Below are 70,979 nucleotides of genomic sequence, written 5' to 3' on the forward strand. Positions count from 1 at the left end.
AATTTTTCTTATATAAAATTCGGTCACTTGGTATTTCCGTAGTCATCGAAAGGCTTTCCAATACAACTGGCAGTGAAACAGAGTAATAAACGCTGGTCGACTATGGACATCATTACGCAAGTCATTTTTTCTTGAATTTCTTTCCGGACGAATTAACAATTTCAAAAGTGTGCAGCATTATTTATAATTCATTAATAGGGTTTCTGTGTAAAACTAAATTGTAATATCGAAGCAGGCCCCGATTTCTAATTTCAATCTCCCCGCGCAGACAAACAATAACCTAGCCAAACATCCTGACACCTTACTGGAAGTACCGTAATATTCGTCTACGACAAACTCTTCTCCTTCTCGCTAACTCCCCCTTAGAGATTGCCATCACCTCAATCGAAACCACCGTTAACTTCGTATACGTTACTTCCCTCTGTTGGCCTAGCCAACTCGTTCATTCGAGCTGCCTCTTCATGATCAGATCCTTCTACGCGGACCCATTTCGCCCAACTGGCCAATGATGGTCCCAGATCAGAAGTGAATTATGTAAATCAAAAGCAACAGTCACCAACTTTCTCACTGACTGACAACCCACTGAACGGAACACATCTCAGGGACAGCCCTTCATACCTGCATCGTAGCTACCATGTCAAGTGTACACTTCGATGTTTCGTAGCCCTTCTATCATAGTTGGGTTCAACTCATTACGAAAATCTTAGTAAGAGAAAAAAACGACGGTTTCCTCCAGGTCAGAGTCAATTCATCAGCCGCTGGCTCACCTTGCCCTGGGGGTAACGTGACCCAAGGTGTCAACAGGTGGTAATCGCTCCTTTTTATATAATCACAAACGAGGTGGGTTAGAATTACATCTAATATGAAAACCGTTATAATTTAAACGTTAGGTGGACAAGAGCCGAACTTTTGATTTAGGAGGAGGAGCTACCAAAGCCAGCTCAACGAAGCACTAAGGTCTTACTTGTGGTTTCACTGTACCAGAAGTGGGAAAATTTGTACCATCAACTTGCGTATTGATGGTTCACCTTGCGTCGAACCCCTCTTGAATTGGAATGCTTGCCGCTCCCATCGATGCCATGCAGATACCCTACACACCTATAAAGAGTTGCAGATCTGTTCGCAATTGGAGCCAAGAGGAAAGTTTTGATGGCTAACCAGTGGGCACATGTTATTCTAATTTGTTTTGACCGTCACATGTTTTTTGTATCGACGTCAAAATGGAGTTTATGTCGTAAAGTGGTTGGTAACCGCTATGATTTTAAAGTGGTTTTTAGCCATCTTAATATTACGCTCCATTTACCCGTTCCTGCTAGTATGATAAAGTGCAGAAGTTTGTAATATTTTACTTTGTAATGAGGTAATAGAATGGCGCTAATCAAAAGGCCACACACGGGGGGCGGAGCCAACCTAGAGTAGCTATCCTAAAAACCCAAAAGTTAACGAGAATAGGAGTGAAAGTCCCCCAGCAAATACTGAGGCTCCACTGAAGTGTCCCGTTGACACGCTCTTGCACGCCTCAGTACTAGCTAAGCCCGGGAACGTGGACGTTTATTTCGAATAAAAAACTTCACTTGTCTTTTCACCGATGCATTCATCCATCCCCAACGGGACCTGAAAAATCATAACAAATATGGGAGTACCGCACGAACCTAGCGGATGAAACCACGCAAGCTAAAAGTGAAAAAAAAATTATTAGAGCTTGACCGCTCTCGTGGAGCCGCAAAACTCGGGACCTGAGTACCGCGCTCGAGAGGAAAGATCATCAATTGACGCTTCACCTGCCCCAGATGTTCAAGAGGCGCTCCTTCTTGCATTCTCAGGCCAGATGCATCTCATCGCAGAGTATGAGTTAACAAAGGCAAACAAAAGGAATCGCGAGAATTCAGTTGAGTGAGGGCGGGATACACATCTGTTCTATCAAAGTTTCATCTCACATGTCACTTTCTGCCAGCAGAGAAGAAACAATATCAAATTTTTCAAATAATTGAACGAAGAGGTTGCCTTGTCGCACAAAGGTAGTGAAGGACACACCTCAGCAGTTTGGACGGCAATACTTTTCAGTATGAGCCATAAAGACCCGTAGGTTGAGAGACTTTTGAAAGGCCATCACCTATGAAACCTTAAGTCCCAACACAAATTCTTAAGCTATGCTAAGAAAAGATTAGGAAACTCTATAAGGTGGGAGCCTAGCTAAAAATAAATTTGAGAAACTATTGTTTATTTATCCGACATACCAAAAAGAAGTTGTGAACCGAAAAAGGCTATCTTGCACTGGCTTATCGTAATAAACCCAAATTCATGTAGGGCTCTGAACCTACCGAATTATGGGTCCTAGTTTAGACGCCATTTATAATGACTGAGTGGCCAAAGTCGACCTAGACGGGAGAGCTACCTCAAAAACCTAAAAAGTTTTCGAAATTGATCGAAAAGGACCATCCCGTCGACTCACACTCGCAATCCTCTTTGCTAGCCAAGGCTCGGGAATGTGGGGAAGGGCCCCTTTGGCATTTCACGTCATTATCAAAGCTTTCAGTTCGATTTTATACAACGTACACAGTGTACTCATACATTAGTAGAAGAAACATCGAAGAAATCACTCATCGTCGTAGACAAAGAGAATAAAATAAACAACAAGTCAGAAGGGAAAAACGCGAGAATCTGCTCCTCTCTGTCTGAAATCTGACAAAGAGATGAGAATACCTTTGGGGATGGGCGGAACCAACACCTAACCAAGACCCCTCTTATCGTTCCGCATCCTTATTCCTTCTTTTCTACAAAGAAAATAAGTTGGAAACCGGAAGCTGAACCCTTCAGATATGAAGAGTTTTGTGTATTATTTAAATAAGCATTTTTGCATGGTCACTGCCCTATTTATACTTAGCTCATAATGTTTATGCATTTAGTTTATCAAACCATTCACTTTAGTATGATACTGACATTCAAATTCTTAAAATGCAAGAAATTTGTACAAAAGTGATAAATTTGACATATTACTTCTTTGTTAGTAACAGCGCGATTTCCACCGAACTTGGCAATATCATGCTCTAGGCTATACTACTATAATACTGCAGAAGTTGGTGATAAGGAGGATTCCTAAGCAATCTCTAAGATATATACTTTTAATATATATAGTCATATACTAAGTACTAATCGAGATACTTAATTTGATACCCCACATGACTATATTCTCTTCCGGGTTCGATTATTATGTAGATGATAAGTTTCCACCGCAATAACGCGAGGTAATTCAGTATGAAATGGGAGACTCTTCATTGCCAGGTCTGCATATTATTTTTTCAATACAGATCATCATCGTGTGCAACTATTTCTGTAAAGGACAGTGACCGGTTATTAGATTTGTCAGTGCCCTCATTCTAAATTGAGTTAATTTCAGAGCTTCTTCTCTTTCAGTCCACCATCCGCTCCTTTAGTTTCAATTTGCTCTGCCTGTAACCAGTCTTCTTCCGTCTGATGCAATTTGGTCTTGCAGAAGATGTCGCTGGTTGGCCGACATCAACCCACAATTTTTTTGGTTCAGGATTCTCAAAATGTGCCCGGATAGCCGCGCGCACAAGGCTGTCGTACGGAAGGTCGTGGTTCGAATCTCACTGGTTGCCTTAAGATTTGTATCGTGATTTGACGTCGGATACCAGTCGACTCAGCTGTAAATGAGTACCTGAGTCAAATCAGGGTGATAATTTTGGGCGAGCGCAATGCTGACCACATTGCTTCCTACAAGGCCTTGATCCAATATGGATTGTTGCGCCAACGATTCAGTTGAAATCTGCTCGAAGTATTCTCGCCATCTATCCGTTGCGGTTCGACGGTTGGTAAGCAAAGTACCGCTCTTATCATTAACGCAACAGAAGTGTTCGATACGGCTTTAACAAGTCGATACAGATCTCTCTCGCCATCCCGAGTGTTCAGTTCATCGTAAAGATTTTTGTAATGGTTCGCTCGGGTGACAACGATCGCTTTCTTCACTACCCGGTTGGTATTATTATAAATTTGCCAATTGGTCAGCGTTTTATCATTGAGAAACTTGTGGTAGAGGCTTTTCTTTTCACGGACCTTCATTTCAACATTAACATTCTGAAGCCAAGTATCTCGGTTGATGTACCGCTTACCCGGCTTGGTGACCCCGAGGGTTACAGAAGTTGCTTTGTGGATCGTGTCTTTCATTTGGTTCCACAATTCTTCCACATTCGTAATGGTCGCCTTCCACCGGACAGAGAACGAATTCCAGTCTGAAGTCGCTGAATGTACAAGTAAATAGCTTGGTCACCTCTTAATATGCCAAGGAAATAAATCTTCTTCAAAAATTTCTGAATAGTGAATCCATTCTTTCCCTTTCTTCTTAGAAATTTAGGGTTCTTTTTTAAATTTTCTCAAACTAAAAAGAAAGATCATAAGATTGGCGTGTTGTTCGTAAATCGAATTTGTGTTTCAAATAAACATAAAATCACAAAATTTCGCCTGGCACTCTTTTTATTTTTCTTTTTTTTTATAAATACAAAATGTTTGTTTTTTTCGTAACTTTAAAAAATATAATATGAAATAATACAAATTGAATCACTGTTACGCGCCATTAACAGACGCCAAGTATTGTTTGTATTTCACTTCCTGTGCCTGCTGCAACTTCTGCAATTTCTTCAATTGACCTTTACTAATTTCTTTGCCCTCGACATCGTGAGTAGGAAGCCCCTAAAAAAACAACAAAAGGTATAATAATTGATTTTCTACAACCAACAAATGCACAACTCACATTTTCATCAAATTTCGAATACTTATCGGTCTCACTCAAGAACATCACTTTCGGATCGATTCGCTTCTGTGCCTCTTTCGCTGCTTGCGCGGCAGCAGCTTCAGCTTTCTTCCGTTCCTTCTCCGCGGCTTTTTCTGCTTGTAGTGCCTTAGCCGCTTCTCTTTCCTTAAGCAATGTTTCACGATCAACTAACTTCACAGCTGAAGCACCACCTTCCTTATCCTCCAACCGAACGCCCAGATTTGGAAGAATATCATCTCGTAATTCATCGCATAATTTGAGAATATCAAATGCTTTCAAGACCTTCGCCTGCTCCCGGACTTGATTGCGGAACTCAGCTAAGGCAGTTACGTAAGGCAAAACCGTTTCTTCTAGATTAGCACCACCTGATGCTGATCCACCAACTGGGAAACCAATTCCACCTCGAGGACCGCTAATTGCGCCGAAAATATGGAGCATGTCAGTTATGTATGTAGCGACTTTACGTAGAAGTAGACTATTATATGAAGATCTATTGTCGCGGATGTAGATGTTACTGGCTGACACCAGGTCGCGTAGGGAGTCCAAGGCGGATCGAGTATCAATATTATCTGGTAAAAAAATTATTAAATTTTTCGTATTATTTACTGATTTAAAATTGACACTATTGCAACGGTCATGCATTTCTGGGAGAAAGATTATCTCCTTGAGACCTAAATAACGGCTAACCCTAGAAAAAACACTATCCTCACCACAGAGAGCTGTATGCACATCATCCTTTGTAGTATTAAACTTAATCTGCAGCTCATGTTCAGCCTTATTCCATGCATCGAATTGCTTACTCGGTTTCTCACTCGTTACTTGTCTAGTTAAGTCTTTAACGTTTAAGAAAAATTCCTGCAAATACAGCCTCATTAATATCTCGACCAAAACCCAGACTCCAATCAAATTACATTCAAAAACTTTTCATACTGCACAGCCATTTCCATCGTGTTGTCCGAATAATCCAACGTATCCTTCCACGAATGCAGCAAGAACGCCAGCCTTAACTGTGTCGCCGTATGCTTCTTCAGAGCTTGTTGTATCGTTATGAAATTCTTCAACGACTTCGACATCTTACATCCGGCGATTGTTAAGTGCCCCGTATGAAGGAAGTATTTCACCCAATCTGCACTATTAAAGTACGCCTCGGACTGAGCCAACTCGTTGTCGTGATGCGGAAACTTTAAATCGACACCACCCGTGTGAATATCCAAGTTTGTGCCGCATATATCTGAAGCCATGGCGGAACATTCGATATGCCATCCTGGACGACCACGTCCCCAAGGACTATCCCACCAAGGTTCACCCGCTTTACTTGCTTTCCAAAGGGCAAAGTCGTTGGCTGATTTTTTCTCTGAGAGGCGATCTTCAGCAACGGACAGGTCACCTTCGCCTTCGTGCAGGGATTTCATGTCACCATATGCTTCCGGAACCAACTTGGCGTATTGATGCATTTCACGATTATCGAAACCATTTACGTCGAAATATACTGACCCGTTCGCTTCGTAGGCTAAACCATTTGATATGATTTTTTCGATAAATTTAACGATTTGAGGGACGTATTCGCTTACTCGTGTTAGAACGTCTGGAGGTAGAATCTGAAATGGCGATTAATATATTAATGAAAACCTTCCAATTTCTCGATTTAAAAGCAATTTTAAAAGGCCAAACACAGGCGGTTATATTAGAAATGCATATTTTTATTCTTTCGATGATTTGCTGGGTGATAGGGGCTCAAATTTAGGAGACTAAGTGGTTAGAGTGCTAGGCTGTCGCAATGGAATACTGCGGTTCAAGATTCACTAGTACGAAAGGGATTTGTATCGTGAGCTGAATGCCGGATATCAGTGGATAAGACTTCTTCTCCTTTAACCTTTATCTCAACTAAGTGGATTCGCCTAGACCAAATTCGTCACGTTTCTCGTTCATAGGCTTCGTATATGTGGCCAATCGTGTTTCCGTTGTCCTTATGGTCATTTCCTATTGACTCCGATGTTCAGGCTAATTTTGGCTAATACGTGCCCACCAGCACGAATGATATGACCATACCATCGAATTTTGCCACACTTGTGCGCCTCTTCATCCAAATTGCAGTTTACCATTGGCATGCAGCATTGATCTTAGGTCTTAAATGTTTCAGTTCTCGCCAGGTCGCCGTTACTGTCAGTGATAATGTCGGCTGCATTGAGAGCGATCTCTGTCTTATCCAGATTCAATCAAAGATCGTGCTGCATGAAACGATCTTTCCAGTTTTGGACATGTTACTTTAAATCAGCATTGTTGTGAGAGCTAGAAAAGCATTATCTGCATAGAAAAGTGTATAGAGCACTGGAATGAACAAAAAGGAATGTCGAGCTTTCTTGATGAAGACCTCTGGAGGGACAGAACGATTTTGATATACGAACTTTATTCTTCGGGTCGCAGCAAGGCAATTTATTCCGCCTCACGAATTCCTTAAGGTGTTATCGCAATACATGCCATATGAGTGTGTGTAGTGCACGATCAAACACTTTGATCGCGCCAAGATTACAATGTAGAGAAACCAAAGCTTCTCACGGTGTCTCCCCTTGAATAACTGCATAGCAGGTATTGCGTCAGCAATCTCTCAGACGAACCCGGCTGGACTCACGGCAATTTAAACAGTGTCGCGAATGCTGCCGTCAAAAATGTTCATGGCATGAGATAAAAACCGCGTTGAAAGATAATTTGGACATTCCGCCAGAATGCTGTTGTTTTTTCATATTAGAACGGTTTGCTTTCCGATGGTGTGCATTGCTCATTGAGCCAAAGTATTGGGTCTCAGCTCTTCGCTTTCCAGAGCTCAACTGCGATATCATCAGTTACTGATTGCTTCCCCGATTTCAATCGTTTAGTTGCCTCTTCAACTTCTGCCGAATTATTAGTACATCAATCATCCAAAGCTAAATACTTGGTTTGATGAATCGCTTACCACGCTTATTGATTTCGAGGGTTGCATAGATCACTTTGTGAATTGTATTTTAAACTTCATCCCATATTTCCGTGAGGTCCATAATGGTTGAGGTTTAGAGATTAGAGGGTTTATGCAGTGGCAATAAATCTCACTGGTGGCAAAGTGATTCGTACTCTGACTGGAAATCGAATACCAGTCAAATCAAAATAATCCAGCGCGAGCACAATGTTGAACACATTGGCTCCTAGTGTACTTTAAGTTTTAAAATGAAATGATCTAACACGCTTCAAAGTCTAGATCCGCGGCCGACCAGTGCAATCCTCACGTTGTCTGAACGCTGGCTTGATTCACAGTACCACAATCAACGGTCGATTTTGATGTGTGATGGTCTCATAAGGAGCAGCTTCGCTGACAATGATGGGAAAATGTAACCTCTTATGAGAGTGTAGTCGATTTGCAATTCTGGAAGCTGGGGGTTAAGAATACATTCAAAGTCGTCCCTGTTTGTCGTAAGAGGTGACTAATGAGATAGAAATTTGGAAGCTACCACCATGCATTTTGAAAATTTACTGCTTCCGAAACAGCAGCAACAATTCGGATAGGGACTTACCTCGCGGTTATCACCTTTGCCTATCGAAAACGAAATATGACGGACTCCCCAGAATGCTCGCTTTCTCCAACTCAAGCGGAAATTCTAACAATAAAAGCTCTCTCCCTCTACCCAAAATTTTGACAATGTGTTTTTATACTCTGGAAAGTCGAATGGTAGGAGAGGCGAATTCGTTGTCGGATTATTTATGACGGCTACCGCATAGCGCGCTCTGTTGACCTGGGAGCCGGTTTCTGACAGACTTCTGACTGCAAGATTCCGGTCCAGGTTAAGGAGAATTACAATTGTACAGTGTTATGTAATAACCGTATCGCATCCGGTGATGTTCCTCCACTTGTAGATGAAATGGCTAATCATCGTAACATACGGATACGAACTGCTTCTCCAAAGAGAAGGGAAATCATTTCGGCCATCAATGTACTTAAGCGGAGTAAAGTCGCTAGGATTGACGGTCTCTCTGCAGAGTTGTTTATCGCTACACCTGCAATTACTTCAGATCTGCTGCTTCCAATCGTATGGAAATCTTGGGAATCCGAGACCTTTCGCACAGAGTCGAAGAAGCGGATAATCGCGGCAAGGAGCAGGGAAGAAAACAGAATCCAAAGCACGCTCATATCCTTAACGGAGTTTCGTGAAAGGATTAAAGCGATTGAATTGTCCGCAGAAGAGCACAGCGCACTGTGAGTCTACCTCTTGTGGCAGTCCCGATATTCAACAGCAACTACGCGTAGTGACAATCATTTCGTGACTTGTTTCGTCAGATGATTCACAATCAGCATGCTAGGGAAGGACCGAAAAATGTGGTACTCGAAAGCGGATGTGAACGACGAAGCAGAGCGACTATTCGTCATTTGCCCATCACCCATCGAACTCTTAACATTCCTTGGTCGGTGGTTCAAAGGATTAAAGATCGTTCAGACGAACAATCAAAGAGCACTTCTGAATAAATCGGCATCCTGCTCGTCTGCAACAAACTCCAGGTGCCCGCATAACCAAGACTACGCCACACGTCCTTACATTTGAACTTCGTAAAACAAAGCACCATTAACGAGGATGTAGTACCAAAATTATCTGAAAGTCAAGGTAAGGAGAAGCATAGACTAGCGTCGGCATCAGATACAACGAAAACATCTTTAGTGGCCCACGATTCTATACTGACAACCATGGACACACTTCCGATAGCTGGTTCGCTAGTCCTTCTAGGAACTGCTTTCATCTCACAAATAATATTATCGAACCCAACGCAAAAACTGAAAATTCACACTATGAGTATACCAAACGATATTCAGCTAGCCTATCCCCGATTACAGCTCCCCAGCCATATTGGCATTCACTTTGGGACCGATACAGTGCGTTCATAAATGATAGAAACACTGTATTTTTTTCGAACACTTCTTATAACTAGTGTAAGAAACTTTCAATTACCTTAAAATTTTTTGTGGAAATACCCGAGACAATTTGAAAACCTAAAAAGTCACCTAACACAGTTAACATGATAAGTGTGTTAGAGCACTTCATTCGAGACTGTAACAGTACACTACAGGTATATAGTACCCTGTAGAAGACAAAGTGGTCAGCATTGCGCTCGCCCGAGATTATTACCCTGATTTGATTCAGGTACTCATTCACAACTGGGTCCGCTGGTACGTGAGATTTGAACCGGGACCTTTCGTACCACAGCCTTATGCTCTAACCACTCAGCTATTCGGACAAACAATAACATGCGAGGGCTTTAAGAACCGATGTTAAAGTCGAAATATTACGAAATTAGGGAAAAAATCTCGCAGATTATCATCAGACGTCGACGCATGAATGAGATAAGGTAAAACAAGTTCCAATGTGTAACCTTTATACTTTCACTTCTTTATGTTTAGATTTACTGGTCCGGTGAAAAAAAGGTTTGCCTTCACGGTCCAGATGTATCTACCAGTTATTGGCATGATTTAAGGCAAAAACCACGTTATTTTGCGATGTATAATTTCGGTAACGAGTCCGTTATGGTTTGGGCAGTGTTTTCGGCACTCGGCAAGTCAATAGCGACGGCGTTCATGGCGTTCACCAGGACCCGAATCAGTTCCGAAGGCTACCAAGAAATTCTGCAGCACAACTTGTTGCCGTATTTACGGCGGTTTCGATCGGCTAAGCTAATTTTTATTCATGACAACGCGGAAGTTCATATGTCACGGTCTACAAAAAATTAACTTGCCGCTAATAAAGTACCTACCCTAGATTGACCTTCACATTTTCCTGCCTTAAACCTAATGAAAATCTATTAGTCATCATAATTTAGCACATTTACGACGATTGCCGCATTTTAACAACATTGAAAGGTTGAAAAGGGCAATCAAAGATGCCTGGGTCAAACAATAAAGAATTTTGTTTCTGTTTTGTTATTTCATCAAGAGCGGTGGGAAGCCAATTCAATATTAAAATGTTTTTTGCATTATTGCTTTCTTCATTTTAAATTCAATAAAAGTTAAAAAAAAACAAGTCGGGAAACCAGAAGCTGGGCGCTTCTGGTATGAAAGGTTTTGTGTATTTCTTCTATAAAGGCATTTGAGTGTGCATTTGTCCCATTAGTACCTAGCACGTAATATATGCATATATTATGTGAGAATATCCACATTCAGGTGATGTTGATATTCAAAGTCTTGAATTTGCAAAGAAGCGACAACTTTGACCTATTATATAACTTTGTTAGTAATAGTGCAATTTCCCCAAAATTGGTGAGATGATGCCCTATGTTGTACCCTACAGCAATGTCCATACAAATCAACCTAAACCACTGAGAGGCAGCGCAAGACATTCTCCCGCAGACCATATATGAGAAGGGAATCGAAGCTGCCACAATCAGCGAGCCTTATCGCAATAAGAGCGGTGCCTCGACTGCAGATGTAACTGGCAAGGCGGCAATATGGGCGGGTAGAAATCAAGCCATTCAAGAAGTGGAGTTTCCATTCGTCAAGGCAAAATAGCTAGGATCTACATATATATTTGCTTTGCTCCACGAAGCGCGACGCGCAGATTTCAAGGAAGTGCTAGGTATGCTAGTCTCGGATGAAAGTCCTAGGAGTTTGACGTGAGTACCTGGCGTGTAGGCATGATTCCACGGTCCTCTTCGGACCCTGATTGATTTTGGGGCCACAATCAGAGCCCCGCCATGACTGGCACAGCGGTACTGGTTTATACTGAGTGCCGGCTCAGCATTCATACCAGTGGATGCGAGGCCTATCTAAGACCTCTGCCGCAACTAAGGGGTACGGCACCCGAGTTGTACAGCGCAACTCCACGCTTGAGCCCCGAGGAGCTCTCCCCGCGATGTAGGCATAACCACAACCACCATGAACTCCCACAAGGGGGCCAACCGCAAATAACCGGGCCGAGAACACATCCTATAGGAGTTCTCCCGGAGCATATGCTCTCAGAGGGTCGTCCCGGTTCCTATGGTACCAGATAACTTCCGGTGAGGCTTCGTAACAGAGCCACTTCAGATGAGTTCCTTGCAGACTCGGGTCTGATCACCCTCCTCGAGTACGTGGGGACGGCACTCCCCAACAAGTTAACTGGAATCAGCCCGAAGCGGAGAACCGCAACGGAATCTTTCACCAGATAACTGCCGCTCTGCGTACTGCTAGTCTCGGATGCAAGAAGTCGAAACCCCAAGATCATAGCGAGTGATTTCAACGCGTGGGCCGTGGATTGAGGCTCAAGCCTTTCGCGATGCTAGACTTGGTGCTTGCAAATACGGGAAATATTTCGACTTTTCGTGGGACAGGGTCGCGCTCAATAGTCGATCTGACATATGTAAGTCCAACATTGGCGAGGAGAATGGCATGGTTTGTCAGTGAACATTATACTCATATGGACCATGCGGCGATGTGCGTTCCTGCGGAGCTGGAAACCAGGGCTGGTCCGTGAAATAGTTTGAACAGGATGCATTCATAGAGATCCTATTGCTAATTGAATAATCCGCAGTCCGTTATCCTTTTTTTTGTTTTTTTTTGTTTTTTATTTTTGTTTTTTTTTATGTAAGCTATGGGAGCCGACCTATCGCCTGTACATGGGCTCCGTCCCTACTTAACTGTTGAAATCTCCAAGTATGATTTTGATATCATACTTGGGATAGGCTTCGAGGGTCCGCTCAACTGCCTCGTAGAAGGTATCCTTCTTCGACTCTGCATCTCCTCTGTATCCTCCTCTCATCGTACGAATTTGATCGTATTCGTATTTACGAATACACATATGCCCAACACTGGTTCCAACAATGCAATCAGCGGAGCATGAAACGATTATCCAGTAAACTAATCGCTAGGGCAACGACCCGATAATATCGCGGTTATCGCAATTCCCATCATCTCAGTATGCACGATTTATATAGCAAGAACTGTAACACATTATAATAAAATGCCGAAGCAGAAATGATGTTCCTTATTTGAATTTGCCCAGTTGTACGGAGTCTCAAGCACTTTTGAAATCTATTTCAAGAAAAAGCCTAGATAAGATTATCGACGTAAACAGAGACAAAGCGCAGGTGATGCAATCGATTTGTTGCTCTACGACAGCAATTATGTGGCGGAAAGCCCATTAGTTTCCATAAGATTAATGTGCTCGAAGGCGGGAATGTAAGTAGAACCCAATGGGGCGACTGGGTCTTGACCATTTGATGAAGGATTCGAAAGACGATAAATGTTTGCACTTTACTTACGTTCAGCGCGCTCATATCCTTGTGGAACTCATCCTCCCAATATCGTGGCAGTGACTCGAATATCGAATTCTCATTCACGGTCGCTCCTCGCTTTCTGTCCAGCCAGTCCGAAATTGCATCTTTCGCTTCACTCAAATAGTTGTTCTGAGCTTTCTCGATCTCCGCTGGCTGCTTCGACTCCACAGCTTTCGTAAGGCCATCGACCGCTTTCGTCATCCTCTCCAGCATTCGATCCAGCATCACCTTCTTATCCGGGTCCGTGTTTTTCGTAATAGTTGCATTGAAAGCACCGAACACTTCCTTTTGATCAGACAAAAGTTGCTCCAGCGACTTCACACTTTTCACGTATTCGTCGTAAAGATAATTCTGTCGGGCCCGTTTGATGATCTTATCGTCGATGTCGGTGATGTTCATTACATACTGAACGTTGTAACCGAAATAATCACTTAGAACACGTCGCAGGATGTCGAAGGAAATGTAGGATCTTTTGAAGAGGAAATAATGAGTAAGTGCAAGGAAGCGATGAAATCCAATTCATGCAATTACCTGGCGTGCCCCATGTGGGAGGCATCGTACACAGTTGGCCCGCAACTATACCACCGGACATTGTTGCTGTCGATGGGCACGAATTCCTCTTTTTGTCGCGTTAAACTATTGTAAAGCTTCAATGTTGGGCGCTCCACCTTCTCAGGTTTGTGCCACGTGGGTTGTGTACGTTTCGACATCTCTTCGCGAACGCAAAAGAACTGATAAGCCGTCAATCGTTTACAAATTTCCCAGACAACTGTCTAATTATCTTATGATTCACCTTCTTTATAGCTCTTCTGCTGCTTATCGCCGCTTTGGGTTCTTCGTCCCACGATAGACCGCAGTCCGGTATATGACGATGATATTGACGTTGACGTTTAAGATGAATAACATCCAATTGGAATGTTGAAAAGTCTAGAAGGGAGTTGAACAGATGATTATGAGCACGTTGGTTGCATAGAATTTGCAATTCATTTCAAAATCAGTGGCACACGATTTCATTTATCTTCTTGGAATATTTTCTACATCAAATTCAACAAATTTCATTGATGATTTCAGTCTAGTAAACAAATTTTGACAACCTAAACTTCCAATCAACAATTTCCATTTTCTCTTCCAATGTCACCGGCATTGTAGCCCGATCCCGACAACGGCCACCTTTCACTTGTCGCCAGCCTTTCAAGTTGTCATCACGGCGACGTGTGTTTGTCAATTCTCCAAGTCGTCGTGTATTTTTGACGAATAAAACATGCAAGGGCCCGCGGTTTTTATTGATTTAACGCTTGAAGATCAGGTAAATTACGCTTTCACCCTTGCTTTATTTTCTTGTACCGCGAAATAAAGAATTTCGCCTTGAAAATAGCAATAAATACGTTGTTTTGAGGTTATGCAAAATTGCCGACTTGGAATGCATTCTAATGTCCGTCCCCCTTTTTGGTCGTTTCAGGCGCAAGAGCTGAGAAAGTACTTCAAAAGTTTGGGTGCTGAAATCTCGCAAGAGAAATCGACGAAAGGAATTGAAGATGATCTTCACAAAATTATTGGTGTCTGCGATGTTTGCTTCAAGGATGGCGATCCAAATGAGATCGACGCTATTTTGAACAGTATTGTGTCGATTATGGTTTCGGTGAGTACAGATTGATCTTAAATTTCGTGTAAGAAGATAAAGCGCAAGACCATGCTTGAATTCCATACCAAATCAGTAAACAATTGTCCAGCACTTACCAGCAGCCGATGCCTAACAACACATCCATGTAGTCGTCCTTCCATAAGCACAATAGATTTTACGTTTGGACAAGACCTCCCGTCGTCCACAATGTTTGAATAAAACTTTGATTCAAAAAAATTCAATCGCGGGGTAGAAAATTAAAGGAACAATTTTGGAGCTCGTTTCGTACTGTGGGTATTGTATTTGTTTGTTTGAGTTTGGGGCCGCTCGCACCGTCTAGATGATTTTCCTGGTCACGTAGAACAGTCCCGCGTGACCGGTTGGCAGGCTGAGCCCATAACGTCAGCGATGACAATAATTTTGATTCTTGAGGGGCTCTGGGTTACACCAGCACAACTAAGTCACGCATCCGTGCAGCGTTTATCACACCCCAGTCTGCTATGGATGGATTTCACCAGCACTGCGATGAGCAACCGGCGACTAGATTTTGGCCCTCCTATATTTGGCATCATCCTTGCAATGATGAGCTAGCCTTTGCTCTTTTTTCGCGCGCATAGTCCAGGTGCCCTTTGAATCTCAACTTGGGATCAACCATTACCCCCAGGTATCTAATGATTGACTTTGAAGCGACCTCGTGATTACCAACCCGGAGTTTGACAGTGTTGTTTTTCCTGCAATTAGTAATAAGGATCGCCTCGGTCTTATCTTCCGCCAGGTCACCATTCACCATTTGGAGCCATGCTTTGATAGCATGAATGGTTTCTCTTGCATACAGTTCCACGTCCTGGTAGTGTTTCGCAGCTACTACCGCCAGCTCGTCTGCAAAACCAATCAATGTTGCCTCCTTTAGCACGCGAAGGCCGAGCACTCCGTCATACATTATACTCCACAGCAGAGCCCCCAGTACGGAGCTTTCTAGAGCACTTGCTGTCGGAACACATTCCTTCCGCCCATGTCCACCGAGAGGTAACTCTCGATTATCCGATTTAAGTAACCAGGGACACTCAGTTTCCTCAAGGTGCCCTTCATCCAAACCCAGTTGGCCGAGTTAAAGGTATTCCTGACATGCAGCGTCACCACTACGCAGCACTTACCTGCAGCCGATGCCTCCCGGGCCAGGTCTACGACCGTTGCAATGGCATCGATCGTGGACCGCGCTCTGCGAAACCTATACTGCCGCTCCGATAGACCACAAGCTAGCCTGTTATATACCACCATCTCCAACATCTTCCCCATAGTGTCTAAAAGACAGGTAGGGCGGTATGAAGAGGATACGTCAGAGGGTTTTTGGGGCTCCGATAGCAGAACCACTGTGCGGAAAACACTCCTTCAATCATGCACGACTCAAATGTACTTATGAATCATGCGGGCCCGATTGTAGCAGCTAACTCTTTGTTTGGAATCCCATCCAATCCCAGAGCCTTATTGTTCTCACTTCGTCCACAGATCTCCCGTAGTTCCTGCTCGGTCACCCCGAGAAGACGTCCTGTTGATCCTTTGGCAAAGCCTCCTCGCTCGCAGACAGGATGCTCTCAACAGTGAGATTTCTTAGTTCCGCCAATAGTTTCGTTTCCTATTGTGATGGAACTTGCGTCGCGACATTGTAGAGTCGTATCTCTCAGTTATCCGTTGACATACCTGGCTCACTTTTTCCAGCGCCATTCCCTTCGGGTCGTAACTTTCTTCTAAAGTCGCCAGAAATGTCCCTTCCTCGAAAGCCCCAATGGACCATCTGACTATCCTGGTTTTTCCGCTTTTATTGCTCACTCGACTGTCGCCCCCCATGTTCCTGATGTCGAGAAATATGGTCTGATGCTCACTGTGGGTGTACCATCCCTCTCGCCAACGAGGTACTAAGGCAAGTCAGATCGACGATTGAGCCTAACTCAAGCTGCCTCGGAATGTCCAACTTATGTTGTTGGAAATTTTGCTAGAGTTGGAAAAAGCGAGAATTCTGGGGATCTTCGATACCATTGCCGAGGAGTGTGCGCACATTCCAGAAACCAACCATATTCCAAAAAGAAAAAAACGAAAAAGTTGACTGACGGTTTCGTCCAGGACAGAGGCAACTCACCAGACGCTACCTCACCTCCCGCGATCGAAAGTAACGACATATGGTAGTGGCTCCATTTAAATATAATATACAAGTCGGGAAACCGGAAGCTGGACGCTTCAGGTAAGAAAGGTTTTGTGTATTTCTTAGTACGTAGCACGTAATATATCCATATATTATGTGAGAGTATCCACTTTCGGGTGATATTGACATAGTCTTCAATTTTCAAAGAAGCAACAAATTTGAGGTATTATAACTTTGTTAGTAATAGTGCAATTTCCACCAAACTTGGTAAGATCATGCTCCATATTATAGCCTATATCATTGCAAAATTTAATGGTACTAGGATGAACTTAAGAGGGGTTTCTAACCAATTACAAAAAATTGTAGTAATATAATATTATTAACTTTATTTAAACAGATATGGGCATGGAAGGTATTTCGGAGCCCAGGCACCATATAGTGGCAGCTTCCTGATTTTTTTCAGATTTTTCGGTTAGGTAGTTTCTGAGAATGCCCCCCTTAAAGAAGTGATCAATTTCAACCCCCCACGCTCCGCACCCTTCCAACGAATGTCAAAACTAAGACCGGCTTTGAAAAGTACTAATCGAGACCTTTAATTTGATACCCCACATGACTATATTTGATGAAAAAAAATGTTGCACCCCCCTTTTGCATGTATGGGGACCCCCCCTTAAATTCGACGTAAAAGGATGTAATTCACTGTATGCGTGAGCGTTCGCAGTTCCCACCTTTCTACCAAATTTGGTGTCAATCGCTATAACCGTTTCCGAGAAAAATGCGTGTGACGGACAGACAGACAGTAAACCGATTTTAATAAGGTTTTGTGTTTACAAAAAACCTTAAAAAGAGTCCGTGGACTTCAAAAGAGGAAGTAAGTTGCTTCCCAAGTGGTCTGGTCCGTCACCAAGTGGGTGCGGACTCAGGACTCCCAGCATTCTCAACAAAAAAAAAAACAAAACAATCATACTCCGTTTTCAATAGCCAAAGGTCTCCGTCATTAAGTCAGCCCCTATTCGATGGGCTGACGGCGTTTCGGTAGCAGTAAAGTTTCGAAATTTGCAGATTACTAGCCCCCAAACTACTAACCCTTTCAGTCACCTTTCACGACACTTAGGGAAGGTTTCATTTTGTATTTTTAATCCTCGTCGTTATTTATTAGTGACTCTCACTGTGCCCCAACTTCTTTACTAAAAATGTTCCAAAAAAAGCAGTTCACACAGACTTTGGGCTCGTCGTCCTTCAATTTCTACATCCCGTTTTGGGTCCTGGCCTTAGAATACGCTGCCACCAAAATTCTCGATCCTTCAATTGTGTCCTCCTCTTTCGTTATCTTTGTTTATTGAATCTGCTCAGTTTTTCCTTGGATTATGATGCGTTGGACGTGGCCAACTGACTGTCACTTTCACGTGGAAGCTTCTGACTCATCAAATAGCTCAGCATTGTACCTGATTTGAAAACGTCTAATTCTTCTCAGAACTCTCACATGCCTTCTACATTTTCTCATATACTTGCATGAGGTTCCATGCTTCATATCCAAGGCATATCACAGTCTGCTTATATGAGTTAGACCATGGTCAAGTGATCATTCTGATTGGCCCGAGTCAATCAAGAGAGGAGAACTATTCCAAAACCTAAAACGGTGGCGAAATTGATCGTCAAGGTCCTCCCGAAAAACTGAAGCTCCACTACCCGTCTTTTTGATAGATGGGTTCGCAAATGTATCCCCCGCTTGCCATTATATAAAATTTTATGTGTCCTTTCACCAATGCGTGGAATCGCACCGGAATCTGAAAATCAAAATAAACGTAGGAATATCGCGGGAGTCCAGCGGAAAAAAACATCAAATCCAGGACTCGAATCCAGCGATCTAGGGAAGGTCCACAACGAATGACATTCTCAATCGCTACTTCTTCTGCCTCAGATATTTAGAGGCGCGGTTTTTGGGGCCCTGACTTAGCCTTGATTTCCTTAGGCCATCAAAATGAAATATGCGCTTTTGTTAGTTTCGCGGTATGGGAGGATTCCAATTCGAAACTCGCAATTAAGAAAACCCAAAAGTCAACGCCTAACCGTGAGTCATTTACCTTTCTCGCCTCCAAAAACTGCACTCCCTTAACCTTCCAATAAAGCACAGTCTGAGCCGTCCTTCATCGAACTTTAAATGCAAGACGAATAAAGAAAAACAAAAATAAAACGACAGGCCTCCCCGGATTAGTGCTGGGAAGATGCCATCTACTTCGTGTGATTTCAGTGGTTTAAAAGGTCACACTGCCCACTTTACCGAACATACCTTTTTTTTTGCTAGTTTCCAGTTCTCCTTTCTTCCCTTTTTATTTGCTGTTGGAGTGCCAGGCAGAATGTTGTCGTCATCCGTGGGGAAGGAACCCAGGAAATGAGTTCTAAGAAGCAAATATATTCTATCCCCCTCATTCTCGGTAAATGCTGAAATTCTCCTTTAGAGAGACAGAAGATATTGCCCCCTCTTTGGCTATAGCTTTTTTCATATTTCATCGATCCCTGCAATTCCCTGAAGCTGTTTCATTGTGCTTCACTGATCGCATTGCTATACGCAGTCAATGCTTTTTTGTACCTCGGCCAATCTCCGGTTTATTTTGCCCGATTGAAGAATTTCGGTACTTCTGTTCTAATTCTGGCTGGATTCTTATTCCACCAGGATGCATCCCTTGATGACTTAACTGTGTTAGTCAAACAGCTGGCTTCGTATACGTCAATGATGACTTTGTTGAGATTGAGGTACTCACCTCTTCGATTGGAGTCGCTGCTTCCCCAGATTTCATCATGGGGGTTGGCATCGAAGTTGACGATAAATGGTAACGCTCTCTTCTCACAATAGTTTACCAGTCTAAAGACTAGTTCCGGTGGGATCCTCGGCTTCCAATAAGACTTGGATAGCCACAAGGTCCCCGGTCAGGAACTCTAGAAGACATATATAATTTAAATTAGCACTTGGTTTTTCGAAAGAGAAGTCCCAAATTACCTCCTTGCAGACCGCGAATCTCCCAGGCTTCCTGAGTCAGCACTATTCCAATTTTCTCCTTAAAACTTGCCCTTGCAATTATCGCAGATGCAGCTTTCGCATGGTGGAGGATTATCTGGTCTATCTTCGTGCTAGCCATTGACTCTGTTATTGTTTGGAGCTCTTCTCCACTATCGGAGTATTACCCTCCTCCTCCGACATGACGCTTTCCTGCACGTCGCTGTCCACTCTAAGCCCTAGAAGATCTAGGTCTAGGTCATCCAGCTTCTGCTCTTCATCCTCTACGGTCTCCGAGATTCCTTTGGGGACCTCAGGAAGTTTTCCACCCGATCTCTTCAGGTTGGAGGTATTAGGTTGTTGCAAATGAAATGTCGGATATTTGAGTAAAATTTCAAAAAACTATAACTTTTATGAAAATTAATTTTATTAGTCAAAATAAGAACCAGCAGCTTCAATGCACTTCTCCCAACGAGATACAAGGGCATTTATTCCAGTTTCGTAAAAGTCTGGGTTTCTAGAGCTAAGAAATTCTTCAAAGGCACTTTTGACAGCTACTTCATTGCTGAGTTGTTTCCCCGCCAAAAAGTGATCCAAATGCTTAAAAAAGTGGTAGTCGGTTGGCGAGAGGTCGGGTGAATATGGTGGATAAGGAAGAGTCTCATATCGTAATTCATTTAATTTTTGGACCGTCATTCTGGAAACATGAGGTCGGGCGTTATCATGGAGCAGTATCACTCCATCTCTGTTGACCAATCTAGGCCGCTGAACACGTAATTTCTCGTGCATTTCATCAAGTTGGGCACAATATTTCTTTGCATTAATTGTTTCACCACGCTCCAAAAACGAATAATGAATAATTCCAGATGCAGACCACCAAACAGTTACCATTACCTTCTTCGGGTGAAGGCTCGGTTTTGGCATGTGTTGTGGAGGCTGATCGGCATCTAGCCATTGCGCTGATCTGCGACGGTTGTCGTACAATATCCACTTTTCATCGCATGTCACTATTCTGCGCAAAAAGGGATTGCTCCTGTTGCGGTTGAGTAGAGAACTGGATATTTCCATTCGCAGCGCCATGTTTTGCTCGTTGAGTTCATGCGGAACCCACTTATCAAGCTTCTTCACCTTTCCAAGCTGTTGTAAGTGCCGAGATACTGTCGAATAGTGTACGCCTATTTTCTCTGCAATGTCACGAATCGATGATCGGGGATCAGATTCCACTATCAAACGCAACTCGTCGTTGTCGATCGATGGTCCTGGGTGTCCACGAGGTTCACTTTGGAGGGTCATGTCGCCTGATCGGAATTTTTCGAACCACCGCTGTGTCGTTCGTTCGTTTGCTGCGTCAGCTCCAAATGCTCTGCAAATGTTTCTGGTTGCCTCCGCTGCGTTGTGACCAAGTTTAAATTCATATAGAAAAAGTAGACGTTTTTGACTCCCTTCCATGCTTTTTTCTTTGAGTTTTACTTGGAACTTCAATGACGATTGAAACTGAAATGACTCCTTGATCGAACGAACGACTATTTATACTCAATTATCCCATACCACCAGAGTCACCTTGCGGCAGTTTTAAACATTAAAATCATAACTAACTTCACTTCATTGAAAAATCCGACATTTCATTTGCAACAACCTAATATATTACCAAATCTATGGTTGATATGGCAACTTCGACGTTTGATTGCCTCCAGAGATCGGTTTTCCATCCCGATCGTGAGGAGTGTACTCTTGTCCTCCACCTTGCTTCTGAAGACTCTCCATAATCATTCTGAGCGATTAGGAAGCCCAATCTCTATTGTTACGGTTTTCGAAAGAAACACTATCACCGTGTGTGCTCCTGGTATATCATCCCCTGCACATGTCGACAGTTCTGCTCCTTCTCAGCCTGGCAATTTAAGAACTATAGTTCTAAGCCACTCTGCAGTGACCTCCGTCGCGCAGCCAACTAGTATTTGACCTGGTAAAAAACATGCACATCTGCCTGACGATTAGGTGTTCGATAGTTTTCTGCTCCTCACGAGTGAGTATTTCCTCGGAAAACGTTTCATTTTCGATCCACCCACACAATAAAAATACCCAAACATTTCACCTTCACCAGAAACAAGCGTTAACAATGGATGGATGGATGACCAAGCCAACAAAAAAGCATAATGGATAATTTTTTTAAATATTTGAAAATATTTTTATTATTTTTGAGAGATTTAAAAGGTGATAGGCTTTTGTGAATAAACCTTTGAAAAGGACAAAGCGAATGAGATGATGCCTATTCTGCGAAGCGTCGAAACTACAACAGGTTTTTCAATTGATTTGCAGCCGCTACAATTTGAGCGCCATTATTCTTGTTTTGCTGCCTTGTCAAGGCTAACTTTGTTTAAGTACATATTTGCTCCTTCAAGCAATACATAAAATGTCAAAAGCCCATACCAAGCTAATCGTCATCACCCGAAACAAACCTGCAATTGATAAACAAGGGGTAGCTTCCTCCAAACTACAATTTTTAGTTATAAATGTAAATATATGTATATTTTGGGGACGACTTACCCCCTTTACCAGTACAAAGCTACTAAAACAATTGCGATTATAAGGTTCTTTTATATTTATTCATTAATTACTTAAATTACTTTTAAAAATTGTTTAAAATATCAACCTAATTACCTGCTAATTACCTCAGTGAGTCTTATTAATTTCGAGCGGCAGTTACCTGAATCTGTGTTTAATAACCGCGTTGCGTGTTCTCTCGAAATTTGTAAACTTTCCCAAGGGTCGACGGTTGTCGTTCGGTTTGTATGACCAAGAATTCAAGATTTTCGCGTTGAATGGTATGGGCTTCCTCAACTATGTGCGCTGCCACTGATGATCTTATGCACGACTTTTGTTTCCGAACACTGCTTACCGCTTCCTTGATGTGTTCATTAAATCTAGTCGTTATCAGTCCTTTAGTCTGTCCTATGTATATCTTATTACAATCGCTGCACGTTATTCGATAGATCCCGCTTTTTCCCTCCGCTACCAAAAATTCCTTGACGCTTCCCAGCAAATTCCACAAGTAGGACAATCAACTTGAACCTACGACTTCCAGCTGAAATTTTTTTATCCAATTCCTGATGGATAAAAACCTACAGCCCGTAATCACGAGCCTGTCCTTGTATTCGGCCCCTGTCGGTGCTGACATATTTTACAATGAATTTGGCAAACTCCTACTATTCTTAGCGGCCAGAGGAGACATTATTTCAATATGCACTGGCAAATGTAGGATAGCACTGTTCAACGCCGTGCGCAACGAACTATCAAGTCTTTAACAATGGGAAACTCATCCACCATTTGCAAAAAAAGACAGGCATCTGGGAATGGAAAATCCGCCAGGCCTAACGAGTTGATCGAACTATCAATCATGATAGAAAGGGATCCATTATCAATCTCATCGATGTCTGAACTTTTGTCAAAAGGACTCACAATTTTCTGGAGGAATTCCAAAGAAAATTCTACTGAAATGAATATGAAAGTAACGCCAAGTTCGTCGAATTGACGAAGGCTCGATACCACCTACACTCATTCACTCCCATTATAACGACGGACACGATGTTTACCATTATATTTACTTTCGCTAGCAGTATCGAAAATACACATATGTGATCCAAAAAATTGATGATCAACGTCTAGGAACAAGAAAAGATATATGTCTCCTGTTCGCCCCCTTTATGAGGAATATTATTAGAAAGGAGGAAGAAGAGAAAATAGAATAGGAGAGAAAAGCGAAGTATAAAAATTACGTCTCTTAATCCATTGTTTGTGAAAATGCCAACAAGATAAGGCCTAAATTGTAAAATGGCCCGAACAGGATTGTACCTACGATAGAGCTGACAAAATAACGGCTCCATCGCACGCACAGAGCTGAATTATTCCATTGGATTGACGCTACCGATGAAATGGGCTACGGTCAAGAAAATATACCAATCACAATAATTTTCAAACCGATGTTAGGGTTGATTTTTGATTGATGACTTTTTCAAATGTTCAGTTCTTCACAATGATTCCCCCATTAATGTTTCATTTCTGCAACCAAACTAAACCTCACTTGGCAACCAAATCATGATTAATTTCTCTAATTTCGCCAAAACAACGAAACTTTTCGAACGAATTTTCAACCTAAGCGGTTGGCACCTGTTTATGGATGTACACGCCCAAAAATTTACACTCGTAAACTTTCAGTATGACGAGACTACACTCAAAAATGAAGAATGCATCGCGTCGTAATTACTTTTATCTCATAAGAACGTTACAACCTTTATCCCATTGCCCAGTTGCTGGAACTAGCTTCATATATTTCCATAAAACAATGTCCGTGAAAATCTCCTATTAAAAAGAATGTATTCACACTGTATATACGGGACCAATTGAAAGTTATTGAGGAAACCTCCACTGGTACGGCGAAGTGGGAACTAGTCACTCTAGCCTCCCTGATTGGAGTTTGCTAGCCATCTTGTCGGCTAACATCCTGCCCAAGTTAAGAAGGCACACACCCAAAGAAACTTCGTCTACGAGCGGAATCGAACCCACGGCTTGGTGTGAGGTGGGCAGAACGAGACGTGCAACTCAACGACCACGGCCAAGACAGATGTCAGCACTTTGGTGCAAATGTACGGTTATACGCGTTCATGATTAGTCAGATATTACTGTTGTAAATTGAAAAAAAATGCCCATTAAGAATATAATCATCTTTTAAATGAAAATTCGTTCGTTGCACATGGGAAATATACATTTGTCTGGCTGATGTCTGATGCCGACTCAGACAATTGTCTGACTGATGTGTGAGACAAACACAGCCATTTGTCTGACGCAGAAAAACGTTTTATCTGAAAATGAAATGATCAAATTATTGCATGTTTGAAAAGTTCTTTTTGTGGGGAAATGTACAGAAGTTACCGCTTAACATAAATATGCGTGCGTGTCTTCAAAATAATCCATCATCTCGTGAATTTTCAAATGCAACTACTCGAGATTAGCGATGGCAAAATTGCAATGGCTTTATCACGTTACCAAATGATTTTTGCGCAATTTTACTATCAAAAGAATTAGTTAATTGATCGCGTTTTTCCAAACATTGTTCAGAACTGCCAAAATCATAATTGGTTAACAGAACGCGCAAAAAAATAAATTTTCTAATCCAACAAAAATTGCCAGACGATTTCATGTCAGATAAATCTATTGTTTGAGACTGCTAAGAATGAAGAAGATACAGTCAATTATCCGGTTGAATTCTTTGGAACCATCCGGTATGCCATCGCATCGCTCGAATTTGAAAGCTAACTCGTCGGTCATACTTCTTCGAAATTTTAAATTACCAAAAATTTGCAATGGAACAAGACTTTCGGCCTTGATCGAAGCAACAATTCTCATCGGCAAAGTAAAAGGAGAAGTTGTACTGATACCAACAAAGATGCCATTTCAATTCAAACGTCTTCAATTTCACGTGCGTTTACCCTTCTCTATGACCATTAATAAAGATTAAGAAAAGAAGTATTTATTGTTCCTTATACTGTAAATATTTTTATTTTCCTTCCGCATACAATTGTTTCGGAGACCACGTGCCGTAATACTAGATTAGGTACTAGCACTGAGGAAGGAGGCACGTAGTCTCCGAAACAACAACAGCCAGCGTAAGTTATAGAGACAATGCAGCTGGGGGGAGTGCAGTTAATGTGCAAGGACACTATTTACACCGCTTTGGCAGAAATAATGCCCTAACACAGGTGCACAAGGAATTTCACTCGCATCTTTACCTGAGCGGCGATAAAAGTCACGTTCCCGGAAGATTCACAGGCAGCAAAAAAATGGATTTGCACTGTGCGAGGTTCGAACCTTAGGCCGGTTGAATATTTTGCGGGATTTCTTTTCTTGTGACTTAATTTAAATTAGGCTCATTTATCTTCTGCTTCTCTTGCAATTTACTGAGACGAGCAGTTCACAGGTTTTGGAAGTAAGATCTAATGAGAACTGGATCTTTTTTCAATTAAATCATGAAAAATTAATTATACCAACATAAAATTCTAATCCCAAAATCCAGTCATATATTATTGATTAAGATTGTTTAAGATCTTCACAACAATATAAACCTGACCACAAAGAAACCGGATTTCATCGGGCGACCGCGATCCACTTCTTCCGAATATCTCCTTTCAGAACAGCTAAAAAACTTTCAGGGAGTTTTTTGTGGAGTTTTTCGTGCAGCAAGACAAGATAAAATATTTCATCATCCTCCTTGACATTTCACATACGAAATTAATTTTGACATTTTTAAGGTTTTGTGTGTCCCCATACATGTGAATGGAGGGCGCAAAATTTTTTTTCACAGAATGTGGCCATGTGGGCTATCAAACGAAAGGCCTCAATTAATACTTTCCGAAACTGGTTCCATATTTGATATCAGGTGAAACATATGGGAGCGAGGGCTCAAAATATGACCATTAAAAAGAGTAACAGGTCTCGTTCTCAGAACCTATCTAACCGAAAAATCACATTAGTGCATTTCTACGAAATCTAGGCCTCAAAGTACATCCGGTTCCGATATCTACACAAATAAAGTTAATAATAGTATATTTTCACATTTTAGAATTTTGCCCGGCAACCCCCCTTATGTCGATCCTAGAAATACATGGCATGGAATGGGTATAAGGGATAATATAATACACAATTTGGTCACGTTTGAAGAAAATCCAACTATTATTAACAAAGTTATAGGGGGTGAAATTTTGCCATTTTTTGTGAAGTTCGTGCACTCCACAACCTGCATGACGTCATCATCGCATATCAATTCGCCAATACCACAACGAAATGAGTTCTTATGAATGGGGTCGCAAAGAATTATTTTATTTTAGTTTTTTAGTCATTTGTATATAAATATCAATTACTCTAAACCGACATGGTTGTATGTAGGTATATAGTAAATGCTTTTGTACATTAAACCAGCCGTATTTAATATGCGTACTATATATGTACATCTGTATGCTTTTGTGCACGAAGTAAATCGGAAATATGGGTCGAGTTTATATACGTGCATATATACATAGTATTCGGAAATAGGCACTTTGTTTGTTTAGGGTGAGGATAATACCTGGGTGGTTAGAGCGCTGGGCTGTCGTAGCGGAAGATCGCGGTTCAAATCTGGTGGCAGTGGCATTGGTATCGTGATTTGAAGTCGGATACCAGTCGACTCAGCTGTGAATAAGTACCTGAGTCAAATCAGGGTAATAATCTCGGGCGAGCGCAATGCTGACCACATTGCCTCCTACAATGTCCTGTAGTGTACCGTTACGGTCTTGAATGAAGTGCTCTAACACACTTCAAGGCCCTGATCCAATATGGATTGTTGCGCCAACACTTATTATTATTCTCTCCGTATATAGGGCTGATGTAACAGCGTTACAGGAGGTGCGTTGGACAGGGACCGGTTTCCTGGAGAAGAGTCGCTACTCCACATATAATAGTGGCCATCCAGTAAACCATGTGCTCGGAATAGGTTTCTTAGTCAGCCAAAAAATGAAACCTGCTGTTATCGGCTTTGAAAACATAAGCGAACGGCTATGCATTTTGCGCTTGCGAGGCAAATTTGGAAATATATGCCCCATCAACGTTCACGCCCCTACAGACGAGACCGCAGAGACGGAGAAGGATTCCTTCTACGAGGCAGTAGAAAGAACCCTCGAAGCCTGCCCCAGATATGATATCAGAATCATACTTGGGGATTTTAACAGCCAAGTAGAGGCGAAACCCGTATTCAGGCGATACGTTGGCTCTCATAGCTTACATCAAAATACAAATGATAACGGACTGCGGATTATTCAGTTAGCGGTGTTGTACGAAATGGTTGTTGGAAGTACCTGGTTTGCGCAGAAAGCGGTCCTCAAACATACGTGAGCCTCTCCTGATGGGACCACTTTCAACCAAATTGAACGCCGCCACCTCTCAGCCTTGATGAATGTCAGAACATATAGGGGGCCAATATAGACTGGTACAAAAAGAAAACGACGAGGCAGACCCTGCCTGAGATGGAGTGATGGCGTAGGTCAGGACGCCAGACAGCTTTTAGGGATATCGAATTGTTGGACCGCGGCGCAAAACCGGGTTGTCTAGAGTTCCTTATTAAGGCAGGCCTAGACCGGATACCGGTTATTGCACCGTTGATGATGATTCTCTCCGTACGCTTTCCTAACCGTATCCGCAAGGAGGCTACATACTGGAGATTCGTCTCTCGACGATTATTTAGTGAAAGGAAAGCATTGCACATCATTTTGATGGGTGTGATGTCGGGCATGTGGTACGTGGGATGGGGAAATATACACAAGAAAACCATCTAGGCGCATTGCACAGACACAGACCCAATAATAATTCAATAATTTTTCCATTTTAATATAAAGTTACCTTTTATAAATCTCTCTACAATTAAATTCAATTTTTTTCCGCTTTCAGATCCCATTGGACAGAGGGGAAAATATTATTCTAGCCTTCTGTGAAAAACTCACCAAAGCTCCAGACATACCATTGGCTAGAGTTTGCCTTCAATCGTAAGTTCACTAAATCAATCTAGATTTTTTCTTCTAAATTTCCAATTATTTCTAGACTCTGGCGTTTGTTCAATAACCTCGAGCCCTCTTCACCACTTCGCTACCATGTCTACTACCATTTGGTCCAGGTGGCCAAGCAGTCCGGCCAAGTGGGTGATGTATTCTACGGCGTCGACCAACTCAAATCCCAATTTGCGCAATGTCCGCCATCCAGCGAACAAATGCAAAAATTATACCGAGTCCTCCACGACGTTCTTAAGGACACAAACAGCGAGTTGTCATCGAAAGTTATGATCGAATTGTTAGGAACCTATACTGATGCCAACGCATCAGTAGCTCGTGAGGATGCGATGAAATGTATCGTAACAGCTTTAGCCGACCCCAACACTTTCCTCCTCGATCCATTGCTCTCGTTGAAGCCTGTTCGTTTCCTCGAAGGCGAATTGATCCACGACTTGTTGTCCGTCTTTGTATCTGAGAAGCTTCCTGCCTACATGAAATTCTACAAGGAACACAAAGAATTTGTGAATTCACAAATCGGCCTCAACCACGAACAAAACATGAAGAAGATGCGTCTTCTCACTTTCATGCAATTGGCCGAGAGCAATCCAGAGATGACCTTCGAACAGCTCCAGGCTGAGCTACAAATTTCAGAAAACGAGGTTGAGCCCTTCATCATTGAAGTGTTGAAAACGAAGTTAGTACGAGCCCGCTTGGATCAGGCCAATCGCAAGGTTCACATTTCAAGTACAATGCATCGGACTTTTGGAATTCCACAATGGCAACAATTACGTGATTTGCTGGGTGAATGGAAGACGAATTTGAACACGGTACAAGACGGTATGGTGAAGGTTGCACAGGCTCAAGTTGAATTGACTAGGAAACAAAAGGCGGCGTATTAGATTGAGTTGTGGGGACGTGGATGTGGAGAATTTATTAGTCACACGCGGTCTGAATAAAGAAATTTTCATACACAAGATTAAATTAGAATATCTTCCGTTGTATTCTGAGTAAATAATAAAACCTTTTTAAGACATGAAATGTTCAATTTTATTTGTTTGTGCAAATGCTGGAATCCAAGCTGGGTGAACTTCTTTTCCATCGCAGTCATTCCATACAATAATCACTCTTTTGGGGAAAAACAGAATATCTGGCATAAGCGGTTTCATCTTGTAAGTAAGTATCTTGTATCTTGTCCACATTCCATCTTCTATCACGAGAAAAGTTGCAAGAAAAAAGTAGATGCCGACACTTTTCCAGCCGACACCCAGGCCCCGGTGGGATTCGAACCCACGATCTCCTGTTTACTAGACAGGCGCTTTAACCAACTAAGCCACGGCGCCGTGCTTTACGTTGCTTCCCAATATTATATTACAGTTAGACTGTATAGTCTTCAGTTTTTAAACTCATTTGTTTATTGGAAATAATAACAGTCGCACAAAACAATTTGAAGCGTCCTAAAGCACTACATTCCAAAATCGTAACGGTATCTAGAAGACAATGTAGTCAGCATGATCCTCTTGACCTACGTCATCGCTCCATCTCAGGCAGGGTCTGCCTCGTCTTCTTTTCCTACCATAGATATTGCCCTTAAAGCCTTTCCGGGCTGGATCATCCTCATCCATACGGATTAGTGACCCGCCCACCCTAACCTATTGAGCCGGATTTTATCCACAACCGGACAGTCATGGTATCGCTCATAGATTTCGTCGTTATGTAGGCTACGGAATCGTCCATCCTCATGTAGGGCCAAAAATTCTTCGGAGGATTCTTCTCTCAAACGCGGCTAAGAGTTCGCAATTTTTCTTGCTAAGAACTCAAGTCTCCGAGATACATGAGGACTGGTGAGACGTTTCGAGCGGAACAGTTTTTGTAAACTGAAACAGGCCCTGTTGGCTGACAACAACGGTGCGCGGATTTCATCATCGTAGCTGTTATCGGTTGTGATTTTCGACCCTAGATAGGAGAAATTACCAACGGTCTCAAAGTTGTAGTCTCCTATCTTTATTCTTCCCGTTTGACTAGTGCGGTTTGATGTTGTTGATTGGTTGGTTTTTGGTGCTGACATTGCCACCATATATTTTGTCTTGCCTTCATTGATGTGCAGCCCAAGATCTCGCGCCGCCTGCTCCATCTGGATGAAGGCAGTTTGTACATCTCGGGTCGATTTTCCCATGATTTTGATATCATCAGCATAGGCCAATAATTGGGTGGACTTAAAGAGGATCGTACCTCTTGCATCCAGTCTTATTAATTTCGTCGGGATAAGGAAATCTCTCATCGTCGTGTACAGTTTTAATCTGGCTATGCTATCATAGGCGGCTTTAAAGTCGATGAATAGATGGTGCAACTGATGTCCATATTCCAACAGTTTTTCCATCGCTTGCCGCAGAGAGAAAATCTGATCTGTTGCTGATTTGCCTGGAGGGAAACCTCTTTGCTATGGGCCAATGATGTTCTGGGCGTATGGGGCTATCCGGCCTAGCAAGATAGCGGAGAACATCTTATAGATGGTACTTAGCAACGTGATACCTCTATAATTACTGCATTGTGTGATATCTCCCTTTTTATGTATGAGACAGATAATGCCTCGTTGCCAATCGTCAGGCATTGATTCACTGTCCCCTGTCCCCCACCTTGAGCATCAGTTGATGAACTTCTTGGTGATTACTTGGTGTAATTAGTCGCCTCCATATTTAACCAATTCGGCTGTAATTTCATCGGCTCCTGGCGACTTATGATTTTTTAGCCGATGAATTCCACGGACTGTTTCTCCTACACTTGGTGGTGGCAGTATTTGTCCGTCGTCTTCAGTTGGCGGGACCTCCAACTCGCCGATGTTGCGGTTGTTCAGTAGCTCATCAAAGTACTCAACTCATCGCTCCAATATGCCCATTCTGTCGGAAATCAGATGTCCCTCTTTGTCTCGGCAGGATGAGCATCGAGGTGCATAAGGCTTCATCCTGCTGACTTGTTGGTAAAACTTCCGCGCCTGGTGCGGTTGCTCCAGTAAGTCTCCCCGCGTGCCCGCGTTCTTTGAGAATGCAACATTACACGGTATGCGGCATTCTTCCGTTCCATTGCTAGCTTACATTCATCGTCAAACCAGTCGTTCCGACTATTTTAGCGGCTGGGGCCAAGTATGTTTGTAGCCGTATCAATGATAACGTTCTTCAGGTGGCTATGAAGAGCATTTCTTGATGCTTCATCTCTAGGTCCTCTGTTGACTGCGATTATTGCGGCATCCATTTCCCTCTTATCGGTGTCGCGGAGGGCTGTGTTGTGGATGGCTTCAGTGTTAACTCTCACCTGATTGTCAGAGGGGATTCTGGGTGGTGATTGGGGAGGTGCTTCATTCTTTGATTTTATTATTACTACAAACCTATCGGTGTGTAACAGAAGCAGTACACCAACCTTCCATTTTCCCAGCTCGGAAAATTGTGACGATTGGGAGGAGGAGGAGTTGGATACTTTTCAGTCTAGATCTCCTCGCAGAGGTCGACGACCCAGGAGCATCAACTGCAGAAAGTTTGGTCAAATAATTAAGAACAAACTCTTTGGTGCGTAAATTGGCAAGATTGGCACGACAGACGAACTGAAATCAAAAGTCGTGGCTCTGGAAAAGGCATTCGATACCGCCTTTAAAGTCTCCTGCCCTACTAAGTATAGCAAGAAGACATTGCCACCGTGGTGGAATGAAAATCTCTCCAGCCTTAGAAAGCTGACCAGGGAAATCTTCAACATCTTTTACAGGCATAAATATTGGCAACCATCCAAGGACTGGCTGAAGAAGTACAAGTCGGACATCAAGATCGTCAAGAGACTTGTTAAGATTTACCGGAGCTATATCTCTTTAGGATACGTACCACAGGCCTGGAAACGCGCACGAGTGGTTTTCATACTGAACGCGGGCAGGCGCGCCCATGGGTCCACGAAGAACTTTCGACCAATCAGCCTCACCTCTTTCGTTCTGAAGACCCTAGAGCGTGTCCTGGACGCAAGGGCAAGGGCAATTATAGAGAGAACACCTTTCTCTAAGTCTCAGCATGCCTACCTCAAAAAAAAATTCACAGAAACACAAGATAATTGGTAAGGTTGAGCGGTCATTGCAGTACAAGCAGTATACCCTAACTGCCTTCTTGGATATAGATCTAGTCCACTGGATGGAATGAAAGGGGTTGAAAACTCTATTGGCCGCTACGAGTTATGAGGAACGTGACGTGAGTTATACCTCATAAATCAGATCCTGATTCACATATTGCAACTAAATTTATCAATAATTGAAGTAAATACAAACCATTAGTAAAATGCTTAAACAGCAAAAGCACATTTCGATATCACATTTCAGATGCAATTCTGCTAAATCAGCAAAATCGAACCTTTGTCTAAGAATCGGAGGTCGATCGGTTGGATCCTGGAGCTCTTTGACTTCATCTTTATGCTCTTCGATCTCCGATACCGTACGAAATCTCAGGAATTTCAACATAGTATGTGATGTGATAGACCACACATTAAGGGGGGGACAACAATTGCAATTGCATTGCTGACTATGCCATGCAATGAGATTCACTCTCCCAAGATAGCCAACGATGGCCCAAGGGCACTTGGAACAGAACAATAAATAAGGAGTGCAACCTTCTCAGTATATTATGAGGGAGCTAAAGAGCGTAAATGTGGTTGGCGCGCTATACCCCACAAGGGCGTAAAATGCAACCATATATATATGCGCCGTAATAAAAGGAAATTTGTTATTGCGCTAGTCATGGAAGGAGAAGATGCCGCAGCTAGCAATCATTTCAGAATTGTACACCACATGACGAAAGAACTTGCATGTGAACGCAAACCTTTCGATGGTATTGTGAGGGACATTGACGGTCGAACCCTCATCCACGATGGCGAGCAGCTGAAGAGGTGGAAAGAAAACTTCACCGTATCACATCCGGAGAAGTTCCGTCTCCTCTAAAGAGAAACAGAAGAGAAATAATCTCGGCCATCCATGCTCTCAAACGGAGTAAAGCCAACAGTCTCAACAGTCTTCCCGCAGAGTTATTTCCAGTCATATGGAAATACTGGAAATCTGCCACCTTTCACAGAGATTGGGTCTTGAGTGTAACAATTGGAGGGGTATCTGCGTGCTCCCCAACACCCTGCGGATCATTTCTTAAACAGTACGCGGAGTTCGGATCTTCACTTCACCTGCTCTTCATCGATTTTGATTGCGTGAACAGACAATGTATCTGGAGTGTTCCACGCAGAAATAATGCCCCTAACTAATAGCTATTATCAAAGCAATATATGATGGCGCAAAATGTCACGTACTGCTTCAATGTAAAATCTCAAGAATTTGAGGTTCCAAAGCGGAATCTACCACGGATATCATTTCTTCTTGTTATCATTGACGTTTTTCATGCTTCCTTCTCTGGAGTTCTGGATTCCAATGGACATAACACCTTGACTACGCTGATGACCTCTGCTTGCTCTCTCATCGAGTCATGTACTTTGGCAAAATGGCTGTGGATTTGGTGAGAGAGGTAAGTAGAGCTGGACTAAAGGTAAACGCCAACAAAACCCACGTTCTCAGTATGGTGGGTCATCGCACTTTCCCTATGTGCATTAGCGGGGAGAGAATCAAAGACGTCGATCAATTTGTATATTTAGGAAGCGTTGTTTATGACAAATACGACGCCGAACTGGATGTAGTTCGACGCATTAGCAGCCTTAGATCCGTCTTCGCTGCATGATCTAAAATTTGGAATTGCAATTATCTCTACAATAAAATCAAATTGAGAATACTCTGTGTTAAAATTCTTTCTGTGTTACGCGGGAGTAGCACATACAGCTCCTTTTCCTATCCCAAACTAATCATCAGACAATTCGCTCCTTTTCCTCAATTTTTATGTAATAACTCGAATATTGACGATGTTTTCTTTTTAGGACCCTATGGGAAAGAGAATCTTACAAAAAATCAATTTGTTGTCTTTGTGTTTAAAAGGTAGAGAGTTCCCGCCCCACCCTAATATTTGCGAAGCCTCCGCCAGGCATTATTTCACAGAAATAGCAAGAGCACTAAAATATTCAACTATTCTTCATAATTACCTCCGTTATCCAATATAGTATTGCTCGATGCGAGTGCCATTAACTCAACTTCACTTATGCTTAAGCGTTTGAAGTCATCGAACGTCGAAGTCGCTCCCAAAAATTCCAGAAAACCAGGGACACTGTTCTGTTTTTTGCTCAGGCAGATGCGATCAATTCTAGATACCCGTAATGTTTGTGATCGGCTTGATCCACAATATTTCACTGGATACGCAACAATGCAACATAGTAGCTTGTACCTCTTTTCTTTCCCGTTGAGAGGTGGTCAATGCTTCATCGATATTTTATAGATTTAAAAAAAAAGAAGAAGAAGAATCCCCTTGCCCAATGATAAACACCGCTTCTATTTTATGATCTGCCAGTTTTACGTCCCCAGACTTCCATTCAACAATTCCCGCCATTTTCTAGCCACGTTGGTTACCCACTGGAAATGTTCTTTGTATTTTTTGGAAACTGCATCCATTGGACTGTGTCCGATTAGTACTTTGTGAATCAGGTCTTAGTTTTGAAGCTGGTTGCGAGTGCAATGAGGGGGTCATAAGGGCCCATTCTCAGAAACTACTCAACAGAAAAATCTGAAAAAAAATCATGATGTTACCTCCATATGACATCTGGGGTCCGAAATATCTTCCATATCGACATCTGCTCAAATGAAGTCAATAATAGTATATGCGAACCTTCCTTCAGTTCAATCTAGACTCATAAAATTCAGTGGAAATTTAGCTCTTCTGCGTCAAATTGGTACTCCCTAAGTGCCACATCGAACTAAAAATCGGGTATGTTCAAGGGATATACACTACGAGCTATATATCATGGAACCATGATGTACCCAGATATTCTTACATAAAAATTCAACAAAACTTTTTATATCTGAAACGCCAAGCTTCCAGTTTCCGACTTGTTTGTATCTGTTGTAGGTGAACTTTTCCACATTTGCTTGTAATATTGAACTAGTAGGGTAGCGTCTGAGGTTGAATATTATCAATACAGTACTTTCAAGTCAAATTATTTGCGTAAATGGCTCTTTAAAAAATAGAGCCCAATTGAATTTTACCTATGTACGGGCGGAATTGTCATATACTGATCGCTCCTCACATAGGGAAACACAAAACCTTTTATACCTGAAGCGCCTACCTTCCGATTACCCGACTGGTTTCACGTTGAAACTCATTCACCACTTTCCAGATGGTCTCTTACGAACAAGAGGATCGTAGACACGGATATCAGATCTACACGGCCTAAATCTCATAAATCAGGGACTATATAGTATTAAACCTTAACCAATTCATTGTTGGTATATAAAATAAAACTACATTTCATACAATTAAAAATCCGATTCTATTGGGACCAGCATGCCTGCAGTTTACATTTACTATTCCATAAACTTAACATAAATGTTCTGTCTAGATCAAAACCTTTTAAAGTGAGCTACACGACATCTGATGAGGCTTTTTCTGGGAGATCTTATCACTAGAAGACATTGGGTTGCAGTGAAACATTCACTTGACATTTATTGCTTCAAACTGTAAGGAAAGAATGTAATTTATTACTTCCGTTTTGTTTTACTCTTTTCGCGATTAGTTCTTACCACCAAGCATTGGTTTCCTTCCTGGCCACGCTTCTTTAGCGTATTTCTTCTTTTGTGGTTCACTACTGCTATCCATCATGGCATGATCTTCAAAACGAGCAGCTGTAAAATTTCGGAATAGTCAAAAAAATGTGAGGATTAATATTGTGCCGTGTCTACTTCACCCTTTGTAAGATAAATACAGCTGACATACGAGTGGATAAGACTTACCTTTTGACGTTGTTGCAAATTGCATTGTGGACATGGTGTCATTCATTGGCGTGACTTCAGGTGCAGGATTCGGGACTAACAAACCAAGTTTAGTTCCCAGCGCTATAGGTGTCACGTCAAGATCTCCCGATGTGTTCATTTTATTTGACCCATGCTCTGCGGCAGGCAGGCCCTGATAAAGATGAGGTACCATAGTTGTGGGCTGCATATGTTTCATGTCGGTACTGTGGCTTGCAGTTGACGTAGTAGGTATGCCAATATTATTGTCTAATTTGATTTTCTTCGTGGGGATAACCGTCGTCTGAATAAGATTACGGAAGCGACCAACATTTGGGTCTATATCTTCAGGATTGATTACGATTTCTTCCTCATTAAAAGTAACGCTGCGTCGTTTACGGCCAGCATTTTTCTAATAAGTGAAAATAAAGTGTATTAAAAGAAACATTTCTAGATATTAGAGGTAATAATTGCATATTGCTTTTCTTCTCGAAAAATCTTTGGGATAAAGAAGGGGATCGTGGTTATGCTTTGATCATAGTTGCCGGCAACACAAGATATTCCCAAAAAACTTGGAAATTTGAAGCCGAAACAAATTCGCTACTCTCTTTGCATCGCCCTGCCAGAGACAGTAATGTTTGACTAATTGAAGATATGCAAATAAACAAACGGAAATTTTTCAGATTGCAGAAGTAACATCCCACATGCTTGACAAATTAAAGCCCCATGTTCTTATCACCGAAAAAAAGCAATAACAATCCCCTTTTTAATTTATAATGAGAATTTTTATAATTTAATTGAAATGTAAGCATTTTCATTATATAATACTCGGAGAACGTCGAAACGAAGTACGTCTTTCTTCAGTCTTTATCCTTTTCAAAGCGGGGTCGCCTTGTCTTGAACGGTTGTGTAATTTTGCTCGATCGTAGGCCTGATCTGGATGGAGTCGAGAGGTTCTCAAATCTCCATCCAGCGTATCAAGCCATCTTTATTTCGGACAACCTTTTGGTCGTTTTCTATCGACTTGATGTTCAGACCAATCTTCGCAAGTGAGTTCTCGTCATTGCGAATTGCATGCCCATACCATTGAAAACGCTTCTCTGCCTATTTTTCCACAGTAATGTCATATCGCAGTTCACCATTGGCTGATAACATTGATCATAGATATTTACCACCAAATCCCTGTAGCTCCCGAAAATATTCCAAAGACAGCAATTTGCACCCCTTCGCAATCTTCGAGTTCACACGGATGACTTTTGGCCTGTGCTATGCGACGCAAATCTCGCAAGAGCTCATGCAATCTGTACTAAGAAACTTAGACTTCTCTTTCGTGTATTTGCATGACTTTCTGGTAGCCTCTTCCACCAAGTCCGACTATTTGGCACATATCGAGTGAATTTTTCAACGCTTTCTTGATAGTAGCCTATTGAAAATTCTAGACCACTCCATCACCCCTGACGGCATACAACCCGACCCTGACAAGGTTGACGATTGCGAGCGTTCCGCTGCTAAAAACAGGCAAAAACCTTAAAAGCTTCTTGAATATGGTAAACTTCTAGTCGTTTCCCACCCAAAGCTGCTCACCACAAAACTTTACTTGACGTCTTCCTGTCTGTCCCTAAAAGTAAGAAATCGCGGAAGGTTGTTCCTTTGCAGAAACCATCCATGCGTTTGAAATAACCAAGCAACAGCGTGTAAGCGCTGTACTTTTGGCATTCCCGCAGCAGAATGCGTTTATAGTCGTGTTTGTCGATGTTGACATCGCAGTAGGCGCTGGTCTCCGCCAAATGAACCAAAACTGACAACCGCTGGATTTCTTCTCAAAACATTAACTGTCCCACTCAACGGAATTACAGCGCCTATGATCATGAATTACTAGCCGCATATGTGAGCATCAACTACTTTCATTTTTTCTTTGAAAGCAGAACGCCCGTCGTGTTAACGGATCATAAACCCCTAAGTTTTGCCCTAAGACAGAAGCCCGACAAACCATTCCCTCGCCAATTTCAGACTTGCTCTACATCACCCAACTTAGTCGCTGACGCTTTATCTCCGATCTCCGATATCAGCATCCCATCCGCAGTCGAATTTTCGGTCTTTCAGAGCCTGTAGTCGGACTTTTTTAAGGAGTTCCACATCTTCAACTTACCTCCCTCTATCTGCTGCGAGATCTCCGAAAAGCGATCTAGACCATATATTCCGGCCGTTTTCTGTTAAAAATTGCTTCGCTCGGCGTACGATCTTGCGCACCCCAGCATTCGGACAACAACTGACTGACTGGCTGAATCTCCAGCAATTATTGCATCGTATGCCAAAGTTACGCATGCTAGGAAGGAAGTAGGTTTATTCCCTAAGTCAACAAAGCGCTTCCACACAATACACCTCGACATTGTACGCCCTTTCGGACTGCAAGTATTGCCTTACGCCGTGTCCTGAGGTAATACCTCTGAAGGACTTTACAGCGCAGGTATGTGCTGAGGCCCTCTATAGTGAGTGGATTCCACGCTTTGGTGTTCCCGCGGTAATCATTACAGACCAGGGAATGCACTTCGAATCTAATCTCTTCTCAGATCTCGGAAAGTTCCTTGGATTCCTTGAAGGCAATCTTGCTGATCTGATGTACGGGGAGAAAGTGCAACTCCCCGGTGACCCGTCCTCGACAAAACATACGGGTTTGGAGAGACGGAATTATTGCGCCTGGTACTGAAAGCGGTTCCCGAATTGATACCACCTCCGGTGGCAGGACGACTCAGTTCTTCAGAACCTCGGGACCAACTTCAGATACATATTTCTATCTTCGGGTCTCGCAGTATATACTGAATGTAAATTACTCGCTATGCCACAATAGTATTGAAGAGCATATATTCGGGTTGATTTCCGTAAGGAAGTATTTCACGCGGTTCACCATCTAGCGCATCAAGACATCCGGACAACGAATTGGTTAGTCAACGCAAAGTGTTTCTGACCGTTCAAGAGCAAGGACATTAATTTTTGGGTTAGGCAGTGCATCGCATGCCAAAAGTACAAGACTACGAAACATGTGAGAAAAGAGGTAACCCTGTTCCTTCGGTGCACCAAACGTTTCCGAACAATCTACCTCGATACAATTTGGGAGAATCACGCGGTTTCAAGTATTTCCTCACAATCATCGATAGGTTTAGACGATGGTCAGAGGCAATACCTCTGAAAGACATTTCTGCGCATTCCGGGGAGAACCTGAGAGGTATGAGGAGGCCGCTGTAGCTACCTTCCGAGGATTCCTTCAAGGTCCTCGAGCGAGACCCATACCATTTCAGCCTCGGCGTCGGAAGCATATTCAAGAGGGTCTCCCTAGCTGGTAAAAAAGCACAGCGGGGAAGAGGAGCGTTTTGCTTTCAGCGGGGATGGAGACGAACGCACGCTATTGTGAACGCTCTGGAAAGAGCCGACCATGATTTTAAAAAACATTATTTTAATGATTGTGAAAAATGGCGTGCGTTCGTCACGCAAATTGCATGCTCCGCTAGAGTATGACCATATAATTCGTACTGACGAGAGCTGGCCTGAACATCAAAATTAATAAGAAAAAACCAAAAGACCGACGGAAACAGCGAAACAGCTCCACCAAAGTTTATGACCGGACAAAGTGATAAATTCGATCTACGTGCCACCGAACGGGACAGGGGCCAAGAAAGAAGAACCGATTACCATAGTAAGCAGAAAAATTGGAAAGCAATTTTTAAGTTTACTGATCTCGGAATTTCTAACATGAAATTGTTCTTTATGGTGAATAAGGAATACTGTAGGCGGGCATCAGTCAGATCAAAGTCAGGTGCACCTATGGTTGAAGTGGAACTGCATCCTTTTTTATTCCTCAAACTGGCGACTACTTGAAGATCGTTTATTCAGTAAAAATAACTTTCAAATTAGACACTTAGCATTCTTCAAACCGTGATTACCTGCCGTATAGATATAATACCACGGTCATTTTCGGATACGGATTGAATTTGAGACCACAATCAGAGCACCGCCGTGACTAGCACAGCGGAACTAGTTTATATTGAGCCCACGCTTAACATTCATAATCGTAGATGCAAGGCCTATTTAACACCTCTATCATGACTAAAGAATATGGTGCCCAAGTTGTACAACTCCACGTTTGACCCCACATGCTATGGACACAATCACAACCACCATGAAACTCCCACAAGAGAGGTAACCGCAGATAACGGCCTGAAAACACGCACAACATAGTGGCAGCAGTCACTTCAAATGTTCCTTGCAGACTTGGGTCTGATTGCCCCCCTCGTGTTCGTGGGAACGACATTGTTCCATTTGTAATGAAGCAAACGTGCTTCGAAGAGGGAATCACCATAAATTAACTTTTATCAATCAGGAGCAATTGGAGAATGATGTTAGGAGAAGTGCCGATTACTACGTACTAGCAAACCGCTATGGTGGTCGCTTCGAAAGGATAGGCGTGTTCTTGGCTCTGTTCAGGTCGGAACCTGAACGAAATTATAAAAAGAACGTGCGCTTCAACCCACTGTATCTGAGGCGCAGCCCTTGAATAGTCGAACTATCAAAGCCGGGATTATGCCGTTAGTAAGACCAAACCAACACAAAATGCTATGAGGGAAACCAATAGCGAATTCAAGTTTGCATTTGAAAGGGGAGTCTTTTCAAACGCAAATTTGAATTCACCATTGGTTTCCCTCATTTTTACTAATGACGAAAATCACTTCTCTGGTGCAATTTAACAAAACTCTCCAAGACCTTTTTTGAAAAAAAGACTGAAAAGCCCGCGCCATGTTGTGTAACGTCACAACTCAAGCCAAGAAAACTCAGCAGCCCGGCAACTGGCAGTTACTCATAAAAATATAAAACTATCATAATTAATTTCCTACGTGAAAAGCCAACGAGAATGATTAAGTATTGCTTCATGCCTTTCTGTACAAATGACTCCACAAAAACTCCGCAGAAAGCTTTTTGGCTGTTTCGAAAGGCGATTTTCGGAAAACATGGATCGCCATCGCCATCTTTGGAGTCAGGTTTAAATGGTGAGGATCATTTCAATGTGAGTTAACATTTTTTAAGCTTTAACTTCAATCTTAATTGATAATATATGACTGCGTTAGAATTTTGTGTCACTATTATTCAAATTGAAATCAAGTCACAAGAGAAGAGATACCACAGCATGGTCAACGTGCCCAGGGCAAATCGATTTTTTTAACAGATATGGTAATTTGGCAGGTGAAACTACTATTTCGACGTAAAAAAACATATAGTCATTTTCTAACAGAAGGAGGGGGTCTATTATCATCAGTTCCAGATGTAATGAGGACAAATCCAAGAGAATTTTTCCATAGTAGAAGCTCTAAGGGTTAGAGCTTCCGGCCCCATTTTTGAAGCCATTATAATAAACTCCACGCATAAATTCCAATCGTAATACCTCACGCATACATATGGTTCACCCCTTGGTGGGGTATAGTGCAACAACCACACCTACGTGCCACCGTTCACAGTTAACTGAAATGCCCTTCAGCTCCCCCATGACTTCACGAGACACTCGCACTCCTCTACTGTTTTGCACCAAGTGATCTTGGGGCGACCCACTCGTTGACCATCTTGGGAGAGTGGATTCCACTCCATGGTGTAGCTCGCAATGCAATTGTCGCCCCTCCTTAAAGAGTGACCTATCCACTGCCACTTCCGTCTTCCAATCACAGTGCGTACAAGTGGCAAACCTGTGCGTCAGGCGAGTTCTTCGTTTGAGATTGTGTCAAGCCAGTGCATTACGATGACACGACGCAGTAACAATGGAGTTCACTTCCTATACGCTACTTCCATATAGCAACACACAGAGACAACAGTTTCAACTTGATATTGGTGTTGAGATATCTGCATTTCTATATTTTAGACAGGACAGCGCAAGCAGTTCGATTCCACTGTCCGCGGACACCACGCTTGCTACATATCAAATTGATTGACGCTTTCGATGGTTTGCCTGTGACGACGCCTCAGAGGCGTGAACCACGATTGCATTGCCGTGGTGAATTCGATTCCGCCGACGCACTGTACTACCCCGCAGACACAACTTTTAAGTAATGAAAAGTTTATTTTTTTTACTTCTCTACATTCATTATAGGCAATCGACATAGCCTGGAACTTGAATTGGCTAAAGGAAGCTTCTGATACCAACTTTGTTGCGAGTGCAGACGATTCCGTTAGCGAATATCGAAACAAACACCAAGTTGGGTATCTCTGGCAGCAGTAACTGGCTAAAGTGGTGACCTCGAGTTTTAATTTGCAACACAACGAATGAAAGTTTGTATATATTGCAACACAAAACGTATATTACTCCGACTGCAGAGAAGATTTGAAAGAATCCTTCAGCCAGACCACTCCTGGTGAAAGTTCTATATTGCAAATTGCTTCAGTGCGTATAATGCGTCAAACGGTAATTTCTTGGCCATTTTCGCTTCGAACCTCTTTCACAACTTCTGAAATATAAGTCTCGGGTTCAGAACTCTCAACGAAATGCTGAACTAGCACAACAATAGTTTTAGTGTAAAGTTTAACAGTTTTTTTTTACGGAAAAAATTCGGCGAAAAGGTTCCCAGCACCACTTGCATTGAAAAATACGCTATTAGCAACGACAAGTTATGAAATTCACGGCGGCCCTCGACATCCGAATTACAGTAAATTAGTAATCTGTTCTACCGAAGCTCTCAAACCATGTTTCAGGGCAGACAAACAATCAGCAGTCGAATTCCGCGTCCAGTGATTGTCAAGTTTACATATTCTAAACTAAAACAGAGCGACTCGCGTGTGATTGTTTCCATATCGCGTGCAGTTGTTTCCAAATAGAAAAAAGAATTTTGTTGAGACTATTCCACCAGAATATCAAAACGTTGTGATCGACTTAAGTTTGAGAGGAGCGACTTCATCCCACCGCCTTTTTGATCATCGACAACAATCGCCGTCGTTTTATTAACTTACAAGCAACATCCCGAGAAAAATTTATTAATTCGTGCAAGTGTTTTCCTTGAACGGCCGCGACTCGACTGCATGCGTAAAACAAAACTACTTTATTGCCCTAAACCCCGAGAAAATTCAACGTTATATTACGGAAAACAACACCAAGAACAACAATGCAATAACAATTTTCAAAAATATCACACGGTCCCAACTCGTTACTCTCTAAATGAAATATCTCTCATATTTTTCACTCAAATCTATAAACATTATTTTGTCCCAAAGAAGATAAAGCGAAAAGTGTCAATGTAAAACAATATAGTAGACGGGAAACTAAACAAAATCTTTGTAAATTTTAAAATTTATCCACAAATGGTCATTGTATATGATTGCATATAAAAAGACTTAAGCCGAATATCAAAGTTATATAGAAGGAAGGGTACCTTATCGACATCTCATAAATAGAAATAGTTTAACAGAAATTTTGTTAAACTTTGATAATTTATAAGACTATCATTTATATCACGTCATTTTGAAGGACTAAGTAAGAAATATCCGGACCTTCTACTCTAAAATTTGACTCTCATTTTACGTTCATATTATTTTAAGAGTCGGAATCTTGTAAATAACAACGCATAGTATCGGAGTTTATTCATTAAGTTAAAATTATCACGTGGAATTTACATCTATATAAAATATCTATATAAAATAATAAATAGAAGTCAGCGGGAGGTCTTTTGTGCTGGAAGGTTCACTCCGGTCTCCGTTGAGTTGTTTTTCGTGTTGCGGCGGTAGTTTTGTTGCGTCGACGGGGCGCGAATTCACTTTGCTTCTTTTTTGCACGCTTCGGTCGTTTGATTCCGCTCCGATGTTCCGCCTCTGCTCCACTCACTAGCCGACATGTCATAGGAGGACAAAACCACGAGAGGCGCTATCCCTCCTATAGCAACGGTTGCGGTCAGAGTGCCCCCCTTTTTGCGGCGCAATCCGGCGGCGTGGTTCCGCCAACTATAGGCGCAATTTGCGCTGGCAGGCGTCACAACAGATAGTTTCGACGAGGAGACTATTAGATGGGTTACAGCACCTCGCGGAAAACACCAGCGCCATCTTGGCCTCGCTAGAGGTGTTGTCCGCGACGGCCAATAAAGTCCACGAGGTATACGCATTGTCCGTGGTCGCGGAAGTTTCTCGAGACGCAAATCGGGATATTGAAGAACTAAAGACAATGGTGACGACACTTGCGGACGCAATCTCGAAGCTTACGGCTGTAGGTACTTTGTGTTCGGAAGGTAGATCTCAATCGCCTTCACCGTCGAGGTTTACTTCCCGAAAAGGGCGCTCGGGTAGTCGCACGCCGGGACCCTCATCGGTTGCGACGATTTGCTGGTACCACCGCACCCCCATTTTAGGAGCAGACTTCCTGTGTCATTATGGGCTGTTGGTGGACCTGCATAACAAAGCATTACTAGACCCCGCACCCTCTCTAAAGTCGTCAGGAAACAATTCCACTGGCGAAAACGACACTCTCCATTGTTTTCAAGGACGTTTCCAAACATCACATTCAGACACTCCTCAGAAAATATCGCAACATCAAAGTAGTTTCTCCCAGGCGGTTAAGCGCGATGTGCAGCACCACATCAACACTACCGGTTCCCCGATCTTCTGAAAATTGCCTCCTCTATTATCCCAGAAGCTAGCGGTTGCAAGGAAAGAATTTGACGATCTAATGAAACAGGGTATTTGCACGAACTCCGCCATGCTATTAACATAATATGCTGGTCCCAAGCCCAAGTAAAAGACGAGAGTTTGAGGCAACGTACTTTGTACTATCCTCAGTAAAACAAAAATAGAATGCTAAGATCAGAGAAAGATAAATAAAGTAGAGTTGGAGAGTTATTCCACTAAGCTAAATCCTACCTGATCTCTCTTGGTGCCAGGTCCCGCGACAGGCCGACCAAGAAAGTGCATACAATGTCGTTACAAACATGATGATCGGATTGAGTCACAAGCCTCGGAGAGGCGTCCACCTCAGTCGACGCTGCAGGACGGGCCCCGGTCCTGTCGAGAAATTGGCAAGGGTTCTTGACGCATGGGCGGTGTCAGGACGTATGCAAGTTAGTCCGAACAAAACGAACGAAACAAATACGTGTCTGCACAGTAAATGTGGGTACCCTAACTGGAAAGCGACCGTAACAGGTGTCATGGGGGAAAGGGGTTCGGAGCGCGCAATGAGGGTGGCGAGCGTATAATCGATTTTGCGGACCCTCATGACCTTGTACTTATTAATACATGGTTCATGAAACAATTGTCTCATCTTCCCTTATTTTATAGTGTGAACAGTAAAACGCAAATCGACTATATTCTCGTAATACGCCAACATTTTACCACTGTCACTGATTGCAAAGCATAGACCATAAAACCTCAACAGAAAATCGCCGTCCTGCGCATTAAGCCACCGATAAAACCGCGTGAGGAACGCACTGGCCCGCAGCGCGTTAAATGGTGGCGATTTGGTGAGAAGAAAGAAGAAACGATCTCATTCTTACGATTGCCGACCATTACGAATGTAGAAGAATCATGGAACCAAATGAAAGACACGATCCACAAAGCGGCCTCTGCAACCCTCGAGATCACCAAGCCAGGTAAGCGGTACATCAACCGAGATACTTGGCTTTGGAACGATGATGTTGAAATGAACGTCCGTGAAAAGAAACGCCTCTACCACAAATTTCTCGACGATCACACACCGGCCAATTGACAAATTTATAAGAATGCCAACCGGGAAACAAAGAAACTAGTCGCTGTCACCCGAGCGAACCATTACAAAAATCTTTACGATAAACTGGACACTCGGGATGGCGAGACAGATCTGTATCGACTTGCTAAAAGCCGTAACGAACGTACACAGGATATCGAACACTTCTGTTGCGTTATTGATAAGAACGGTACTCTGCTTACCAATTGTTGAACCACAACGGATAGATGGCGAAAATACTTCGAGCAGATTTCAACTGAAAAATTTGCTCATCCTCCACTTCCACAATCATTGCCGAGATTGGACCAGTTCCGCCTATCAGCGTAATTGAAGCCGAGGAGGCAATAAAAAGAATGAAATTGGGGAAAGCCACAGGGCCTGACGATATCGTACCTGAACTCTGGAAAGCGAAGGGCTGGGACCCAACACTGTGGCTCAGTGAATTCTCTAATCGGGTTATTCAGAAAGGAAGAACACCATCTGACTGGTCAGAAAGTACCACTGTTCCAATATGGAAACAGAAAAGTACTCCAGCAGAATGTTCAAATTAGCGTCCGGTCTGATTACTTTCCCTTACCATGAACATTTTTGAACACATTATTGACAACCGTATTCGCGAAATCGTTGAAATAACCGTGAATCAAGCCGGATTTGTAAAAAACTGCGGAACTACTGACGCAATACACGCTGCGCGGTTACTCATGGAGAAACACCGTGAGAAACATCACCCTAGAGAAAGCGTTTGACCGTGCGCCACACGAACTCATCTGGCATGCTGTACGACAACACTTAGTGTCAGAAGAACTCATGCGCTGGGTTCAATTGCTCTACCACGATCCGAAAAGTAAAGTTCGAAGTATGGGGGTGCATCAAAACCGCTTCGTGTCTCGGTTGGTGTTGATCAAGGAAGCGCCCTCTCACCACTCCTCTTTGTTCTTGTTATGGACACCGTCACACGGGATATCCAACGTCCTGCGCCCTACACACTGCTTTATGCAGATGATGTTTTCCTAGCATCTGATAGCAACTTCTCCAAAAATGGAATGATCGCCTCATGCAACACGGTCTCAGATTGAATCTAAACAAAATTGAACTTTTGACGTCCGATCCCCATGAAACAGGCATAATCACTGGCAGCGGCAGTGATCTGCCCAGAACTGAGCGATTTAAATACCTCGGGACAACGCTATCAGTCAATGGAGAACTGCGTTATGAAATTGTTTCACGCATTAACGCAACCTGGATGAAGTGGCGTTCCACAACTGGTGTACTTGTGATCGACGTATTAACGAATCTTAAATCTAAAGTTTACCGCAATGTCGTCCATCCTGTCGCTCCCTATGGTTCTGAGTGTTGATCAACTGTAAAAGACAATGAACGACGTCTTGCGGTAATGGAGACGAAGATATTACGTTGGAATAGTAGCGTCACATGTTTTGATCACATCCCAAATGAGGATATCCGCGATCGTTACGGGATTCCACCGATCGTGGAAAAGTTGCGAGAGAGGCGTCTTCGATGTTATTGTAATTCGTGCTAACGAGAATTCATTTGCCAAGATTAGCCTGAACATCGAAGTCGATGTTAAACGACCAAAGGCAGGCCGAAACAACGATGGCTTGATACGATGGATGGGGATTTAAAAGCCTCGAGATTGTACCCAGATCAGGCATTTGATAGAGCTAAATGGCGAAACCGATCACGACGAGCCGACCCCGCTTGTGAACGGGAGAAAGGCTGAAGAAAAAGAAGAAGGTGAAACAGGGTATTTGCAGACCTTCCCATTTAGTCCCAAACCCAAACGGCGAATGGAGGCCTTCCGGAGATTACAAGCGTCTGAATACTTAGATAATTCCCCACCGGTACCCTATCAAAGTCATTCACGCGCATTCACCGAAAAGCTGCCGTATTTTCACGACCTTGGATCTGGCCAGGGCGTATCACCAAATCTCGGTTGCTCCCAAAGACATACCGAAAACGGCTATCTGCACACCTTTCGGACTCTTCCAAGTTCACCAGGATGACTTTTGGTTTATGCAACGCTGCGCAAACATTTCAGAGATTGAGATGAGAAACTTAAACTTATGTTTCGTTTACATGGATAATGTTTTGATCGCTTGTTCTTCTGAATCTAAGCATTTGGCTCTTTTTGAAAGTGAGCACCAAGTTGGGATATCTCTGGATCGCGTAAGCAGCCTCTGGATCCCGCAGTAACTGGCTAAATGCCCATTAATGTAGATAGTGATAGTGGGATGCGTCGTCAGATTGAAAACCTTGACTTTATTGGTGTTTACTGCTGGTACTACTTCACTTACCTTTCGCATGTTGTCGTCTGTAATTCCCAACATTGAAATTCGTCGATTGTGTGCAGTGTTGTACTCCGTGAGGTTCTAAAATAGACGATAAAATAAAATTCACTATTACTAGACTTAAACGATTCAAACTCACATCTAATTCCGTTTGGCTTTCCGGCAGTCCCAGCAAGGCCCCTTCCGCCGATTCATTCATTGGCAAATCTTCCATTATATTAGATCTCAACCCAGCAGATGGTCTTTCCCTGAGCACATATCTCCTGGTTGAGGCTCCAAAGTGAAATGTGCTGTTCATTTGCAACTGAGTGGGTTTGTGTGGCTCCAACCGGAGCGACCCAATGAAGGTCCCATGTGCTGCGAACAAAATAAACTTTTAATTGCAAACTCCGACAATCTTTCCATCAAATTCCTTACTTACTTGATCCCAAATCAACCAAATAAGCAATGTTCAGGTATTTATGGTAAACCAGGGCGGAATGGACCCGTGAGCATGAAGCGTGATCAATGCAAAAATCATTCATCTGCGAGTTGCGACCGAACAAGTAGCATTTCTTCTCGTCGATCATAAGCTTCTGGATGAGTTTGTCGTCCTTCAGCACGTCCAAGTGGAGGCCAGTGGGTGGTTTTCCGGCCCTTGGTTGGAAGGAAAATGTTCAGACAAAATTCTTATTAAAATTCAAATCCAATCCTCACCAACTCGGCACTTCGTAGCTGTTCGCCATGGAATTCAAGTTGATTTGTTTACCACCGAAACTCTAGTGCTAATACAAAAACTACACTTCACCATCAAAAGGCGCTAAATATTGTCTAAAAAGACATAGTAAGGCCCATGGAAATGCAATCCAAATTCGAAAAATTCACAAGCAAAGTGTTGTGTTGTTATCAGTTGGGGACAACAAATTGGTTGATTGACAACTTTAATGTCAGTTGTCAGTAAATTGGACGGTGATTGTTGAATGCTTGATTTCTACATTTTTGTATGGCAATGATGTTTTGAGCTACGTTCAATATTCTTTCAATTTCAAATAAAATTTAATTATTTCGTGATAATTTCCAAACAAATAATATCCAAACGACATTGGAAGCGATGCAATGTTTATTAGGGATAATCTGTACTAGTTAAGAGAACCTTACAATTTATCAAATATGAAGATGGTCTTGTAAATAAATTTTGTCCGCCAATTTCCCTATAACCTCTCAAGTCGCGACAGTCGGTAGTATTTCGAGAATATTTATTTATTAAGTGTTGATGATTATTATCATTTAGTGGTTGTCATTCGTGAGTATTGAGAGTATATTGCTTCTTGTTGGTTTAGAATACTAAGATTTACAGCTTAAAATAGGATGCAATTCGGTTAATTAGTTTCGCTAGGATTTCTTTTGGCATTCCAATCTGTTGTTTGTAAATATGGTCGCTGTCAAAGTGCCGGGTGTGTGATTTCCTTTGAAAATGCGGTTCAACTTATTCTTCTCAACGTTCACGCTCTCGTTGCTAGTAAAGTTCACCACTGGAGATGAGTTAGAAGGTCCTTACAAAACCACAACCAATGAAAAGAACCAAATAACGACAATTAAACATTCCCGCCCGAAGCTCAGTGTTGAGTTACAAAAGGAAGGATTCCACAAAACATTAGTCTACAGCTTGTCTTCCCCAAGCTCTATAGAAGGATGCGGCTTCACATTGGAGCAAAAACTGCCTGCTGCAGTTTACGTGGATACTGATGAGCTGTTGGATCTAGTTTCCCGTCGAGGCTACAACCTAACCTACCCACATTTCGTGGATATTGAAAAATCAACAGAGAAATCATCAGGATTCACTGTCCTTTTGCATTCCGAAAGCCAAGTGTATCAAGCTTCGATTCCAATTCACTTTCGGTATCACAGTGCAGTAGATGGAGGTGGGTTCGTGGAAGTTGAAATAAAACCTCCAGCCCTTTACGTGAATTGCCCTAACGCGGAGCCCATTGGAGAGGAAAAGTGTTTCAAGGAAGCTGAAGCGTTGATACACAAATGCAACTGGATCCAAGAAGAGGATATAGATTTCGATGGTAAATTGATTGCTGTGAGAATACCCAGGGGTGATAAATCGATCAGCTCCTTAGTGACCTCCATTACGATTGTTATTAGTTGGGTTGGGTGTGTTGTGATCCTTGTCAGTATTTCGCGGAAAACGAAGAATATGAATAAGAAATCGAAATAGATTTTACTTTTCTATCTAAAAACTGTTGTTTGTTAATAAAAATCCAAGAACTGTAGAACGAAAATAAGCCCCGAACTAGCAGTTCTCTCTTGAGGGATGACGGAGATGATATTTGTTTGAACTCAATTCACTTACAGAAAGCGAGTTTTGGGTAGCTATCAAATACAACAAATGCCACCTCGGAGGAATGGAGACGAAAATGTTACTTTGGATCAGTGTGCTCATGTAATTTGAGGTGACGAGACTCACTAGCTAAGAAGACTAAAGCCAAGGCTGAATAGTCAAGTTGATGGGGAATGACCCAAATGCCGACCGAAATAGTGATGACCTGATATGCTAGATGTTGAGCGCCTTTCGAATTCACCCGAATCTAGCCTGTGACCGCGAAAAATGACGAATTTAATCCAAATGAGCCAGCCGCCACCGAACAGGACAGGTTAAAGGGTCGTAGTGTATTAACTACACCATGAGTCATCGCTGGCAATGCATTTTCTTCCCAGAATTTGTCGAAGAATGCATGAAGGTTATATCAAGGAATATCAATTCAACGAGTGTGTGGCGTGACAGTTCAGGGAAGGGAAGCAGAATTTACAGCCAATAATAAGGACTTCAGAATCCTATATCGCATTACGAAAGAACCTGCAGCGGGTAGCAAACCTTCAAATGGACCGGTTAGTAAGTGACTTCTCGTTAGCACGAATTACGTGACCATATCATCGAAGACGACCCTCTCGTAGTTTTTCCACGATCGATCTATAGATCGCGGATATCCTCATTTCGGATGTGATCAAAACATGTCACGCCACTAGTCCTATGCAACATCTTCGTCTCCATTACCGCAAGACGCCGTTCATTGTCTTTTATAGTCGGCCATTCGGTCAGAACCATAGAGTGCGACAGAACGGACGACATTGCGGGAAATTCTAGATTTGGGACATTCGTTGATACGTCGATCACAAAGAATAGCAGTTGTAGAACGCCACTTCATCCAGGTTGCGTTAATGCGTGAAGCAATTTCATAACGCAGTTCTCCATTGGCTGATAGCGTTGACCCGCTCAGTTCTGGGCAGGTTACTGCCGCTGACACTGACTGTGACTGTTTCATGGAGATTGGTCGTCCAAAATTCGGTTTTATTTAGATTCAATCTGAGACCGTGTTGCGTGAGACGATCATTCTATTTTTGTACAAGTTGCTCGAGATAATTTTTACTATTAGATGCTACGAAAACATCATCTACATAATGCAGTGTATCGGGCGCTGGGCATTGGATATCCCGTGTAACGGTGTCTATACTAAGAACAAAGAGTAGTGGTGAAAGGGTGTTTCCTTGATGAGTACCAACAGAGACACGAAGCGGTTTCGATACATCTCCCACACTTCGAATTTTACTTTTCGGATCGTAGACCAATTGAACCCAGCGCAAGAGTTCTTCTGGCACTGAGTGTTATCGTAGAGCATACCAGATGAGTTCGTGTGGCACACGGTCAAACGCTTTCACTAGATCCAGAAATGCAATGTAAAGAGGGCGATGATTCCCACGGGGGTTCTTCATGAGTAACCGCGCAGCGTGTATTGCGTCAGCAGTTCCACAGTTCTTGACAAATCCGGCTTGATTCACGGTTATTTCAACGATTTCACGAATACGGTTGTCAAGAATGGGTTCAAAAATCTTCATGGTATGGGAAAGTAACCGGATCGGACGGGAATTTGAACATTCGGCTGGACTACCTTTCTTTTTCCATATTGGAACAATAGTACTTTCTTGCCAGTCAGATGGTGTTCTTCCTTCCTGAATAACCCGATTAAAGAATTCACTGAGCCACAGTGTGGTGCCCCAGCTCTTCGCTTTCCAGAGCTCAGATGCGATGTCGTCAACTCCTGTGGCTTCCCCCGATTTCATTCGTTTTACTGCCTCCTCGACTTCAGTTGCGCTGAGAGGTGGAACTGCTACAAATGTCGGCAATGATTGTGGAAGTGGAGGACGAGCAAATTCTTCAGTTGAAATCTGCTTGAAATATTCTCGCCATCTTTCCTTTGCGGCTCGACGGTTAGTAAGCAGAGTACCGTTCTTCTCGTTAACGCAACAGAAGTGTTCGATATCCTGTGTGCGTTCGTTTCGGCTTTTGGCAAGTCGATACAGATCTCTCCGCTATCCCGAGTGTCCAGTTTATTGTAAAGATTTTTGTAATGGTTCGCTCGGGTGGCCAACATTTAGCGTCCAGACAAGTATTTGTTTTATTCGGATTAACTTACTTGACGCCGTCCATGCGTTAAGAACCCTTTCCCATTTCTCGACACGACCGCGGCCCGTCCTGCTGCTCCATTCAGATTGACATCCTAACATTTTTCCGAGGCTTGTTACTCAATCCGATCATCTTGTTTCTAACGATATTGGATGCATTTTCTTGGTCGGCCTGTCGCGGGATCTGTCACCAAGAGAGATCAGGAAAGATGTAGCATAGTGCAATAACTCCAACAATACTTTATTAATCTCTTACCCTGATCTCAGCGTTTTATTTTTGTTTTTACTGAGGATAGTACAAAGTACATTACCTCAAACCCTCCTCCTTTACCTGAGCCTGGGACCAGCATACTATGTTAATAGTATGGCGGAGTTGATTACGACTAATCAATTGTTATTCGTTAATTGCCACTAATTCCATAAGAATCGAGCGTACTAAAATTGCATGATTTGAGGAAGAACTCCAGACACCCCGGTTTTGGCCCGGGGTCCACCAATTCGATATCCCTAAAGGCTGTCTGGCGTCCTGGTCTACGCCATCACTCCATCTCAGGCAGGGTCTGCCCCGCATTCTTTTTTCTACCATAGATATTACCCTTATAGACTTTCCGGGCTGGATTATCCTCATCCATACGGATTAAGTGACCCGCTCACCTTCTCTTAAACGCGGCCAAGAGTTCATAATTTTTCTTGATAAGATCCCAGATTTCTGAGGAATACATAAGAACTGGCAAGATCATAGTCTTGTACAGTAAGAGCTTTGACCCTATGGTGAGACGTTTGTGATTTTCGACCTTAGATAGGAGAAATTTTCAACGGTCTCAAAGTTGTAGTCTCCTATCTTTATTGTTTTCGTTTGACCAGTGTGATTCGATGTTTCTTGTTCTTTGCTTTTTCGCGCTGACGTTGCCACCATCTACTTCGTCTTGCTTTCATTTATGTGCAGCCCGAGATCTCGCGCCGCCTGCTCGATCTGAATGAAGGCAGCTTGTATGTCTTGGGTGGTTCTTTCCATGACGTCGATATGGTCAGCATAGACCAGTATTTGGGTGGACTTGAAGAGGATGGTGTCTCTCGCATTTATGTCTGCATCACGAATTACTTTCTCTCCCGTTGTCTTAGACTGTTGTTGATGTTGAATGATCTCGAGAGGGATCCTGCTGCTTTTATCTGGCCTCGCACGTTGGTCAGTGTACAGTTTTACCCTGGCTATGCTGTCATAGGCCGCTTTAAAGTCGATGAAAAAATGGTACAACTGATGTCCATATTCCAACAGTTTTTCCATCGCTCGCCGCAGGTATATATATCCCATCACAACTGCAAAACCTGCAATTAAATGAAACATTCACAACTGAAAAATGAAGACGTGCATAGAAGTGTAACTTACGATGCGAATCACCATTGGAAATGCGGCTGTCGTAAATCAAATTTTATTGATTTATAAAAGAAAAGACAAAATGATGTTGCTCACGCGGCTGATGAGAGCAAAGAGTTAGAATCCGAAACCCTGGCTCAGTGAATTCTTTAATCGTGTCATCAACTAATTAGAGAGACGGTACAAACGTTCCAATCAAAAAAAAAAAAGGTTAGTTTGGAGATAGTGTCGGGCCAATGTACTTCGATGACACGACACAGGCAGGTGTTAATGAAGGTTCAGTAAGTAAGAGTGGACAGTTCCTAGATATAAAAGTTGATCGTCGCCTTCGATGCTCTGCCCATTAGTGCCGATAAGGAAAGAGCAATGTCCCATCAGATTGAGAACTGTGGTTTTGTTGGTGTTTATCTTCAGTCCAACTCTAGTTGTCTCCCTTTCTAAACCCAGACCCCATCATCTGGTGGGAGACCAAACAGAAGTCATCAGCGTAGTCGAAGCGTTTGAGGATCAATTAAATTCCTCCACGTCCTCCAGACAAGGCAACGTCGCCGATAACAAGAAAAAATAATATCGGTGGCAGGATGCAACCCTGGCGGACTTTGTTTTCAACATCAAGTTCCTCTTAGATTTCACCTCGCTGCAGTATTTGGCATTTTGTTCCATCACACGTCGCTTTGATAATAACTATCAGTTTCTCCAGAATACCCCCAACCCCCCTGTATAGATACACTCCCTGTTTATCGAAAGCTTTCTCAAAATCGATGAAGAGTAGGTACAGCGAAGATCGAAACTTCGCTGGCATTTCCAAAATGATAAGTAGGATGTTAATGTGGTCAATGCAGGAGGATCCGAAGCGGAAACCGAGCTGCTCTTGAACGATCAAGCTGTTATTTTTACAACGGCAGGGACACGCAGATATCCCTTTAATTGTCATACTCCAAAAGGATACCCTTCTTTGGAATCTTAACAATCAGACCCGTCTTCCACTTTCTGGGAAAGGTGTCAAATTCCCAAAATTTCCGTACGAATGGAAACAGTTACGTCTTCAGTAACTGCAGGTGCAGGAAAAAAATAATTCTCTTCAAGCCCAGTGACTATACTCCGCTTGAATGCAAATTAATTTCACTTCTGTTTGCAGAAAACGAGGACCCTCCTTACCGTTCTCGAAGAGCGTGTGTACATTCCAGAAGCCAATCACAATTCGTTTTCGATAGGCAAAGATCGTAGCCGTGAGGTCAGTCCCTATCCGAGGCATTGTTGACGTTTCGGTAGCAATAAAGTTTCAAAATTTGCATGTTGCTAATCGCCCCTCCCCCCCCTTTAATCGTCTCTTACGACGAGCAGGGAAGACTGTAAGAGTATTCTTAAGTACTAACTCACAGGGCAAAGAGCAAATAGAGCTGAAAAATTTAACTACTTTGAATCGGTGCTCTCAGACTATGCTGAGGTTCACAACGAAATCACAAAACATATCCGCGCAACCAATAACCGACATCCTTTGTCATCGATTTCTTTAGGCCGGGTAGCTACCAAAAATAAAACGAATGCTGTGTCACAATTGTAGAGTCGCAGATATTGTGCTGGACCAATGGGGACATTCGCGATCGATATTACATTGCTCCAAGCGTACAAAAACGTCCAACAAAAAATCAAAACTGCGATCACATATAACTAACTAGCTAAGATTGGTCTGAACATGCAAATTAATGGAAAATGACTTGAAGGACGATTGAAATAGATGGCTTAATACGCTAAAGGATGATTTGAAGACCTTTCAGCTCCACCCGGTCCAAGCTTACAGGCGAGAGGAGTAGTGAATCCGATCCAAATGGGCCAAGACCAAAAAGAAGGCACAGATTCTCATGTGGAAGGTTTGCAATGAGTACAATTGCTAAGCTGATGATATTACGAAATTAAACATTATTCCTGGTGGTGGTACTTCTGGTTTTACAAAATCTTAGATTTTGCATAAGTCAAATTCTAATAATGACGCTTGCGATGAGCATCGAATTATTTATAAACTCACACGACACAGTGAATTGCTTCGTCTGTGTTGCGCACTTTATTATCCTATATAATGAATGTTGGTCAAATTCTAACAGCACAGGCCATGATGATAGTAAACAAAAATAGACCAAGCAGTTTCCTCATACTCCTCTAAACTAGAAATTGAAGGCATATAAAATAAAGTATGTTCAGAGTATAAGAATAGGATTTTCATTAGACAACAGGTATCTTTCTAGCCTCACTAAAACGTTGAGAAAATTCAGAACCATTAGAAAGTTAAGAATTTTTGTTAGTATAATTTTTGCGTAATAAACACACTTAACATGCCTTTATTTTGTGTTATATTTATTTGATCCATTTCTCACGTCCTCTTTATTTTCAGCAAGAAAAAATGCGGAATTCAACTCCTCCAACTCACGTTATCAATCTCTCCGATCAGATTTATGCATTTGAAATATCAGGCAGTGAATGGACGACAAATCTCTTGTGTATTGCAGTTACCAAAAAGATAATTTTAGGCATCGTGAAATTTCCAGTAAGTATTAAATTCTTAGAAAGTAAAATACAATTTTCAATCAATTTTGTCATAGGAAGAATCCGAAATCGAACAATTCGAGTGGCATCAACTCAAAGAACTTTACCACGAATCCCGTTGCCATGCAATCACATTCGCCCCCGAGACATCATTGGCAGTTCTCCCTAAAGTCGTCACTTTCTGTGCAGCCGGTGCTGATTTCATCCTTCGAATCTACCGCAGTGACTTACAAAACAGTGATACAATTCAGCAGTTGAAAGGTCACACAAGTTATATTAACGATGTGGCCTGGGAACCGGAGGGTGAATACTTAGCTTCAGTTAGCGACGATCATACTTGCATTATCTGGAATGCCCGCGATAATTTTGAAACTGTTACAAACTTTTGCTTAACATCGGCTGGTATGTCGGTAAAGTGGCATCCCGAAGAGATTGGCAAAATGCTTGTTGCCGAGAAGAATGGAATTATTCATATTTATAATGCAAAATCACAGCAAGTAATTATGTCGCTGGAGTCACCGAAAATTCCGTTGATGTGTGCCGATTGGGCGTTATCGAATCGTTTGTTTATTACTGCTGTGGCGGGTGGTGATGTTTTTACGTGGGATTTACGAAGAGCAAGGTAAAGGCTTTGATTCCAGTCAGAATACCCATTTCTCGTCATTATTGATGAAATTCGCCTTTTCACGAAATTGCTATGTCATAATCAGAGCCTTATCTGCACCTTTTTTTCATTTTCAGCCGCCCAGTCGAAACGAAGCCGATTCACGAAGACGGTGGTCGTATCGTTAAGTTTAATCCCAACAACGAGTTGATTCTAGCGAGTGTTGGGCGTCCAGATATTACCCTGAAAGTGCACAACATGAAGTCTCCGGTGCCACAAATAGAAGCATCAGTTAAATTATTTGGTGGGCTATCATGGCATCATCGATTGCCTTATGTCGCTATAGGATGTGATAGAAAGTTATGTTTCTGGAAAGTTCAAATGAAATAAATGGAATTTATTGGTTCATACACGTTCTTTCCATTGTCCATCTCTGTCTAGTTAACAAAATGCTACAAAAGAAATGTTCGAAGCGTAAGGGAACACGACAACCCAGAAATAATTAGAATAATTAATAATTTGCCACATCTATAAAAGTCCTACCAATTGCCCATGCTGTTTGCGATCACTAACTTGGATGGAAAACTAGTAAAAGAGGCATGTACGCTTCTTAGTGGCGCAGCACGAATTAATATCGTTCGTTTCTGGTATTATAACAAAATCGCGAGATGCCGAGAAAGAATGAAACTGGAATCTATCACTTAAGTGCACACAACTACGTGTTTTGCTCCCAAACTTGGGGTAAATACCCAAGAAATCTTATTTTTGCTAAGTCCATTAAGGACCTTGCCAAACTATTCTGCCTTATCAGCGAGGATTGAATACTTTGACGAGAAACCCGCCATAGGGAAACAGATCCTAAGGATATCTTTTTTGATTTTGCGACGGAGTTTATAAAGTGCATGTTGTTAAATTCTAAATTTTGGGACATTTCGACGGTGCGATGGTTGAGGGGTAAAGGTTGGCGTCGTCAACACTAATTTTTGTTCGATCGTATACAGGTGCGTTAAGTGTACAAAAAGCCATCCTGGTGAAGTATATTCAAAACCTACGACAGAAACACAACACAACTGTGGTCAAACAAAACATACCCCAGCTATAAAGAGGTATACAGTTGGACCCTCCCATGATTGTCTTACGCAGTAATTCACTCATCACGTTTAATTTGTCATTCCTATGTTCCGAACGAATTTTCCACAGTGGATCTTTTCTAGGTGAGCAACTTGATGGCTGCAACTGGACCGTAGTACATAAGTAACTATCAGCATGTGGCGCGGCAGGATTCGCGGCATTCGAAATTTATTTCGAATGTTGCGAATACCAGCGGACAGATGACGTCACCGGCGCTCTCCACTCAGTTTAGACCTCGCTACAGGAGTGAAGAGCAGAGTAGGTGACGAGAAATGTCATATTTTGGAATGAGAAAAAATGAGAACTGAAAGATACAAGATGTCAGAAAAATAATAAAAATAACTAGCACCAGTTGTGTTTTTGGAAAAAATGAAAAGATTCCTATACAAAGTTTCTATGAAATTCATCCTTTGTTGAAGTTGTCATTGCCATTATTTTTATGAAATAAATGAAGTGTTATAACCAGTGAACATCGTTGTTTTTAACTTCTAAAAGCACATAGTCGAAACACAAACTCATCATAGACTTAAGAAGGAATTATCGGAGTTGCAGAAAATGAATAGAGCTTGGGAATGTCTAGTCTGTGGAGTAGGTACGCTTCCGAATCTTCTATACACATGTTCGGAATTTGTGTAAATAATAGAAAAGATCACAGTCACAGATTACGGTACACGGTGAAAAACAGTGCTTCACCATATACTGAAGTAGTTGTCCGCAGTACGGGACGGATGTCGCCGCTTTAATTCCGGTCTACTATTGGTAACTAACTTCCGGAACGACCTCAAGTCGTACACACGCACACCTGATATTGTGCCGCCGCCAGTAATAAAGTAATGCTGGTCTGCAACCTGTTGGGCAGGTACGTACGCATATTGCACGAAACGCTCGATGAATCCTTGGTACAACGAAGAGCGGATTTACCTACTCGGTGGTATTTTCCTATAAGGAGCGGATGATAAACAGATTCATTTCCTCTACCTATTTCACCCGTGGTCTATGTAAACCTGTTCAATAAGTCGCAATAGATTACGACGAAGCAGTATTCTTGGTCATTGTAGAATTTAGACCTTGAACTTCTTTTTGATTAGCGGTTCCGATGTCCATTACGAGAGCTGCCAGTTATCGGTACTGAACCTTAGATTTCTTTTTCCCCTCAAAAAATTGTGATGCATTTTATACCTGATTGTATTTATTTTCTATGTTATCACAATCTTGGCAGATGCCAGATTTGACATAATACTAGCACTAAATGCTCTCACAATCCAGCGTCACTAAGTTCACCTGTTCCACCACGTATCTCCGCTCCATCTTATTGTTATCGGAGATACGTGGAACATCCCGTCTTATCAACTAACAGAATGGCAGGCTTGTAAATGTTTCTCCATCCCATGCATAACATACACGACATACCAATGTTTTTATTCCGTCATACAAATTCAAGCAATGCGGGCGACAAATCTCCTGTTTGTAATCTTCTTGCATACAGCATTATGCCTGTCAGCGTATGGCAGCGGTACCAACGTCTCCATCGCTAACATTATACGATGGTCGTTTTTCATCACTCTTCAATATAAGATTTTTATAAGCCTGGGTGGCGACCACGCTGTCCTGAATGGCACACATAAAGCTAATTGTTGGTGAGTATTAGATTAGAAACGTAGGTAAGTAGCGGGCTACTATGCCTTGCCGTCTCCAATATTTCGATTTTAATTAGTTTTCAGAGTCCAGAAAAGGGGTAGAATTGGAAATATATCTTTTTTTCTGCATTGGGTAGACCATATTTTATTGCAAAACCATGCCCTCTAGCATCATTCAGAAGGAATGAAAGGGAGTTCAGCGCCATACAAAATAAGGGAGTACTCAATGAGTCTCGTTGGAGAATGCTTCTTCGTATGCGGATGGGCTCTGAGGTTTTAGGACCCTCAAATGAACGCACAAACAAGGGAGTATGTTACCCTCCTCCCATGATTGGCCACTAGCTTCAGATCAGACGTAGATCATCGATTAGCCAGGTATGCGGCACTCTGTGAAAACCCTTGGCCTAATCTATATAGCAACTAAAGAGGTTTCTTTGCTTATCGGACAGAATGTTATTGGTCTCGAAGTCCACATTGACCTTTCCTGCAATAACAGACATTATGAATTTTTCGACAGTTTTTTCCGACAAGGTAGGTAATCCCCGCAGGGGGGAAGGGTCGTGTATACTGGTGAACTTTTAATACCAGAAATGTTTGACTTCTACAACAATTTTACCAGCATCGAAAATGATAACTACTCTACAAAATGCAGACCCGACCTAGTGACATGGCGGTTGCATTCGGCGGCAATTCACTCAGCATACTGGGTAGGCAATCCTCAAAGTCGACCCCAATATTCTTTTGCTTCCATCGCCGACATCTTCACGCTCTGTTGGGATTTGAGATGGAGAGGAGCGAATCTCAGAAGGACCTCCAGGGATGCCGTTAGGCAGGTTCTCATTACCGCACTGATACACACGCAAGCTAGTCTTTGAAGTTTGTGTTACTTCCTGGCCGTTATCCTGAGTTCCGTGCTGTCTCATTGGCCTTAATACTGCAGTGTATATCCAATACATCATTTTCCGGGTGCATCTTTATTTCTTTCCTGCTATGGACCTGCAAGTCACCAGAGCCCTTGTGGTTTGGAAGTGGCGAATGGAGTTTGGATTAGACAAGTGTCGAATCCAAGCCATCCGCAAAGGTCATCACGAGCCGCATGCCGGACATAGCATTGGTGACCTCCACATCGAAGCTATGGCTGAGACAGACTTCTACAAGTACCTAGAAATTCTGCAAGGAACCCATGCTCAAGTTGGTGATCTGAAAGATGCTCTGTTGTCCGAATTCCTGCGATGTGTAAAGCTAGTACTGAAATCGCATCTCTCGGGGAAGAATAAAATAAGCGCGTTGAATGTATTCGCTATTCCTTCATTGGCTTATGCATGCGGAATATTGCCGTGGACGGAGACCGATTTGGAAAACGTCCAGCGGGGGATACGGACAACTATGTCCAAATTCCGAATGTATCATCCAAAGTCTGCTGTGGAGCGGATGAACTTTCCCCGTGACATCGGAGGTAGGCGCGTGGTTGATGTAACGACACAACATCGTCGCCAAATCGACTCGCTGCGCGCTTATTATTACAGCAAAGAGTAGGCGAGTCCCTTGCATGTCTGTTGTCTGTGGACTGACTCCATTTAACTTGAAGGATCGATCTTTTAATCCTCTAAGTGGGGTGAAGTCGGACCAAGAGCGTAACACGTAAATTGTCTTTGGCAGGCATTTGTCGAACAGATGGCTGTGGGCTGAGGAGCTCTTTGCAGAGACGGAGGGGTTCATGTGCCTCATTCAGGACGGCCGCCATCCGAGCTTATAAAAAGCTCATCATGAAAGAACGGGTGGAGAACGACCAGTGCAGAATGTGTGATTCGGCATTAGAGACGTTGGACCATCTCATTTCTGGCTGTACTGTTATGGCACCTGTGCAATACATCACCAGGCATAATGTTGTATGTAAGGTTACCCATCCAAACCTTGCATACAAGCATGGGCTGGTCACGGTAACATGTCCGGTTTACCGATGAGCCGCAAGCAGTACTTGATAGTTCTGCTTACAGCATGTATTGGGACCGGCCAGTTCTGAGTGATCGCCACATTCCACATAACAAGCTTGAGGTACTCTTAGTTGACAAGACGGGTCGCTCCGCGTATATTATTGATGTTGCTATCCCCCATAATAGCAACATTGAACGGAAATATGTGGAGAAGAAGGTGAACTATGAACCATTGGCTCGAGAAATCAAAGAAATTTGGCGTCTCGAGCGAGTGGTTGTAATTCCCATAATAATGTCAGCTACAGGTATTGTACCTAAATCCCTCACGGCTTCCCTTGATGTCCTGGGACTTTCGCACAGTCTGGTTCAAACCATGCAGAAGTACACCATTCTGCATACGTGCTCGATGTTGTGGGGGGTCCTCGACGGATTCTCCTATTGATCTACCATCGGCCGCCACCACCACCAGCGCCCCTTTAGTTTTTAAGTAATTAGGATCGTCCGAGCCTAAATACTTGGCACTTAGTGCTAGTATTAGGTAAAATCCGGCATCTGCCGGGGTTGTGACAACTCGCAAATAAAGATAGTCAGTGCAAACAAGCCGTCTCTACTTAATATTAATATGGAAGCTCTGTTGCTTTGACATTTTGACGATTCATGGTCACCAGCACATTTCAAACAGCTTGGATTTCGATTACAATACCTGTGTGTGTGATTGAAACCTTGGCATCTTTTACACTGGAGCATTAGGTCGCTGACTTTTCTCAATGCTTCTATTATGACCTTCATATTAAGGATAGCTCTTAATTTGTGAATTTTGTTTGTGTCTTTACTGTCATCGAATGTAAGCATGAACAATGATTCTAGTTTCTCACTTTTAATTTCAATGGCACATTTTTTGGTTCTTCCCGAGGTGATCATGATCGGAATGTAGTGAATGAAAAAAATATTCACAACCGTAGAAACCGTACCCCTCGCTTCCTACGGAATACCTCCAAACTTACCTACGCTAATGAAGTCGCCAACCTTTTCCTCTAATAAAACTTGCAAATTAACAAATAAATCAAACGCATCATTTAACTAAATAATATCTTTTATTCCTTTCTTCAATCTTATTTATTCTTATAAATATTCATATATTTTTTTCGATACAAATATTTTATTTTTCAGCTTTTTATTTTAAAAATCCAATTAAACAGTATTCACATATTTTTCATAAAAACAATACATTAAAATTAAAATAATAACTTTAACGCGACAGTAAGAAGCAAAAATAACATTTATAAATCTTTCTTTTGGGTATCGGAACTAGAGATCGAAGATTAAAAGCAAAAAGAGTGTAATAAAAGGATACATGTACAAATGCCATTGAAATGACTGTCCATAAAAGTGTAGAGAGAGGTTATTGTTCTCATGTTATCTTGTGGAAAGGAAAAACCAAAGAACTGAAGCAGTAAAACGTTAAAATAATAAAGGATATGTATAATTAGAGGAATTGAACTTAAAATTGTTTTATGAATTGTGTTGGTTTTTGTTTAAAATATTTATAAATAAGAGAACAAAGCACTGCATTAAAATTACGCGACTAATTGGTGGGATTAAAAAAAAAATTATTTCTCCTCTGAATATTCATGGACGAAAACACGCTGTAAATCTTTCTCCGAAAAAGATAAAAACGAAAGTGATATCTAACATTTATGACGATTTATCACAAAAGGTTCAAAGTGATTACGACACTATTTTTCCATATAGTCTGGTATTACTGTATTAAAATATGACTTTAATAACTTAAGTTCTTCCATTTATTGACCATAGATTTCGTGTAAGCACATTTCACTGATTTACTTAAAAAAAAAAAACTTTAAAAAAACTAGAATATTTTAAATAGTACGCGCACATTTGTGAAAACAACTCCTTGTCGACGGGTCATCACATTTCTGTATTTTTTACTCTGGAATTTGAACTGATTTTTTTGTTAATAACTTACCCTCCTTTGAATGTGCAGTACGTCTTGCGATTGACAACACACATTGAGAGCGTAGTAACGAATGGAACGTAATTGAGGCGAATCCACCGATTGGAGGACATATTGCCCAGTGAACGATTTTGCCTATAAGGGAAACCTCCAAATTCGATTAAAACCTTTGAAAACTCTTTCCCTGGCAAGATTACAAACTCAATCTCAATTACTACTGCTGCTGTTACGTATTCAAGTGTTCATATTTGCACTCCTTGTCGTCGCATTGACCCATTAGTTGATAGGGACATATGATGCCGTTCGGATTAAATGATCTGAAAGATAACAACCAGAGAGGCAGAAACATCTATTTTTATCACAAAAACATCAAATGTGCGAGGAATGTTTAGAGTGTTATTTCGAGAGAGAGCACGAGAATAAGTATCGTATATTGAGTTGATAGCAGTTGAGTACATAGCGAGAAACAGGTTCAGAAGAGGAACTTGCAGCATAGTCTCAGGATATATATACTTCAGTACTACATGGAAAAAACGCTCACCCTCCACTACTGCTCGGGAAGTCCAGTGGCGAAACATACTCGTTGCTGTGCTGCAAAACTCCCTTTGACTTCTCTTTGACCTAAAAATAAAATTCGTAAAGCGGCAGCAGACATCCCCACATTCGGCAAATTACCTCCAATTCATTAGCACCGCAGATTCGATTATAAAAATGCATTTTGGCATTTGACGGACCAGCAATTACTTCACTTGTGCAAGCCTCATCTACAGCTTTTCTCCTCTCAAGGGTCCCAGGTTCCATTTTATCATTACTTCTAAGGCTATCTACTCTACTTTGTACATTTTGTATATCACAAATATTCGACATAGAACTCTCTTCCGTTTGTTCTGTTTCTACAGTGATTTCATTTGATGCTCCAGCGGTATCATCGGGAGAGCTCTTGTCGCTCACCAGTTCAGGCAGAATTGATGATAAGTTAGGGTCATGGCAATGTTCATTTCCACTTACCATACTGATAACGTTGTTGGCATTGTTTTTAAGGCTTACCGAAGTTAAAGAATCACATGCTGTCGCCTCACTAATTCTTGAATCCGTAGACTCCATGAAACAATCAACTTGTATGGCTTTGTCCAACATATCTGTTTCCGTAGATGTTTCTGCATCGACTTTTTCATCAGTCAGTAGTTCCATTTCATCCGATTGTCCAACTTCTTTCAATTTTTTGATTTCCAGTGATAGCTCTTTTGTTAAAAAATTGATTTTCTTTTTCTGCTCCATATAAAAACTACTAAATTTTACAAATAGAAAAATACAAAAGAGTTAAGACGTTGTTCTGGTGAATTTTCAGTTGGCATTTCAGAACAAAACAATTCCAGTGAATATGAGACGCCATCAAACTGAATATTTACAATATAATACGTGGATTTTATCGATAATTCAAATTTAGAATTTTAAAACAATCTGGAAATATCCAATCCGATGACCATCTCCTATTCCCCTTGGCAATGACACATTGAATCTAAACAAATGATCTTGAATGTAAATTACTTATTCCGTTCACTGTCCGATCGTTTGCACAGGTCAATTGACAACTGATTGAGTTGCATTGTGCGATCCTTAAGGACGAGGATTCCCTTGTACGATGAAGATATTTTTGGAAGAATTATTGACGTTCTTTGTTCTTTCTCTTTTATTTTCGTCTCCGTTTCCAGAACTGCCTTCTTTAGTTTTTCCAACTCATGCTCCAGACGTATCTTTTCGCGTTTCTCATCTCGTACTGCAACTACCATCTGCGTGGTTTTCCTTATGTTTTCAACCAAATCGGAGCTAGGGACAAATTGTGCCGATTATAATTTTCTATCTAAAGATTTCTACTTATCCGTGGATTTACCTTGTTTTTCTGAATTCTGCTTCGCATTCCACTTCTGTTTTCAATTCCAATGATGGTTTTAGAATCGAAGATTCTCCCTTTTTGTTTTGAATTAAGTTAGAGTTTGTTAGATTGTTTGCTGGTTTCCTTAAGGGGACGGTTTTTGCGATGACCTGCGACGTTGTAATCAACACGGTCTTCGGTTCATTTACTAACGCCTTTGGCGGCTGCAACTTTGTTGCAGCTTTGGCTCGAAGAGGAAAATTAGTTGCTACCGACGGTGTCGCTTTAGTCTTAATTTGATTAAGATTTTTCTTAACAACTTTTGCCTTGACTACATTTGATACAACTTGAGTTGGTTTCACTTGCATTTGTGTTGTTTTTGCAACGGAAGCCTTGGCAGTCACTGAAACAGGCTTGACACCTTTCGTCGCTATCACCAGCTCTTGGTTCGAATTAAGTTGTGAATCTAATGGCTTCTTCTCATCAGAGGCGGTGCCCTCGGTATGAGTAATTCGTTTAATGAAATTATTTTCCGTTGACCCTTTTATGGGTTTCGATTTGAAAGGCTTCTTTACGTCTTCAACGGCTTTTGTTAGAACAGGCGGGTCCGAAGGTGTGCTTAAGATGTTGTTGTTTATTGTTACTGTCAATGAATTTCCTTTAGAAGCGGTGATTTTTTTATTACGAGCTAATTTCTGTTTTTCAAGTGCTTGCATGCGGTTTATAAGCCGACGGTATTCCAATTGGGACGATAATGGAAGATGTCGAACAGCCTGAAAATGTTATTTTCTTGAGGTACTTTTTTATCTGAAGCTAAAGTTTGGAAAAAATACTGAATTCATTTATATTGGCAAACATCCTATTTGGTAAACACAACGGAAGAGAAAAGATGTCAGTTACACGTCCACCACGAGGCCCCAACTCCGCCATGCTATTAACGTAGTATGCTGGTCCCAAGCCCAGGTAAAGGAGGAGGGTTTGAGGCAACGTACTCTGTACTATCCTCAGTAAAACAAAAATAAAATGCTGAGAGTAGGGAAAGAGATCTATAGAGTATAGTTAGAGTTATTCCACTATGCTAAATCCTACCTGATCTCTCTTGGTGACAGGTCCCGCAACAGGCCGACCAAGAAAGTGCATACAATGTCGTTACAAGCACCAGGATCGGATCGAGTCACAAGCCTCGGAAAAATGCTAGGGCATCCACCTCAGTCGACGCGGCAGGACGGGCCCCGGTCCTGTCGAGAAATGGGCAAGGCTTCTGACGCATGGACGGCGTCAGGACGTAAGCAAGTTAGTCCGAACAAAACGAACGAAACAAATACGTGTCTACACGCTAAATGTTGGTACCCTAACTGGAAAGACCGAGGAACTCGCAAGAGCCCCATCAGAAAAGGCGAATTGATATATCCGCTCTGCAAGAAACCCGATGGTCTGGTGCACAAAAGCTGCGACATTGAACGCGACGCGGTAAAAATGGCTATAAACTTCTCTGTTTTGGTAGTGCATGCACTCAATATAGTGTTGGCATTGCCATCTCATAGGGTTTCCGTGATGCCATTAAAGAAGTTGAACGATTTGATGATCGCACTATTCATTTTTTCACCGCGTACGTACCAGACAGGTCGACCTGATGCCGAGAGAGATGCCTTCTGGCAACTTCTCAATGAAAAGACTTGTCACGTGCCTGCTGACGTTGCCAGCGACCTGAATGGTCATGTGGGTGAAAAGGCAAACGCTAACATCTGCCATGGGGGAAAGGGGTTTGGAGCGCGCAATGAGGGTGGTGAGCTTATAATCGATTTTGCGGACACCCATGACTTATGTACTTATGAATACATGGTTCATCAAACGATTGTCCCATCTTCCTATATTTTACAGTGGGAACAGTAAAACGCAAATTGACTATATTCTCATAAGACGCCGACATTTTACCACTGTCACTGATTGCAAAGCCGTTCCCTATGAGACCTAGCACCTCAACATCGACCATTGGTTGCCATCCTGCGAAATAAGCCACCGATAAAACAGCGTGAGGAACGCACTGGCAAGAAGAAACGATCTCACTCACAAGATTACCGACCATTACGAATGTAGAAAAATCGCAGAACCAAATGAAAGACACGATCCACAAAGCGGCCTCTGCAACCGTCGGCGTTACCAAGCTGGGTAAGCGGTACATCAACCGAGATACTTGGCTTTGGAATGATGATGTTGAAATGAAGATCCGTGAAAAGAAACGCCTCTACCACAAATTTCTCCACGATAAAACACCGGTCAATTGGCAGATTTATAAGAATGCCAACCGGGAAGCAAAGAAAGCAGTCGCTGTCAGCCGAGCGAACCATTACAAAAATCTTTACGATAAACTGGACACTCGGGATGGCGAGAGAAATCTGTATTGACTTGCTAAAAGCCGTAACGAACGTACAGAGGATATTGAACACTTCTGTTGCGTTAATGACAAGAACGATACTTTGCTTACCAACCGTCGAGCCGCAACGGATAGATGGCGAGACTACTTCAAGCAGATTTGAACTAAAGAATTTGCTCATCCTCCACTTCCATAATCACTGCCAACATTTGGACCAGTTCCACCTGTCAGCGCAACTCCTCGGGCTGATTCCAGTTAACCCGTTGGGGAATTCCGTCCCCACGTACTCGAGGAGGGCGATCAGACCTGCAAGGGACTCATCTGAAGTGGTTCTGCCACGAAGCCTCACCGGAGGTTATCTGGTACCATGGGAACCGGGATGGCCCTCTGAGAGCATATGCTCCAGGAGAATTCTTGGAGGATGTGCTCTCGGCCCGGTTATTTGCGGTTGGCCCCCTAGTGGGAGTTTCATGGTGGTCGTGGTTATGCCTACATCGCGGGCAGAGCTCCTCGGAGCTCGAGCGTGAAGTTGCGCTGTACAACTCGGGTGCCGTATCCCTTAGTTGCGGCAGAGGTGTTAGATAGGCCTCGCATCCACTGGTATGAATGCTGAGCCTGCACTCAGTATAAACCAGGACCGCTGTGCTTGCATGGCGGGGCTCTGATTGTGGTCCCAAAATCAATCCGTGTCCGAAGAGGACCGTGGGATTATGCCTACCCGGCAGGTACTCACGTTAAACCCCCAGGACTTTCATGTCAGCGCAACTGGTGCGGTGAGGAAGACGGGGCGGCAACCCTGTCGGCCAAACCAAAACCAAGTGGCCGAGGAGAACCTCCATAATGGTGGCACCGGGAGACGCTGTACTCACTTTTGCTTGCCGGCCGTGATGCAGTAGGCGCACGCTCCAAAGACTTAATCAGGGCGATCAGACCCGCGTCTGCACGGGGACTCATCTAAAGTGGCAATTTGGTCACGAAACCTTACCAGAGGTATACTGGTACCATGGGAACCGGGATAGCCCCTGGACTCTCATACTTCGGGTGAACTCCCGTTGTATGTGAGTACAGCTCGGTTGTTTGCGGTTGGCCCCCTAGTGGGAGCTTCATGGGGGGTTGTTGGTTATGCTCAAGCGAGAAGAGAACTTCGGGCCTCGGCGTGGAGTTGCGTTTCAACACGGGTGCCGTACTTCTTAGTTCGGTAGAGATTTAGGTAGGTCTTGCATCCACCTAAGCCACCAGGCTAAGCCATGCACTTGGTATAGACTGATACCGTTGTTGCTTGTCACAGCGGGGCTCTGATTGTGGTCACAAAATCAATCCGTGTCGTCGACCATGGGACTATGTCTCCCTGACAGGTGCTCACGTAAAACCCTCAAGGACTCACTGTCAGCAAAACTGAAGTCAAGGAGGCAATAAAACGAATGAAATCGGGAAAGCCACAGAACCCGACGACATCCCATCTGAGCTCTGGAAAGCGAAGAGCTGGGACTCAGCACTGTGGCTTAAAGAATTCTTTAATCGGGTTATTGTGGAAGCTAGAACACCATCTGACTGGCACGACAGTTCCAATATGGACAAAGAAAGGTAGTCCAGCAGAATGTTCAAATTACTGTCCGATCCGGTTACTTTCCAATACCACGAAGATTTTTGGACGCATTCTTGACAACTGTATTCGCAAAATCGTTGAAATAACCACGATACAAGCCGGATTTGTCAAGAACTTCGGAACTACTGACGCAACAATCGCTGCGCAGTTACTCATGGAGAAACCCCGTGAGTAGCATTGAATTTCTGGTATGCTCTACGACAAAACTTAGTATCAGCAGACTCGTGCGCTGGGTTCAATTGCTCTATCATGATCCGAAAAGTAAAGTTCGAAGTAAGGCGGGTGTATCAAAATGATTTCGTGTCTCTGTTGGTGTTCATCAAGGAAGCGCCCTCTTTGTTCTTGTTATGGGCACTGTCACATGGGACATACAAAGTCCATTGCTTTGTGCAGATGATGTTTTCCTAGCGTCTAATAGCAAAACTGATCTTGAGCAACTTTTCCAAAAATGGAATGATCGCCTCATGCAACACGATCTCAGCTTGAATCTGAACAAAACTTAGTTTTTGACGACCGATCCCCATGAAACACACCAAATCACTGTCAGTGACCGAGAATCTGCCCAGACCTGAGCGCACAGCAAATGGAGAACTGCGTTATGAAATTGCTTCACACATTAACGCATTCTGGATGAAGTGGCGTTCCACAACTGCTGTTCTTTGTGATCGACGTATCAATGAACGTTTCAAATCTAAAATTTATCGGAATTCAGTCCGTCCTGTCGCTCTTTATGGTTCTGAGTGTTGGCCGAATATAAAAGACAATGAGCGGCGTCTTGCGGCAATGAAGACGAAGATGTTGCGTTTTAGTCACATCGGAAATGAGGATATCTGCGACCGAAATATAGAGTTGCAACGATTCGAGGAAAAAATGTAACAGAGGGGTCTTCGATGGTAAGCGACCAAAAGGCCAGCCAAACAACGGTGGCTTGATACGCTGGATGGGGATTTAAAAGCCTCGCGTTGACATCCAGATCATGCATTTGATAGATCCAAATGGCGAAACCGATCGTGACGAGCAGACTCCGCTTCTGAACGGGACAAAAAGAATATCATAGGCCACCTAGTAAAAATGATAGCTTAAATCACGTTTACCAGAATGCAATAGTACAATGTCGCATGGAAAAAGGAGTTTTTGAATAGAATGTACATATTGCGACGTTGGACAAAAGTTTGTTTCATTAGAGAGATGTTGCCATGTTAC

General features: G+C 42.5%; 6 protein-coding genes and 1 non-coding gene across 10 annotated transcripts in view; 3 read left to right on the forward strand and 4 right to left on the reverse strand.

Moving 5' to 3' along the window:
- Window positions 1–4,473: 4,473 nt before the first annotated feature.
- On the reverse strand, window positions 4,474–13,886 carry LOC119653877 (cysteine--tRNA ligase, cytoplasmic). Its single transcript, XM_038058993.1, has 6 exons — window positions 13,583–13,886; window positions 13,037–13,520; window positions 5,701–6,387; window positions 5,500–5,644; window positions 4,769–5,358; window positions 4,474–4,707 (listed from the first exon to the last, which is right to left on the reverse strand). Exons 1-6 carry the CDS (start codon window positions 13,759–13,761, stop codon window positions 4,582–4,584), a joined length of 2,211 nt encoding a protein of 736 aa, XP_037914921.1. The 5' UTR covers window positions 13,762–13,886; the 3' UTR covers window positions 4,474–4,581.
- Window positions 13,887–14,204: 318 nt separating this feature from the next.
- On the forward strand, window positions 14,205–29,409 carry LOC119653878 (eukaryotic translation initiation factor 3 subunit M). The gene is made up of 4 exons (XM_038058994.1): window positions 14,205–14,357; window positions 14,511–14,690; window positions 28,274–28,368; window positions 28,424–29,409. The coding sequence occupies exons 1-4, from the start codon at window positions 14,313–14,315 to the stop codon at window positions 29,268–29,270; spliced, it is 1,167 nt and encodes a 388-aa protein (XP_037914922.1). The 5' UTR covers window positions 14,205–14,312; the 3' UTR covers window positions 29,271–29,409.
- Window positions 29,410–29,637: 228 nt separating this feature from the next.
- Window positions 29,638–29,711, reverse strand: Trnat-agu. Its single transcript has one exon. It is a non-coding gene; the product is annotated as a tRNA-Thr (tRNA).
- A 6,072-nt stretch (window positions 29,712–35,783) lies between these two features.
- Window positions 35,784–49,213, reverse strand: LOC119654788 (nuclear inhibitor of protein phosphatase 1). Its single transcript, XM_038060335.1, has 7 exons — window positions 48,977–49,213; window positions 48,702–48,916; window positions 48,420–48,637; window positions 48,287–48,361; window positions 36,263–36,671; window positions 36,053–36,154; window positions 35,784–35,987 (listed from the first exon to the last, which is right to left on the reverse strand). Exons 1-7 carry the CDS (start codon window positions 49,003–49,005, stop codon window positions 35,983–35,985), a joined length of 1,053 nt encoding a protein of 350 aa, XP_037916263.1. The 5' UTR covers window positions 49,006–49,213; the 3' UTR covers window positions 35,784–35,982.
- A 74-nt stretch (window positions 49,214–49,287) lies between these two features.
- LOC119654789 (nucleoporin Nup37) lies at window positions 49,288–57,654 on the forward strand. Of its 2 annotated transcripts, none has more exons than XM_038060337.1 (4): window positions 49,288–49,562; window positions 56,497–56,643; window positions 56,699–57,264; window positions 57,384–57,654. In XM_038060337.1, exons 2-4 carry the CDS (start codon window positions 56,500–56,502, stop codon window positions 57,634–57,636), a joined length of 963 nt encoding a protein of 320 aa, XP_037916265.1. In that variant the 5' UTR covers window positions 49,288–49,562; window positions 56,497–56,499; the 3' UTR covers window positions 57,637–57,654. The 2 variants fall into 2 exon arrangements, with proteins under 2 accessions (XP_037916265.1, XP_037916264.1); XM_038060336.1 differs by having other exon boundaries at window positions 49,289–49,562; window positions 56,491–56,643.
- On the forward strand, window positions 49,569–50,505 carry LOC119654790 (phosphatidylinositol-glycan biosynthesis class X protein). Its single transcript, XM_038060338.1, has one exon. The coding sequence runs from the start codon at window positions 49,734–49,736 to the stop codon at window positions 50,481–50,483; it is 750 nt and encodes a 249-aa protein (XP_037916266.1). The 5' UTR covers window positions 49,569–49,733; the 3' UTR covers window positions 50,484–50,505.
- Window positions 57,655–63,045: 5,391 nt separating the features above from the next.
- Window positions 63,046–70,979, reverse strand: part of LOC119653606 — a 26,788-nt gene continuing 18,854 nt past the window's right edge. For 2 of the 3 annotated variants that reach the window (XM_038058368.1, XM_038058366.1), the window contains exons 3-7: window positions 65,815–66,569; window positions 65,472–65,750; window positions 64,599–65,211; window positions 64,465–64,544; window positions 63,046–64,240 (exon numbers count right to left, since the gene is read on the reverse strand). In XM_038058368.1, the coding sequence (XP_037914296.1) occupies window positions 64,150–64,240; window positions 64,465–64,544; window positions 64,599–65,211; window positions 65,472–65,750; window positions 65,815–66,569 (1,818 nt within the window). In that variant the 3' untranslated portion in view covers window positions 63,046–64,149. The remainder of the gene's footprint in view (window positions 64,241–64,464; window positions 64,545–64,598; window positions 65,212–65,471; window positions 65,751–65,814; window positions 66,570–70,979) is intronic. The other variant, XM_038058367.1, reaches the window with a different exon arrangement.

This window comes from Hermetia illucens, chromosome 4 (assembly GCF_905115235.1).
Source record: "Hermetia illucens chromosome 4, iHerIll2.2.curated.20191125, whole genome shotgun sequence".
NCBI classification, from domain to species: Eukaryota; Metazoa; Arthropoda; class Insecta; order Diptera; family Stratiomyidae; genus Hermetia; species Hermetia illucens.

Bases quoted from the DNA above. Each gene is read 5' to 3' on its own strand.
- LOC119654789 (XM_038060337.1), top strand. From the start codon at position 56,500: ATGCGGAATTCAACTCCTCCAACTCACGTTATCAATCTCTCCGATCAG. The intron at 56,644-56,698 runs GTAAGTATTAAA...ATTTTGTCATAG, and splicing joins TAGGCATCGTGAAATTTCCA to GAAGAATCCGAAATCGAACA. The intron at 57,265-57,383 runs GTAAAGGCTTTG...TTTCATTTTCAG, and splicing joins TGGGATTTACGAAGAGCAAG to CCGCCCAGTCGAAACGAAGC.
- LOC119653877 (XM_038058993.1), bottom strand. From the start codon at position 13,761: ATGTCGAAACGTACACAACCCACGTGGCACAAACCTGAGAAGGTGGAG. The intron at 13,521-13,582 runs GTAATTGCATGA...CCTCTTCAAAAG, and splicing joins TCCCACATGGGGCACGCCAG to ATCCTACATTTCCTTCGACA. The intron at 5,645-5,700 runs GTAATTTGATTG...CTGTATTTGCAG, and splicing joins AGTATGAAAAGTTTTTGAAT to GAATTTTTCTTAAACGTTAA.
- LOC119654790 (XM_038060338.1), top strand. From the start codon at position 49,734: ATGCGGTTCAACTTATTCTTCTCAACGTTCACGCTCTCGTTGCTAGTA.
- LOC119653878 (XM_038058994.1), top strand. From the start codon at position 14,313: ATGCAAGGGCCCGCGGTTTTTATTGATTTAACGCTTGAAGATCAG. The intron at 14,358-14,510 runs GTAAATTACGCT...TGGTCGTTTCAG, and splicing joins ATTTAACGCTTGAAGATCAG to GCGCAAGAGCTGAGAAAGTA. The intron at 14,691-28,273 runs GTGAGTACAGAT...TTCCGCTTTCAG, and splicing joins TTGTGTCGATTATGGTTTCG to ATCCCATTGGACAGAGGGGA.
- LOC119654788 (XM_038060335.1), bottom strand. From the start codon at position 49,005: ATGGCGAACAGCTACGAAGTGCCGAGTTG. The intron at 48,917-48,976 runs GTGAGGATTGGA...CTTCCAACCAAG, and splicing joins AGCTACGAAGTGCCGAGTTG to GGCCGGAAAACCACCCACTG. The intron at 48,362-48,419 runs GTGAGTTTGAAT...CGTCTATTTTAG, and splicing joins AAAGCCAAACGGAATTAGAT to AACCTCACGGAGTACAACAC.